The 60,929-nt window shown below is 37.4% G+C and overlaps 3 protein-coding genes across 3 annotated transcripts; 1 reads left to right on the top strand and 2 right to left on the bottom strand.

Moving 5' to 3' along the window:
* Positions 1-3,659: 3,659 nt before the first annotated feature.
* On the bottom strand, positions 3,660-16,132 carry LOC146157498 (uncharacterized). The gene is made up of 11 exons (XM_083387469.1): positions 15,908-16,132; positions 15,287-15,472; positions 14,795-14,959; positions 14,511-14,633; positions 14,010-14,179; positions 12,645-12,805; positions 10,351-10,511; positions 9,522-9,662; positions 8,572-8,802; positions 7,078-7,989; positions 3,660-4,986 (listed from the first exon to the last, which is right to left on the bottom strand). Exons 1-11 carry the CDS (start codon positions 16,130-16,132, stop codon positions 4,945-4,947), a joined length of 2,517 nt encoding a protein of 838 aa, XP_083243595.1. The 3' UTR covers positions 3,660-4,944.
* Positions 16,133-22,185: 6,053 nt separating this feature from the next.
* LOC146157497 (anaphase-promoting complex subunit 4-like) lies at positions 22,186-34,737 on the top strand. The gene is made up of 18 exons (XM_083388229.1): positions 22,186-22,438; positions 22,907-23,053; positions 23,164-23,284; positions 23,425-23,521; positions 23,584-23,694; positions 23,844-23,981; positions 24,486-24,583; positions 24,653-24,812; positions 25,622-25,734; positions 25,888-25,987; positions 26,497-26,611; positions 27,267-27,457; positions 28,023-28,119; positions 28,199-28,274; positions 29,603-29,771; positions 31,161-31,346; positions 31,759-31,864; positions 34,145-34,737. The coding sequence occupies exons 1-17, from the start codon at positions 22,222-22,224 to the stop codon at positions 31,852-31,854; spliced, it is 2,232 nt and encodes a 743-aa protein (XP_083244355.1). The 5' UTR covers positions 22,186-22,221; the 3' UTR covers positions 31,855-31,864; positions 34,145-34,737.
* LOC146157496 (endothelin-converting enzyme-like 1) lies at positions 33,582-53,218 on the bottom strand. Its single transcript, XM_083388228.1, has 18 exons — positions 51,949-53,218; positions 51,233-51,417; positions 49,382-49,618; positions 48,460-48,513; positions 47,665-47,793; positions 47,008-47,088; positions 43,079-43,209; positions 42,620-42,734; positions 41,815-41,925; positions 41,097-41,195; positions 40,577-40,654; positions 39,875-39,978; positions 39,108-39,218; positions 37,985-38,052; positions 37,429-37,508; positions 36,588-36,653; positions 36,108-36,292; positions 33,582-34,355 (listed from the first exon to the last, which is right to left on the bottom strand). Exons 1-18 carry the CDS (start codon positions 53,216-53,218, stop codon positions 34,256-34,258), a joined length of 3,204 nt encoding a protein of 1,067 aa, XP_083244354.1. The 3' UTR covers positions 33,582-34,255.
* Between the last annotated feature and the right edge of the window lie 7,711 nt (positions 53,219-60,929).

Raw genomic sequence — 60,929 nt, 5'->3', positions numbered from 1 at the left:
AGACTCACCATAGAATAGAATTCTATTTCTATGGACTCACAAGCATTCCATAATTTGACAATTTTTTGCCGCCAAATATTTGCGCCAAAAATTTTATTTTTCGTCATTTTTCGCGCAAAACGTGCTTACTTTGGGGGGTTTCTAACATTGAAGGGGCAAAGGATTGCCGCCATATTTGCACACAAGATTGCGGCAAAACCAAATTACGGATTACACCCCTGCTCAGATCCTTATCCTTTTCGTAAAGTAAAGCCAAAATTGTAGAAACTGGTGGCATAAGTCCTGCATTTTTAACAAAATTTTGCTTAAATGTAGGATTCTTCTTCTTAGTGTGCAGCATCTATAGTAAACCTAGAAGGGCAAAAGTGTGTTTGTAAGGAAGAAACGTGATGATCTTCATTTTTGCCCACGTGCAAGGTGTGACCCTTAACCAAGTAAAGGATGCGGCTCTTGATCTATCAATATTGGTTAGGCCCACGCGTTAACCAATCGTAGTTATACCTCACACGACATACAATCGTGGATATATAATAAACATCACATTCATTTCCTTGACAACAGGCCTTTACAAGGGATTGGGCGGCCAAATATCCACTTTATGCCAGATTTTAAAATTATGGGAAAAAATTTTTTTTTTTTAATTATTAAAAATTAAATTAAGGTTAAAAAAATTGAAAGAAGCTTGTTAGATGTAAACATTGAATCCGTTTTTTTACTGAAATTTTAAGGTTATCAAAAAACTGTTTTACTGAAGTATTTTATGCAACCAAGAAATAAGCTTGTTACTAAATTCTACAAACAGCGTCCTCAAGCCCAGGAACTCTTTTGGAATTTCGGGGGGAATTAATTCATTAGGTACCGTAGTTATTTAAACTTAAATTTAAAGTTTTCAAATTTTTTTAAAGCAGGGATGGCTTTAACAAATTTAAAACGTGGGCTACGAACGACACCTTTATTCATTAAATATACCCAAGTCAGCCATAGATTGTGTTAATTTACATTCTAAAAAAATGCCAAATTTGCTGTTGTATCTTCTCGAATAATTATATTTCACCTATAAGTTAGTTCATAGTTCAGACAATTCAATTTTATTGGTCACTTTGTAACCCAGGTCAGTGGTTCGCATCAATCATTTAAAAAATCCCTTGTAACGGTCCGCAACGCATTTTTACAAAACGTGAGTAAGAGCATATTAAATTTAACTCTTTACTTACACTTTGATTTTAGGTTCAAGAAGATATCGCTATTAACTAGTCTACAACATTGGAATCCGTCAATAGGCTACCTGGCGCCCACCCCCTTCTTCAGCAAAACATTAGTATCCGGAGGGGTCACAGCAACAGGATCCTAGAGCAAGATCAAAACTGTCAACTTAAGTACATGTCAATCTAACTATGAATTCGGAAAACATTTGCGCTAATCGCGCTTTACAAAATCGCTTTTTTTTCAACATCTTCCGAAATCGAGGTACGCTATTAAAACAAGATAGCCATAGACTATGGACCTGCGACAACATTCGCCTTTGAAAATTTCAACGGAGATCAAACGTAAAACTTACGACGTCCAGGAAAAAAAAAAAAAAAAAATTTTCCTTGAAATTTTAAAAGCTTTGTTTCCTTTTAGGAAACGTTTTGTAGTTCAATTTTTATTGTTATCCCGAATTTCCCTATTTTATCTTTTCCGGCCACGTCCAATGGCTCGCATATTTCCTGATACAAATCTACCCGGCAACAGCGCATAATCAGAACGACGTATGAGCTTTGGAACACAATATACGTTTTTTATTTTTTTCCAATAAAAATACCAAAGCCATTACATTCAATAAAAAAAAGACATTGTGCCGTTTACAAACGTTTCGGCAATAACTCATGCCTTCGTCAGTTTCAAAATACAGGTGATGGAGATAAAAACGTTAATGAGCGTTTTAAAAACTCAGAAATTATTGTTGACTTTCGGCGATAAAGTTGTGGACTCATTTGTTGGTCATCATTTCTTTCTAAAAATATTGACTATTTAAATGTTGGTCGTACGTAATTACCAGTGGTGTAAACAAGTCATTTTAAATTGACTTAAGTCCCAGTCAAGTTATTTGTAAAACAACTTAAGTCCAAGTCCAAGTCTTTTTGAATAAATAACAAGTCAAGTCCCAGTCCAAGTCATCAGTTGCGCAAATCAAGTCCCAGTCAAGTCATAATTAGAGCAAGTCAACTTCAAGTCATGTCCTTGTTAAAAAATAAAATTTTAAATTATTAAAATTTTTAAATTTGTATGATTATGAGCAATAACTGAACTAAAAAATAAAAAAATCGCAACATATGGCAAGCAATTTGTTTTATGTGCAAAAATTTGAAAAAATAGCTCAATTTTATAAAAAAATACTTGAAAAAAACGCTTCATTTTAACCCAAGTCATTTGACCAAATGACTTAAGTCAAGTCAAGTCGTTTGAAAACAGTGACTTAAGTCATTACAACACTGGTAATTACTGTTTATAATGTCATCTAAATAATGGTGTACGCCTGTAGTAAGCAGGACCGCGGAGTCGGATTGGGTGAATCGTAAAACTACCCGAATCTGACGTGCGTCCTTTTGAGGGGCCGAAGTTCAACTGGTTGTTTTCAACCGACTCCGCAGCCCTGTTATAGTAAAAGTTATGAGTGGCGCCGTTCGCAAGGATTTTTTCTCGATGATTTAGGAGCCCTGTTTCGAAAAAATCATTTGTACGTACGGAACTGTTCCAAGCTTAATAGGCTACAACAGCGTTGTTGCGAAAACGTTTAAAAATGTAAGCTTTAACCATAAAAAGTATATATATACATATATATATATATATATACAGGGCTCCCAATTCACCGAGGCGTAGATTTCGTCTGTTCAGAGTATTTTAGACTATATAAAGGAAGAAAATGTACTTTTGGGTACATTTACATTTCAGCGCGACACGCTTGCCGGTAAGACATTTCTTTACGAGCATTGGTGATTCCAAATTTTCAAAGTGATGCTGGGAGAATAAATTATTCATTAAAATCAATTCGGGCCGCCAATCTCGATAGCATGTGATATAGCGGAACAGCAACACACAATAAGACCTACAAAGCAACAATATCGAAAGCAAAATATTCTACAATATCATAGTATTAAGACCAACAGCATAATAGAGTCAAATACACAGTTAAATCCACGATAGAATAAAATGAAATATAAGATCATCGAAATAAGGCCTAAATAACGCACGAAACTGTAGGGAGAGGGTATATGACAATCGGGGGTCGTCGGTCTGACATCGGTCGTTTTGGTCTCGACGTTTGGGAGCCCTAGTTTGACCGGCGGCGTTAGGGCACCGGATTTGTTGGCCCTGTTTTTAGGGCTAGGGTTGAAGTTATTAGGAGAGTTAGTGATGTACTTATTCAGATTTAGACGTTATTACGCATCAGTCCTATTTTGGTCTTATTCCGAACTGTGTTTTATTCCGCTGTGATGTCTTCTTATTTTGGTCTTTCGGCTGAAGTACAGTGGGACATTAACTGCGATATATAGCATCTTGCGTGTCGTATATACTATACTTGTATCTGCGACCCTATTGCTAGCGCTCGTGTCTCCTTTAAAACCTCTCTGGAATATAAAAGCACCATGAATAAAGCAGGAATTGGAACTCTATTTCTGTCGACGACACGAAACTGCATAAATGTAACGACAAGATATCCGAATCAAAACGTGCAAAACACTGGACACGAAAGCATCGCGCTCTATACTATACTAGTGACTTTAAACCAGGGGTTCTTAACTTTTTTTACCGCAGAGCCCTAAAAAATATTTTTGCTTCGCGTGGACCAGAGTAGGCAAGGAATTTTAAGAGATGACGTCATAAATTGACGTCACAATACAAATAGACTTTAAAAATCTGCAGTTTTCGGTCCAAAAAATGTGAAAGCGTAATGGAGTCTAAATACATTCAGTGCAAAAACGTTTAAATTTTAATTCAACAATGCGATTACTTTTCAAATATAACCAAATATGTCAAGTAGAGGTTGACGGGCCCCCTAAAATTAGTACACGTACCCCCAAGGGGCTCATGGACCCCAGTGTAAGAACCCCTGCTTTAAGCGATTACTTAACGAAACACTTTATAGCACGAAGCAACGCTTTACTCGGGTTAATGCACAGTTGCGGTATAGGCCACCACGGTTTAAAGCAGGCTCGGAAAAATGAAAATTAAGTACGGAGCAGAGTAACAAAAGTACCATAACGTAATGCACGATATCAGGGGCCACGAGTTGTACACGAGTATAGCGTAAGACGTATTCACAAAGTTGCGGTACACGCGGCTGAATAGTTCGGTTTGTGCTGAGCTGTACCGGGTTAAAACAGAAATAGGACAAAAAAATAAGCAACGAGTAAAACAAGGTTTGGCAACGTTTAAAGAAACGAGCTACATAGAACGTTTTTCTATTTTTCGACGATTAAAGCCGTAAAACAAGGTATTAGCTTGAAAGAATAAAAAACAAATAAAGGTGTTCAGATAATAAACTTAACAAAGCGAATTTTGCAACAAATCACTTTTAACAGAAAAATGATTGGTTTCCAAATTTTGCTTAGGAATGCCTGTTAGAATAAACGTATTATTGCTGATTGATATTGCTAAATGATAACATGAGAGGAATGGTTGGAAATAAGACGCGAAACTTATAAAGTCCGATAACATTGTAGTATCACGGGTGTTTAGTAAAACCAAAAAAACACATAAATTGTTGTCAGCCTTACGCGCACTGCATAACAACATAAATCATATTAAACTAAAAAAATACAAGCACTGAATCGAAATATAAGCACTGCAGTTTTGCACAGGTGTAGTACTAATTTTTCTAAGGGAAGTCACTTTTACAACTCTTGTGGTTGCATTCGATTGAAGTATTGCACAAGGCCGTCTCACTACAAATAGGTTTGTTCAGTTCCACGCTATTCCTTCATTATCCCAGTCATCATCGTCCTAAACACAGAAGATAAATATTAAACGCTTAAAATCTACATAAGAAACTGTTTGGTCAAACTCGTTGCTCTACAGCAGTGGTTCTTAACCATGGTGCTGCGGCGCCCTAATGTGCCATTTCCAATGCTCAATGGTGCCGATAGGTATTTGAGAATTTTAACCGGGGTGCCGCGGCGCCCTAATGTGCCATTTCTAATGCTCAATGGTGCCGATATGTATTTTATTTTATAATTTCTAAGAATTTGATTTTTGCTCATTGGTAAGCTTTTTAAAACAACTATTTGTGTTTGATTAGAGACCATTATATCAAATGACATTTTCCTACATGTTTTAAGTTAATTTTATTGTTCCAGTCCAATTTAGTAAAATACTCAACGAACATTCCACTTGGGGTACAGAAAATCTATTTATTCTTTTTGAGGGGTGCCGTAAGCCACAAAAGGTTGAGAATTACTGCTCTACAAACAGAAGAAAGCTAGCCGTTTAATTTGCAAATTACTGCTTGTTTTACATAATATAGTAGAGGCCGCCCATACTGTAGCAGCGTATAGGGCAAACCATTGATGTGTCCAATAATATAGTAGCGTATGGTGGCGTTCCTATTGTATGGTCTTGGCGCATGGAGTCTTTACTGTCCTAATGTTTCATGTCGCAACATACAGTGTCATACCGTTTCACGTCGCGGCGTACGGTGTTACTGCTTATGGGGCCGACCTTTCACCTCATTTTTCTGCCATTTCACTAGTCCGACTTTATAGCTATTGTATTTTTTTGTAGAATTATTACGAGGATTTTTGTTTGAAATAATTCTAAACGACAAAGTGGCTGTCTTCTGTTAGCTGGCATTTAAAGGTGACTTTTCAAGCACCAAAAAAGGAACAATGTTTTACGGGTAAAGCAGCAACTACTATCTAAAAGCGACATGGTGGGAATAATCGTTTGGAGAAACTTGATAATATCTAGGAAAAAATATTTGAGCGGTTGCCAACAGCATTTTTCTCCGATACGACTACGCGAACTTGAAAAAAATATCTTAATTAAGTCATATTTCCCCCCAAACAAGCAAATTAGACAAAATTAAAATATTTAAAGGTCATTTTGTCCGGGTCTTAGGCCCAAGTTTGCTTAAGCATAAAATATGTTGTTACTTTAAGTTGTTGACCTGTTATTTTAAAATACATTACGTGCAAGTTAGAAATCACTTTGTTGGATTTTACTGATTTCCAGAATCAATTGTTATCCGTTGGCCAAACGCAATATCGGGCGTAGACGAATTCTACCCAGAGGTGGCCGATCTGATATTATCGGAATGTATCGGTATAATTCAAAAAATGTATCGGTATAATGCTGATGATATTTTTTTGGGAAATATGGGCCTATATTTTTGGTGGAAGATTAAGAACTGTTACAGAGGCATTTTTTACTAACCCTGGTTTTTCTAAAATTACCTAGATTCTGTTGGATATTTTTTTGAGAGGTTTGTAAAACTTGAAAAGTTTGCGTCCAGGATAACTTTTTTTCTCATTATAATTTTCGACCAAAATGTTTTTGCCGCCACCCCAAAACACAACGCTAGTCCTTACTACTGACCTTTCCTAATAGGGCTCGAAAAAACGACAAAATGTCGATAAAAAAATGTTTAAAAGTTCGTTTTTGGATGAAGTTGGTCAAACATAAATAGACTTAGCTGTATCAAGACAATTCAAACAGCATAATACTGTGTTACAAAAGCCAAACGTGAGTATTACAAAATACAAAAATACTCACGCTGGCCTAGTTGCTTTCCTATATTTCTTGACTTTAGATAAGTTTCAACCTTACCATTCGCTTTGCTTTTTCAACATGTTATCTTAATTTGTATTGCACATAAAGCTGGCACAGAAGGTAAGACTTACATTCCCTATTCTTAATTTTGTAATTTAGGATTTTGTTATAACCATCCAATCCACAATAATCAGTAAACGACTTAGCGTTCAAAAAAAAAATTGTTTTACAAACTAATTAAAAACACTAATACCAGGCCGAGTACCATGCCCAATCCATTCCAAAACCGAACGGTAGCTATTCAGCGCAAAATACATCACCACTCACATAAGGCTCTTCGACGACGTTGAAAGCGCTGACCGTGCTACCTTGACCACTGTCCACTGACCGTCCGTCCACGCTGTCGGTCATAGGGTCCGACTTCTTCGAAACTTGGCTTCTCGTCGCGTCACCCAAAGACGATTTGGCGGCGGCGTTGGACAACAAGGATGAGGTGGCAGAAATCTTGGGAGCCATGTCGGCGAAAAAGTCCGGCTCTTCGACTTGTTCCGGCGGAGGAGTTGCCTTGACAACGATCTCAAACTCCTCGCCGAGGTTGAGTTTTTGTGCGGAGGTTGTTGAAGGTGTATCCGGCTGTTTGGTCTTGATCTTACGAGCGCCGCTCAAACTTAACTTCCCCGGTCGCTTTTTCTCCGGCGTAACTTGACCGTTACTGGCGCTTAGAGGTAGGCTAGAAACTTTTGGCGTTTCTGGCGAAATCTTGGGCGAGTTGGCGTCGTTTTCATCGTAAGAGCCGCTCAAACTCAGCTTCCCCAGTCGCTTTTTCTCCGGCGTAACTTGGCCGCTACTGACGCTGAGAGGAAGGCTAGGAAATTTTGGCGTTTCTGGCGAGTTTTTCTTTGCGTTGTTTTCATCGCAAGAATCGCTTTCAAAATCCGCCGAATCGCTGAGAAGAGCAGAAACGGACGAAGCTACCGAGACGTTTGTCTTCACTTCGACCGGAGCCGACGCTGGGTCTTCGTCAAACGATGGCCACGAATCGTTGTCACTGTGCTGATCGTCCGAGCTCGCCCAAGTTTCAATCTCGACCCTTTTCGGCTCAGGACGCTTCCTGGTCGCGACCTTGGCCTTGACGGGAGCTTGGGGCTTGCTGTGGTGCCCTGTGGGGGCTTTTGGGGCAGCGGGAGCTTTCTGGAAGGCGTTTGGGGCGGCGTGGCCGTTGTGGCCGTTTTGTGTTACCTGAAATGAAAACCGTTAATAATTTTGTTTAAATGACTGTAAAATAGGCATTAAGCATTATCGGGGTATCTAAACTGTAACGAGCTAAATGACCGTGGAAGCCAGCACGACAGAACTCTTTTTCATCAGCAATGAAAGTTGAATGTTTACTTAAGTCTTTATAAGTTAAGAGTTATTAAACACAATGATGGTTACAACAACTCAGTTCCATACCGGACGATCAAAACGACAGCAAAGAAAACAAGCAGACAAAAAATATATATTGCTACAACAATGTGACATATTGCGACGCCGTACAAAGATGTGTGCTGGTGTACAAAATATTAAAAAAAAGTCGTACCATGGTTTACCGTTAGTTAAATACAAACTTTTAATTTTCAGTCCATTTCAGAATTTGTGTAACATTTATAGGTACAAAAAAAAAACAGAAACACTTGCACATGGCGTTTTTGCTGGCTTTTTATGGCAAAGAACGACAGCGTTTACGCAAACCTTGACCGTAACCTGAACTCATACCTAAATAAGAAACATTTATAAGCATTTATATTGTCCCCTTGTGTGTTTTTACAAACTGTCCCTTACGTTCGACTTCAGGCTTGAGGCGAAGTGCTGTTGCTTGGCCAGCGCAACTTCCTGTGAGACGAAGACCTTCTTGGGGGTTTTTCGGGGGCGCTGCAGGGCCAGCTCAAGCAGGGTGGCCGGGAGGGGCGGGGGCTCTGGACCCTTCTTTTTAGGGGGCGGTTTCTTGCGCTGGGGGAACTTGGTCTTTTCGTAGGCCAGCGATTGGGTCTCGTTCAAAGCGCGACCGTCAAACTGCAGAAAAATACAATTGTTTTTTACATTTCATTGGATTCCAGCCGTAAGACGTGAATAAGACAACAACTTAATAGTCGCAATAACGTATAAATCAGAATGAGTCCTAAACCCGTTGGAATACGACCTAAATAGTCACAATTAGGCCTACACAACCTTTTACAAAACCTCAAACCCCATCCCTAAATACATCACTAACTCCTCTAATATTTTCAACCCTAACCTAATTTCTTAACTAACCCCAAACAGGGGCAAAAAAATATAAACGCAAAAACGGCCGGTGTCAGACCCATGGCGCCCGATTGTCGCTTGCATTCGTTTCAGGCTTTTTGTTTGGCCATTGAGGCCTTATTACGATGAATTTTAGGACTTGTTCCGACAGGTTTAGGTCTTATTATGACGATTTTAGATTTTATGATGTCGTGGATACTATAGTACTATATGTATTTGGCTTTATTATGTCGGAACTGGAACAACACAATCAACTTACAACATGTAGGAAAATGTCATTTGATATAGCGGTCTCTAATCGTACACCAATAGTTAGATTAAGAATTTAAGAAGCTTACCAATGAGGAAAATCGGATTCTAAAAAATTCTCAAATACCAGTCGAATAGGCACCTTCGGGCATTAGAAATGGCACAACAGGGAGCCGCGACACCCCGGTTAAGAATCACTGATTTGTGCTAAAAATACCATACTGAAGGAAAAAGCTTACCTTGGGTATGCCAAGCGAGAATAGCTTCTGCCTGTCACCGCCCACAATCAGGTCGCCGCCCACCACCGCAACAGAATCAGCAAGCGCGTGTAAACTGGACTGCACCAGCTGGTTGTTGCTGTCGCCCAAGCCCAACAGCAGCTGCGAAATATAAAATAAAACCACGTTTGTTGGACGGGCGGCTTCAAATCCGTGCATTTTCAGAGAAATTGCGGACAGCCGGCAATATGTTTGTAAAAAAATCTGGAATCCAGTTAAGGCCGCTACAATCGCTGATTATTATTATTTATAATTTTTAATTCTAATTTTTTTCAATATTTGTTGCTAAAAGTGTGCTTGCTGGACAGCCGTTTGGACAAATGACTAGGCTTGACTTAAGTCAAAATGACTTGGCCTAAGCCTTTTTGGACAAATGACATGACTAAAGTCTTTTGGGCAACTTAATTGGGCTATTTATTAAATTTTTGCACATACAACAATTGTCTTGCTAAATGTATTACGGACTTGACTTGGACTTGGCTTGTTATTTATTCTAAAAGACTTGACTAGCAAGTTATTTTGCAAATTACCTAACTTGGATTTAAGCTATTTTACAAATTGCTTGATTAGAACTTGAGTGGATTTGCAAATGATTTGACTTTAACTTAAGTTATTTTATAAACGATTTGACTTAGACTTTAGTGGATTTGTAACTTGACTCGGATTTAAGTTATTTTGCAAACGACTTGGCTGGGACTTCAGTCATTTCAAAATGCCTCATTTATCACACTGCACTGTTCCATCAAGTCATATTTCGGGAAAGACAACCCTTTTTTCCAGCAACTCTCACCTCTGGAAGGACGACGTCGGTGAGGACCGTCTTCTCGAAGAGGTGGACGTACTTGGAGAAGTGCTCCACGATGGCGATCCGCACGTGCAAAGTCCGCATCTGGAAGAGCTCCACGATCTTCGGGATCACGTAGCGGGCAAATACGGCAGGAGGAAGAAGGCCTGGATAAAAAGTGGGCGTGTACTTGAAATTAGGGTTCGCGATGTCGGTTAAAAATAACCACAGTCCGACTCTGGCAAATGTGCAATTTAGCCAAGTCTACAGCATGTATTTCACCAATTTACATAAATTAAGGTGTGTTGTCAGTAACTAAATAGAGTCCCTAAAAAAATTAACTCGAGTCCGACTCTGGCCAAATGGGCGGGCGGTTTCGTAGAGTCCTGGGTCCGGCTCTAACTGTACAGTCTGTATTCCGCCAATTGAGGTGGCTAAACCCGGTGGATATTTAGCACGGCCTTTACAATTTACTGTTGGTGGCAATATCAGTTTTAAAACATTAAGAGCACAACGGACTCGGGACTTTTCCGTGTGTTTAATAACATCTGTGATCTAGCCCCTCGGAAGTTGCTTTATGACCAACGATTACGGCTTCCGTATCAATAGTACACCGAAAAGCCATCGCAGACTCGCCGAATCTGTCGATCTATGATGCAAGCAGAGCAAGCCAGAAAAACAACTGGCCTGCAGTGAGGTTCGAACTCACGACCTCCGGTCAAGCCGGGACCGTCGCTCTACCAACTGAGCGTACTCGACTCCGTCGAGTCCGACTCTGCAGCCGTACACGCCACACCATTTTCGACCCGCTGGTGTTTTAGTCAATGATGGTCTTTGTAGGACTTTTAAGTAGAACACAAATAAAAAAGTATAGAATGCCGTACATTTTTTTTTTCAAAAATACTACAACAAAATGACTTTTCGGTCTAACTCTATTGGGTTCGATGTAAGTTTTACAAAATTATCTCTGTATACTGGCGTATTTTAATTTGATGCTTTGAACAGCCTAATGTTTCCAGTTTTTTGACTATTGTTTTATAATTATTTAATTTAAAAATAAAAACTGTTGTACACGGCGACAAAAACATTTGATTTTTTCGTTTTGGCAAGCTGTAAATTTTAATCTACTCTAGAAATCTGGCCTACACTAAACTAATTTCAGAAAAGGTCCAGATGCGAAATACACAATTTTTATCAGGTCCGGTCATCAAAATGCAATTTTTTAGTCGGTTTATTGTTCTTCTGATGAACTGACAAAGGATCTGTCTTTCTTCGAGTTTATCCAAAGTAAACTAGACATTTGTTGAGTTCTCATTTCAACAGTGTGGGGCCGGTTGTGTAGCGCTGGAGTATACGTTAATCTTCTAGCCATAACATGTTAGTAGGTATATGAATGTAAAGTCTGATGTTTCCATCAACCATGACTAAATAAACAAAAGCGTTTAAGGAAGCATTGTATTGCTGCGGTTGTAATGCAAATAATACATGTTATAAAATTCCACTTAAAACTTCATTCAAACCTTCACATATCGATACAACCTACAACCACCCACCCACAAAAAATATAATGTAAACCTTGCGCATTTTGACTTAAGTGCTTTATTGTGTAAGCATTCTATTACTCCTGATCACAGGGTCAAGGGTCATTGAGCACATGGTGTCTTGACATTGTAGTTGTCCTTAAGTTGGTGTTGCTACCTTGTCGCGGTATGAGCTCACCTTGTTAGTTACTTGTAAGTGTTTGGCGATGTTTAACTTACACTGGTGCTGTTTCTATTTTAATAACATTGTTTTGTATGCTATTTGAATAAGATATGTTTCCACTTGTAAGCCGCTGTGTTTTTAACAAATTCCTGGACACTGATAACGACTCCAGTATTGGATGGATCCATTAGTTTTCATATAACATCTAAAAAGCCTATGGAATAATGCTCAAATTTAATCCTAGCATTTATTCTTAAAAATAATTGGAGTTATAGAAGCGGCACTGAAAACCATTAGTGTAAGTTAAACTTCATCGCCAAACACTTACAAGTAACTAACAATATGAGCTCCTACTGCGACAAGGTAGTAACACCAACTGCCGAAAGGACAACTACAACGCCAAGGCACCATGTGATTATTGGCCTATAACCGTTTGACCTTATGTAATAGAATGCTTACACAAATAAATAGGCCATAAAGCACTTACATCGAAATACGCTTTAGCAAACTCACTGCTAATCTTAGCAGGCAGAACTAAAACTCCCAAAGAAATGCCCGTGAAAAAGAAGATGGCGTCAGAAGACCATTCAACTCACCTTGCGACTCTTTATCCTCGGCCGGGGTTAGTAGGCGAGGGATGACGTGGCTGATTGCGATTGGTTCAGCCAGGACGATTGGAGTGAGTAGGAGCGGTACAAAGCGCCGCCCTACTACGTCGGCGAAAATGTGGTTGACTTCGAGCTGGTGGACCAAGGTGCTGCGATATATGGTGCTTTCATTACTACGCCGTTGCGTACAAGTGGAATTTGGTGCAACAACAAGTAAGAGATAAAACAACAGAGCAGGCGGGTGTCAAAATGTCAGTCGGTTTAAAACAACTCGATTCCGACTTCAGGGAAAAAATAAATTCGAGTCCGACTCCAGGGTAAAGAAAACGGGTACGACTCCACAGCCCTGCTTCTAACCACTAACAGTTGTTTGTTTATAAAAAATATTTGCACTTCGGAAGTTTAGCGTTATGTTTAAATTGGATTTTTTGTTTACAAAATTTGCTTTCCACTTTAAAAAAAGTAAAGACCGGTTCTTGTCACATAGAGCACCAGATTCGTCAGAAGTTAGGGAATTTCTAAGCAAAAAGGTCTACGACAATTATGGCATCCAAGGGCCGAAACGTGTGACTTTTAGACCTCTAGGTCGTGGTAATGCACTACTAATTGGATTTTTAACTCTCGGCATAGATAAAATAAAAATATTGGCTAAAACAATAACAAAAAACTACGAGATACAATTAAAAATACTTGACCCACCAGAACCCGAACGCTAACCCGCACCCTAACCTAAATAATGTGCGTTGGTCTGATAATTGTTTTAACGTGGGGGACATAATTTCTCGTTCAGGGTATATAGGATTTTTACGTCGCACATTGATGTATGAGGGCCTAAAGCGTTTATATAAATATTAAATCAACGCACGTTATTGTGGTTAGGAGCTGGTGAGCGTTTGGGTTGGGCTGGGTCAAGTATTATTAAATTTAATCTTCTTATGCAGATTTGTTAAGTCAAATTAGTGCATTGTCGAAGACCTTAATGTCTAAAAGTCAGACTTTTCGACCCATTAGATGCCATAATTGTCGTAGACCTTTTTGCTTAGAAATGCACTAATTTCTGACGGATCGCGTGCATGAGGTGTATATTAAATTTAATGTTTTGCATATAATATAACTGTTTTCATATTACAAGGAACATAGTAGCAATCGTTTAATGTCGGCGCGGATAACGTAAGGTTAAACGATAAACCCATCGCGCTAAATAAAGTTGTTAAGTATGACTTGTATGATGGAATTCTGACGAGCCCATCGGTAATAAATCGTTCATTTTACAAATCGAAAAAATCTATGAAGCTATTACAATAGTTATTACAAGCAAGCGTATAACAATTTACAAAAATGTTGGGTTCTCACTTAAAAAAATCGTCTTTTTGAGCTTTAGTTTTTAAGGTGACAGATTGAAGGAAGTGGACCATTGAAATGTAAGGAGCCTTGAAGAGCGACAGTGAAAGAATTTCTTTTACCGACGGCCGGTTTTCAAAGTCTGCTCTTGTGAGATCATCGGAAAATTCCTGCAGTTTCTCCTTAAGTTAAAATAAGAGTCAATAATAAGTTTAAAAAAACCTGAACAGTTTTTAAGTTTTTCTTAAATACCCTGACCGTTTTAAGAAACTTTTTTAAAAGCCCTGCCTTTTTTGAAACTTTTTTTTTTTAAACCGTGGTTTTTTTTTAAACTTTTTTTAAAACCCTGACCGTTTTTAAAACTGTTTTTAACAACCACGATCTTTTTTTAAAAACGTAACCTTTGTTTGTAACTTTTTTACAAAAACATGCCTTTTTTGAAGTTTTTTTTTTTTTTTTATAAAGTTTTTATTGAAATCATTTTTTATCAATTTGGAAAAAAATAAATCTCACCGTTGATAGATGGGTGGAGAACCTGATTTGTTCCGCAAATCGTTCCACCAACAAACCAAAGCAATATACGTCCCTGCAATGGCTGAATTCTGCCTTCAAAGGCCACTTAAGTTTCTTTAAATCCTGCAAGTATTTGACGTTACATTTCAATGATTTATAATTTATTAAATAAAACACAGATTTTTTTTACATAAAATAAAGGTTAGTGAAAAACAACTAACAAGTAAAAAATAACAAACAGAAAGTTATGCAAAAAAGAAAAAAGGTTCATTTAAATTAAAAACCTTTTCTTCTGGTGGAATCAGTTTAGATTCTTTGTGAACAAGAAGTAAACTTTCTTTTGTAAGTTCGGCGAAGGAACACGCAAACTCAAAATCTCCCAACTTCCAAGTACCAGTGTCTGTGACATACAGACTCTCAATACAAACGTTGTTGTGGGCCACCGAAGCCTGAAAAATATAAATTTGCATGAGATTAATCTTTAACTAGCTAAGCATTAAAAACTATTCCTGGTCTCAAAACATTAGGACGTGTATGAATAATCTCATCAGCCTATTGTGCCAAGCTAATTTTTTGGAGTTTATTGATTGTAAAGTATAAATGCTAATTCCTTTTCCAGTTGGTTTGTAATTAGAATAATTGCTTAAAGGAAAGCGCACAATCAATAATTTGACTAATGTGGCCTCATGTAAGAAAATTGCTAAAAGGAATTTAGCAGATTATGTAGTGGAGAATCAATAAAACTAAGCAAAAGTTGAAATATACATGGATCATACCCGCTCATGGAGAAATTGCAGGGCAAGGGCAGTGTCATGCAAGCCGCTGCATATTTCGTGGGCGTCAATTTCGGTGAGGGCAATAGCAAGGGGATATGCTCTCTCCGTCACCAGATGAACCTCCGACTCCACTTCTGCACATCCCACAAATCGCAGGATGTTTGGATGCCGTAAAACTTTCAAGTTCTGCATGCATGCACAATTGCAGGTTATTTTTTTGGTGAGTTAGACGCAATTACCTGTGTGTTATACTCATTTCAATTGCACAACCATACATTTTTGGGTGATATCCAGACCGTCTATGAACACAGGTATAAAAGATAAAATAATTTCTTAAAAATTCTATTTTTTTTTAAAAAAGGTTTTGTACTTTGTACCTGTTTTTAAACAGTCTTAACACCAGCTAATATGAAAGCAAGAATCTTTCTTTTACATTTTATTGTCTGTGGGAGATTCCTTACTTCGAAAACATGAAATGAAAGATACACACATTAACAACTGTGATCTAGTCTGATTTGCTCGACCTATTTGGCTTTACATTTATTTTTAAGCCCCAATACAGGTTTGTGCACAGTGTACCTAAGTATTTTTCCAAATTTAACAAAAGTACATAATAATTACCTTAGCTGACATTTCTAGTATAGTGGGCTGCTGTTTGTCTTTTCGAGAAACAGTAAAAACATTGATGAGGACCCCTTCTGCCAGAGTTCCCGGCCGGATCACAGCTTTTGCGGGGTTCCTCTTCTTTTTGCCACCTTTTGCATCGTACGGTTTGCCGAACTGACAGTTGGCCAACAAAAACTCCTCATTGGAGCCGTAATACCAATCCCATGCGGCACTTAACATTGTGGTGGTCTGCTGTCTAAAATATGGCATTTTAAAACAAGCATGTGTTAAGCTACATAGTACTATTCTAATTTTTTAACTTAGGGTAAGGGCAACCTTTTCTAGTCGGAGGTTAAACTTTTTTTAAAAAATCCTGTCTTTTTTACCATTTTTCGCTTAGGAAATTAAATTTTAACTGTGTATACTTTACACAACTTATTATAACAACCACAGCGACTCCTAATCAGGAATAAAACTATGGTATTTTGCAACTAAAAAGGAGTCTACATACATGTTACACTCGTTGCACGAACAAGATTTGCGCAAAGCATAAAAAAAGCTTTTACATAGTTGAAATAATCTAAAAATATAGATCATTTATCTTGGTGGACTGGATCTGGCCTGCGGGCTGTAGGTTCCCCACCCCTGCTGTTACCGTATATGGGTCAATTTTTAAAAACCTGTGCATATTGTTTACAGGTTTTAGCATTATACACATTTCCATTGAAAATGTACACCAAACAATTTCAAGTAGAACCCTAATAGAGAATATAAAAAGGCAAACATAAATTTACCTTTGTAAAACAGAACAGGGTTTTCAGCAGCTTTGAGTAATTTGGAAAAATAACTGCATTCTTTATAATAGTACCAGTACTGATTAAAGTTGGCCTAAAATACAAGGTAAAAGTTACATGATACATAAAATAAGAGCAGACATTTAAAAACAAAAATCAATAAAATAATAGCTTTGAGGGTATATATACAATTGCATTGGTGGATATAATACAGTACATGCAAAATAAAGATATGATAAGTTTAAATAGTACAAATGCTAGGTGGGCAATAAACATGTTTATCAAGATTACAAATAATAAGATTTGAAATATAGAGACACTCTTTCTTGATTAGCAAAAAAACGTAGTACATTACATATGGAAAATTTTTACAAGGATGTGCAAAAAAAATAAAACATATAAAGTTCAATTAAATATACTAGAAATAAATTAAATATGTTTTATGTTCAAATAAAATAAATGGAATGATATGTTTGTCTCCGATCAAATGCAATGTCACTCACAAATATTTGTAAAAGGAAAGACGCTAGGCAAACGTAACCCACAATGGCGGGTACTTTTTATATACATTAAGTGTTATTTGATTCAGTAATTCAACAGCAGCATACATATTGTGCAATATACAGATCTTGTTTAACACAAATTGTGTATTTAGAAATGTGCAAATGGCCAACAGAATGGATAAAAAAAAACAGGAAACAGTACAATGTAAGATAAGGAATGATTTCCTATAGTGTAACACAGTTATAAATCTTAACTTGGTGGAGACAAAATGTAATTTAATTGATACTAACCAACATTATGCAAGTAGATTTACAAGAGATAAGCTATTGTAGGCTCAATGGGCACATCAATTGCTTTAGACAAGGCGTTCCCTAATTACAATACACAAAACGCCAACAAAATGGATAAACAGGAACAGGAAACAGTCCAATGTAAGATTAGGAATGATTTTCTATACAATAGTATAACACAGTGGTAAATCTTAACATGGCGGAGACACAATTTAAATTAATAAAAAAGCTTGGTACGCCACAAAAATCACTTTGAAAACAAAAGTATAAATAACAATATTGCACAAAGAAAAATTTATGGGGTGAAGTTGTAATTTGTAAATTTGTTTATGAGAAACTTGAAAAATAAATTATATACTCGAAAACTGGAAATTAAATCACAGGTTTGTTAAAAAATAAACAAAAGTACCATTTTCTTTTCACAATGTTGATGAAATATGTTGTATGTGTATATATCAGCTGAATGTCATAACAATTTATAGCTATGATGGCTTTGTAAGGTTTTTTTTGTCAAACTGACAAGGTCATTTCCACATACCATTGAGTTTCCAATTTATTTAGATTTGTATTACTTATTACTTAATGTTATTTCATAAAGTCATTTCCTGGCAAGCTATCAGCCTGCATAGCATGAGGTGCGTCAATATGGTCCAACTCAAAATCTACAGCCATTGCAAAACCGTCTGTGTTATTAGTTTCCGATATTGATTGAATTGGTGACAATCCGGGCAACAGGTAAATATTGGGCAAGAGCTTTTCACCATATCTAAGGTAACCGAATGTGAGGGCAAGTACCACGAGGATCACAACGGCCCATTGTAGTAAAGCCGAAAGCAAACTTTCGTCAGATAACACATACCAAATATTTTCCTGGTCCATAACACTACTCGCAACCCACCAGATAAAGATAGCAACAATTTCAACTGGTATAAGAAACCATATAATCCAATTCCAAAGCCGTGGCAGTTTCCAGTCACTGCCATCTCCGTAGTTATTTACAATCTCCGTCCTAAACTTATCGACCCCAAATGAATACACCATAAACAGCAGAAATGAACCACTGATAACTATCGCCGAACCCCAGACAAAATCTTGGTTGACCAAAAAGTGAATATTCAGGGTGCTGCCCAGGCCAAACAAAAACATTAGGAAGCAGATTACAGGCACCGACACCTTCCTGGGAATCTTCAGGTCGACAAGTTGGTGACAGGACGCCTCGATTAAACTAATCTGCGAAGAAAAACCAGCCAGAAAAAGACACAGGAAAAATATTACAGTGATACCGCGACCAATCGATAAACTTGAATAAAGAAGGGGAATCCAAATGAATGTTAAACCTGTATTACCGGGGGCATTGTATGCGAAGGAATCAAGTACTTGGTTTACAGTGATGCTGGGATCAAGGGTGATTTGCACAGAAAATATGGTGGAAAACATAGTTATGGCCATGAGGAAACTGAGAAAGTTATTGATTGAGGGAATTACAGTGCCATATCTCACAACTCCATGCTGCTTTCCAAGATAAGTTGCATAGACGAGCAGAATTCCTTGAGCGGCGCCTGTGTCCCAAGCGTTTTGGGTCAGTGCTTCAATCCAAGTTTTGGGCCTTTTAAAGACTTCCCAATCCATGTTGAAAAGGTGTTTGATGCCAATGGAAGAGTATTCCAGGGTAAGGGAGTAAATGAATGACACAAGCATGAGAATGAGAAGAAGTGGGACCATTGCAATCATTACCGGTTCAATCGACCGAACTCCTGCAAAAACACAGGCACCACCTAACGCAATAACAAAAGCCTGGAAAAGGACAGGCCAAGCAGAGGCCTCTGCAAAGTCGGTGAATATCTGTCTGCTCTCAGCAAGCTGAGAGGGTAACCCATTGGCGATGAAGTAGCCAAAATAATAAGCACACCAGCCACAAATTACTGCATAATAACTTGCAATTGCAAAATTAACAAATCCGATAAAGGCCCCACACCACATTGCACGTGGGCCCACCATCTTTTTGAAAGTCAAAATCGTGGCACACTTGGTGTACCGGCCAGCACCGTATTCTATTAGAAGCAATGGAATGGACCAGGTGGAAAGAAACAGGAACCAAATTAGAAGAAAAGCAAGAGCTCCATTTTCACCGGTGTTGTTGGCAACGATTCTTGGATATCTCCAGATATTTCCAGTTCCTACAGCGGCTCCAAGACATGACAAAGCCACACCAATAGAAGATTTAAAAGTTTTTTCAGGTTTTGTGTCAGGCAGAATTGATTGAATTTCACTGGCCATAACTAATTTACCAACAAAATTTATTTGACAGAGGTAAAATAAAACTAGCTTATATATAAAATATTACATCTGTAATGACAACAAAATAAATAAGCAAAAAACGCAACACAATTTATATGATCTAAAGTTTGTATGGTAAAATTTAAGCAAAATCGATATGATAACACATCAATATGAAGCAAATAATATATATATATTTCTTTTTATAAAATGTAAAAGAGATCTTCCGCATATTATCGCCTATTGTTCTTAAACAGCATTTATACTTCTGAAGATATTTAGCATTGAACTTTTAATATGCTCACATTATTTGGATACCTAATGTTGTAGTACTTGCTAAGTTAATCAATAAACATATTAGGTTAACAGGTGCTGGGCTATAACCTTACACTGTGACAGTTTGCGTGAGTTTTTCACACAATTGAATTGCTATTCAACTTGTTCTTTATTTTTCACCTGCAGTTCATTTAAGCAGCTGTAATAAAACAAGCTTAGTCATGTGAATTCAACTCATGTGGCCAATAAATAAGTATTAACACAATAATCAGATTTATTAGGCTTAGGTATGTGTGAGGTTATACAGCTAACATAAGTACAATTACTAAACAAAACCATGTGAAATTGCGTTTAACCACTATGGAAACTCTGCTAAAAGATATCTACACGAGTTTTTATTTATATTTCGCCTTCTAACCGTTAAAACTCCAAGGAAATGTAAATAATATAACAGACACCTAAATCACAAACGAATACAGTAAACGTCACGCGTGAGTAACTACGTAAAACTTCTCCAACTGTGCACGTGACTTATAAATGTAATCGAAAAATATAACATTAGATAAAATATTTTTTGTCAAATAATCCCAACAATACATCTGTTCAAATGTTAACACACATGGGCACAACTATAGTCTGGAACTAAAGAAGTCGTTTTGGCGAACGAACGTCTACAACGTAAAAAAAAAACACATAAAAGTGTTTAGAAGGGAGATTTTATAGCTATTTTCTACCAACAAACATTGGTCTACTGATTATAAGATTTGACGAGGACAAACCCCTATCATTCAAAAATCCTCAAAAAGTGAAACAAAAAAGAAAACGATGTTTTCGTTATTTAGGTTTTAAGTTTTAATAAACAGAGCCTGCGGTTTTACCATTTTTTGCTACTTGATGTATAAGCATAGAGTGCTCTATGGTATAAGCCCATTTGCTCTTGCACAAACCCGTTAGTACAACGACGCGTTCTATTCGACCGAGTTTGCGACTTGCGTTCTATACGACCGAGTTTGCGATTTCACCGTAGTTAGTTCAATATATAAGCCTTGGTTAGAATTTATCCTGCTTTTCTTTCAAATTTTTGTTTTCGAATTATTTCTTTTCTGCATTGAAATTCAAAAGACGTATAATTTTAGTTAGCCCTCAAAAACGTTTTTGGTAAATCGCGTTTAATATAAAATACGATTGACATTTTTTAAATTCGTCAAATTTGTCATTCCATTTATTTCGACATGGTCAAGTGATTATAGATTTGATTTCCATGACACATGTAGCGGGAAATTGAGAAAACAAGATAATTTTGGTACAGTAAAACAATGCACTGCAATCTTTTTCTATTCGAGCACACCAATAAGACCTAAACTAGTACCATAACAACAATAAACACTCATATTCAACTAAAAATTAGGCGCTGGTCTAAAGATCCTACCACTTTTATTTTAACAGTAACGAGTTTTAAAATTGAAATTGCAAAGAATAAATTAAGGCCCTGGTCGAAAATGAAACAATAAATATAATAATACTTGATCCACCATGACCCGAACACTTACGGACCACTGTGGAAAGTATGGCAAGTGCAACCGCGAGATTTTGTCAACTTTTTAAAAGTGCACCCCAAAAAAAATCTGAACTGCACCCGAAATATGTAAAACACTTGTGCGGAATACGTTTATAGCGCAATGTATGCAATACAGAGTGCATTGGAAAACATAAACTGCACCTGAGGTGCACTTTTTTTACCTTTATTGCACCCGGTTACCCGGATTATTTCGGCTGTGCACCCGCGAGTTCTTGTCGAGATATGCCATACTTTCCAGCAGTGCATACGGACACCCTAACCCAAATATTGTCGGATTGTTAAACCAGGCTTAATCTCATTCCACTGTGAAAAGTAAGTGTTTTTTTCAACCTTTTGAAATTGCACCCCGAAAAAATTTGAGCTACACCCCAAATATGTAAAGCGCTTGTTCGGCATACGTTTACAGTGCAATGTATGCAATTTAGAGTGCATCGGAAAGTCATAAATTGCACCCAAAAATCTCACCCTGGTTTTTCGGGACCTTTTATGCACCCTGGTTTTTCGGCTGTGCATCCGCGAGATCTGGTCAAAATCTGCCATACTTTTTTCACAGTTATATTTATACAGAAAACAGCTCTCAGGCAATACACGGTTTAAGCACAGCAAATCATGCCTGAATCTTCATTTGTGATGGTTGGTGAACGACATTTAAAGTGTCAAATCCAAAATGTGGAGTGGTCACCAAAAAGAGATCTGATAACCATGGCTTCAACTGGTGGAGAACTGTTGCTCTATCGCCTATCTTCATTGGAAAGGGTTTGGATGCTAGCCCCACCTGCCAGTGGGATTCTCATCAATTCGATTTGTTGGAGACCAGATGGAAATGGTAATATGGACCAAAAAAAAAATAATTATATTAAAACAAAATATTCAGAATTTTCTTGTGAATAGCAGAATCTGCCTGAATTAGAATGGTTAAAAACAAACTATTCACCTCAATGATAAAGATTAAACTAAGTACAGAACTTGTTAAACTGAAAATCAGTTTGACTGGATGTTATGTGATAAATATATTTCTTTATTTATATTGTGTTATGTTTTTAGCTATTAGCAAAATAGATTTATCATATTACATCCAAATAAACTGTTTTTTTTAAGTATTGTACTCAGTTTAATCTTTATTAAAACAGAAATAAAGGACAAACTGTATATGGGCAAAAGTTATGAGAAACAATGTTTAATCTTAAAGAATTGCAATATAGTTTACCAAATAGATAATTTTATTAAAAATATGTTTTTATTTTAAAAACACTTAAATTTAAATGATTAGTAATAGAAAAAACTTTTTTTTCAGTGATATCTGTTGCATACAACAAGAAAGAAAGCGGAGTAGCTTTTGTTGAAATGGAAAAGTCGCACGTTGCATGGAGTTTAAACGATACAACATCGCTGAAGAGTCCTATTACCTATGTCAAATGGTTTGAATCTCCAGAAATAAAAGGTTTTAAGTAACAAGATGTTGGGTTATTATATTTTACAGTTAAAGTTTAAATAGCAGTATTGTGATGGCATGTGTGTGTTATGTGTAAACTTTTACATCTGTGTATCTAGATTTTGAATTCGAAAGAAAAATGTCCTCTTTGACAATGAAAGATTACATTCCCCAATTACCAACCCTACAATCAAAAGATGTAAAACCCATTGATGCCAAACTTGTTCTAGGAGACCTAAGGTCAGTTTATTCCTCAACAATATTAATGTTCTTTATGTTAAACTTATTACTATCCTTTCCGGTATACTTTTCTCTAAAAATGTATAAACAGAATCAGTTAAGCTACCTTTCTTGCTATACATAACGTCTATATTCCACAGGTTTAACATGTTGATGTGTTACAATGAGGAACAGTATTTAATTGCTTACAGCTATGGAATGTTTCCCATATTCCAAATTGATCTAAACTCCATTTTGGTATGTGTTGTTAAATCGCAATAATTTTTTACCAAACAATTCAAACATATTTTTATGCGCAGAAAACAAAGGATGTTTCTGTGTCCGATATTTTTGTTTTTCCTGATTGGAAATTTTTATCGGTTGCCGCAAATACAAGCCACAAAAATACAAGTAGCTGTTTCATTCAAATCGTAAGTATTATATTAACTATTGAAATGCCAGTTTTATTGATAATGTAGAGTTATTTACATTTAAAAACGAAAAAAGCAAGAAAAAGTTGCCAAAACAGCAAGGAAAAAATAGGTTTTTTTACTTTGTTTTTTTTTTTTTACTTTTCTAGTTTGACTTATCAAAAGTGCTTGAAAATATTTTGGAGACGAACGAAGCTTCTCAGAATGCATGTCAGCTGTTGACAACCATGTCTTACATGGAAAATGTTTTGGAGTTGATGAATGAGTGTTGTGAATCAGTAGTCCAGGTTAATATATTTGTCTGTAAGCAGACTAGATAATGCTAGTTTTCTAATTTATCGATTTAAAGAAAAATGCGGCTAATTCTAATGCTAATCTAGTTGGTGAATTTATTGTGTGCTCTAATTGCAGTTTTCATTTAATTCAGGTTTTACTAAAAATGCTACTTTGTCCAACAGCATTTTTCTAATTAAGTCGTAACAAAGAATTTGAATTTGTACTATTCTGTTGGAATGAATAATGGGTGATTTTTACAGCCTGAAAAGCATATGCTATGCTAAAGATGTAAAATTAGCACATAAACATTAACCATTGACATTCTAATAAGAATAAGTTGTGATTTAAATAAAATTGATTGTGAATAATTAAATGGTATTCTAGTTTAAATTCTTGTTGTCAAGAATTCGTTAATTCTAATTTTAATCTTAATTTGGAAAAACTGAAATGCTCTTATTTTCTCTCATCTAATTTAAAAAAGCTAAAATAAATCTAGTTGTTATCATTACACTTAGGAAATGGAATCAAAACTGACCAAGTTTCTTGTGAATAAAAGCATGCCGGGAACTATTGGGGACGAGTTTCTTCAAATGCTGTTGTGGGGAAAACCTAGGTTTGTAAAAGAATCATCTCATATCTGCCAAAGGCACATCAATTAACTTCAGCATCTCTGTAACTTCAGTGACCTGGTTGAAGATTTGCTAGTGAACTGTATCACTGGGAAGGGAATTACAAAGATGGGAACACTCATTGAAGCCTCCTACTCATCGATACAGCAACTTTTGGTTGTCAATTTCCTCATGGCAGCTGACATGATCTATTACATTTTAATTGAACTTAAAGTAAGTACAGTGGCATCCCAATTAGGTTCCCAAAAAGTTATCACAAAATCTAAGTTAACTTTTTTAGCAATTTTTTTAATTCCTACAATTAATTAACCGTGTTGTATACAAGTCATTTCGAAGTGACGTAAGTTCCAGTCAAGTCATTTGTGAAATAACTTGAGTCTAAGTTAAGTATTTTAAAAAAATAGCAAGTCAAAGCCCCAGTCAAGTCATTATTACAGCAAGTCAAACCACTAATACATTAATAAAAAGCTAAACCATTAAAATGGGTAAACTCGTTTGATTATATAAGCAAAAATTTAACTAAAAAACAACATATAGCAATCTAATCATTTAATGTGCAAACTTACAATAAATAGCTCAATCTTATAATAAAATGGTAAATGAAAACACTTAATTTTAACCCAAGTCATTTGACTCAATGACTTAAGTCCAAGTCAAGTCATTTGTCTAAAAGTCTTAAGTCAAGTAAAGTCATTTTACCGAAACGACTTGAGTCAAGTCAAGTCATTTAAAAACAGTGACTCAAGTACACTTAAGTCAAGTCATTGACTTAGGTCATTACTACAACACTGTTAATTAAACATGTCTGAGAAACAATTTTGATGTCATCAACATAAGAGGAGAATGCTTGTTCTCCTGCAACTCACTAAGTATTTAGTAGCATGTCAACTGATGCACCTTATAGTATATTTTGCGTCTAGCTTCTAAAATCATCTTGCCTAAAATTCCCTTTAATTGTTCAAAGGAACTTTTCAGTTCATGTTTGTCCAGTGCTAACACCTTTATTATTTGGCATCACTCAGGGAATGTGTACACCATCTTTGCTGAGTTATATGAAGATCTTCAATTTAAAGCAAATTGAGGATATTATCAGGATAGTGGGTTCGACCTATCTGAAAGCAGTTGAACTTCAGCAGTAAGTGCACCTTTAATTCATCATTTAACTAGTTTGGAAAATTTTGAAACTGATTTTCGATTTTGCTTCGTTTAATTTAAAAGTTTGTGATTTTTTAGCTGTAAAAAAATATTTTTTAGCTGTATTCATTTTATAAGTGAATTTTCGAAACAGGGTCATTGGCCAAAACTTGCAAAAGTTCAAGGTGTTTTTCCAGTGGCTTTACTTCTCTGTTCTGATGTTCAAAGAAGAAGGTGCAGCACACACCAGCCAGGTTGGTATGAAAAGTTTTCAAATTCGTAGTACCAAAATCAAAACATTTAACTTTAGGGTATTACAACTTTTTTTTGATAAATTATTTTAAATTCAGATGTCTGCTAACTTGTTTTTTTCAAATCCACTATATTTTAAAAGTTTTAAACTTTGCCTAACTAATTTGACATAAGATGCAAGCAGAACAAGGGTATAAAGAAAACGGGTATAAAAATGGGTATAAAGAAAACGGGTATAAAAATGGGTATAAAGAAAATGGGTATAAAAAGATGTAAAATAATTTTCATTCACAAAGGGCAGAATAATATAGTATTTTTATACCCTTTGTGGTCCTGTTTGGATAATGCGATATAGATAAAAAGACAACCAGTAGCAGTGTTGGAACAGGCTTATTCCCCATAGAAACAATAACAACATTTTTTTAACTAATTTGACATAACTAAGTTACATAAGTACCTGGGTTATACCTGATACTTGTATTATTTTTTTAAATTAAACCATGATATGTAGATGACACAGTCACAATTGGAAGTGGTTGCTGATGTTATAATGGAATCGTTCATCCATGAACATGAGCAACTGAAACAAGCAGGCCGTGATCGTCATTTCAACTTGGACAAAGTCTGTGAGTAAACTAAAATTATATGTTTGATTTCTACAAGATGAATCTTTTTTATTGTCGACCCATGGTAAACTTAACTAAGAGAAAGTAAGTAAAAGTAAAGAAAGTAGGTAAGGGTTGTGACTGGGTTCCTTTCGATTGGCCAAGAAGGAGGCCAGGAATTGTTGAGCAAGCCAATAGTGGAGTGAGCCCAGTCCTCTGACAACCTGTCTCCACTATGGAGCAGGTGCCGCCATGGAGGTAGGGCCAGAGTTAAAACTGCGCAAGGCAGAAGGTAAACGTTTTAACCTTTTGTTTGTGGTGGTGGGTAATTATAAGTATAAGTAAGTATAGGTAAGTATAAGCCAGTAGTGGGTAAATGTTTAGTTATGCCCCAAAAAACCCTAGAGGGAAAAAAGGGCAAGATTCTACTGAATTAGATAAGACTCCACAGGGATCCATTAACTTTATTCAAATAGAATACCCTATAAATCTGTGGATGTAGTACCTTGATGCTTTTTGTATGTTATGTAAATAAAGGGTATTTTCCTAAACTCAGAACAAAGAATATGATTGAAAAAAAATAAAAAAATAAACACAATTTTCCCACAAACTTTAGAATCTAGTCAGGCAGCCATGTCTTTTGCTTACCTAACCTCAACCCAATTTGTTTTTCAAGCACAATATCTACAAGACGCACCCCTTGTAGCACCACAGTCATCTGACAACAACGAATGGCACCATCTTGTCGATGTAACGCCCTGTCTCGCACACAACCCTCTGATCCTGCAGAGGCAGCCCGGTGCTTCTCTCCGACAATTGTTCACCCAAGTGAAAACAAATGTATCCAAGCTGTTGCATGATACCAAGGTTGTGCTTTGTTCTTTTAAAACAGGAGTGGGCAACTTTTTTCTAGTTGCGGGCCAAAGCCAAACTTAGAAAGGTCTCTGTGCGCCGTTGAATTTTAACTGTCTACAGTCTACACAGTGGTTCTCAACCTTTTAAGCTTATGGACCGGTAAAATTTTGAAACACATTTTTCGGACCGTGGGCCTCCAAAAATCAAAATCAACCCAAAAAGTAATTACCTTATTAACTCTGTTAATATTGTTTGTAAATTATATTTTTCATAGAATAAACTAAGTCTCCATCCTGCTTTAATTAAAACTCCCGTATGCCATTATATATCTAAGTTTTGCCAAATGGGCTTTCAAGTGGGAAAACGTGCTGATCTTAGAGAAGGCTAAAAATAGTGTTAGTCAGTATGTTAACAAAATACAAAGATATCATATTTTGATAATATGCATTTATTGTTCATTTATAAAAAAAATAAGGTAGCACTAAACTATAATTTCTAAGCTTATGGAAATTTTGTATTTGCTGTTTAACGTATCTTATAATGTATATTTTTAATGATAATTTGCAAATATTTTTAGATGTCTTTAAATTCCGGGCACATAGAAATGCAAAATACCGTGACAATGGAACTTTCTGGCCAAAAAATCAAGAATTGTCAGTGGTTTGATCCCACAGGTAAATTCATACTTTTATATTATTCATTTATTGGTTAGTACTAAATAAAACCTAGCAAATTGTTTGGCATATATTTCAGACAACCACCTTTATTCTCTTCAAGTAATGTTGGACTTGTCAGAAATTGTAATGTTAAGAACTTCAATTACAGAAAGGTAAGCAACTTTGTATATAGTTTTTGTTGCATTGTACCGATTTGTCGGGGTTCAAGGCAGGACAGTGACGCGAACAAAAAATGGGGTCATCGTTTTATTAGAGTAATACAAAAAAGAAATATTAAAATATTGCAAATTGCATGAAAAAAAAACAAGATTTGCTTGACTTTTTTTAAAACTAACAGAATATAAACTCCACAGCACATCAAATAAATAATGCCATTGGCCTAGAAAAGTGTTTGTAAACCGTAAGTTAGGTGCATTTTCTTTGGGCCTAACTATACGGGAAATTATTTAAGTGTTTTTCCTGCCAATTTAATTGGCTTTTAGTTGCACAGATGACAAGTTGCAGTAACAAATTGTTCTTCAATACAATTTGTCAAAAGTGTCACTTGTTTTCAGCTTTCAATAAGACAAATGCTTTTATCAGCCAAGTTTAATAAAACGTTACAAGTTTAATATTTGGCTGGGTCGCCGACTTAAGTAGGTGACATGTTACATTTTTTTGCATTGTTTCTGAGCAAGATTTCTTAAAAGTTTAAGAAAATTGTGGAAGCCATAAATAGATATCAATCACATTAATTTAATTCCCCTTTGTTATGCTAATGTCCTATGTTTTGCTTGCCTCCAAAATTCAGTGAAAAGAATTAGCTCAAAGTTTAAAGCAGTCTTGCTCAAAACCAATGTCAATAAATCTAATCAGTTAAGATTACTGCAGTCGGCGACCCAACCAAATGAAACGGCCACACAATTTTGGGTCGCGATTCATGGGTTATAACACTGGAAGCGACGCATGTTTGTTTGGGCTTGTAATTATAGCGTGTTCGCCTGGCAAAGTGTTAAATATTACACTCCTATACTCTTTTCATTTCCTTGCCTGGCATTTTGACTTAGCTAATTCCCAAAGCAGTCACTCTTGTGCTATATAGTGAGAAAACTTAATACAACAAAATGCACGCCTTACTTGTGAGACACGTTTTACTGCGCTGTGAGCTGTTTCATTGAAAGCGGATTTATGCTGCATTTTTGGATGTACAATAAAGTTGTCCAGACAGCGTGTCCTTTAAAATGCAATGACAGTTTGTTTTAGTTGAGTTCAGATAGCACGGTGGCCAATTCCTCGCCCGTTGAAATATACATTGGTGACCCCGACGTGATGAACACGCACTGGCATATATTGTGACCGCGTGTTGTGTATTTACTTATGATTTACAGTACCAAAAATAAATCACAAAATCTCTTTCACGGTTATACCTAACGCTTATTACTGGGTCGCCCTGAAAAAAAAGGTTGAATAACATTGTTCTAATGCAAATATTTAATTTAAGGTCGATTTTTGGATGTTGTTTTTACTTCACTGCTGCATTTGTGATGAAAAACGACGAAGAACAATCAGAAAGCAGCAACGAAACGTGCACAGTTTCTGACGTTTCCGCTTACAACGATTCGCTTATTACCTTTGTTTTAAACATTTCAAAACAACATTATCTAGTTCAGGTAAGGTTTACCAGTTAACTTCAGAAGTACAAGTGTTTTTTTGCAAATAATTGTGTTCATATATTGTGCTTGAAGTTGTTGTTGTATCCGAATAGTATTATGGTAATTGTTGTCAACAAAGTTTCTGTTTAGTCGGTAGATTTTACATATTTTAATTGACAATATGTGTGTTTCCACATTTTTTTATAATTATTTTTTTAGTTTTAAATGTTAAAATGTAGTTTGCCTTCAAACTTCAGTATTTTTAGCCTTTTTTATTTGATAAGAACAAAAAATGTTAAAAGTTGAAGATCAAATTTCACAAAATCACATTTTTGTCCGGTATTACCAATTTTTTACTTATCTTAGAATACGCTCCAAATGCAAAAATACAAAATGCTATTTCGTACTAGTCATCTCTTTTTCTTGGGCCAAACGGCTAAAGTAAAACTTTATATGTATTCCACGTGGTTGACGTTGCAGACAGGGCAAAGTTAGAATATCAAGAGTCGTTTTGCTGAAGCCCAATCGATTTTCAAACTTTCAGGTTCATTCCCTCGAGCTTTCCCCGTGACGGGTTCCTGTGATTCATAGGTTTCGATTTGCGAATTTTAAATGGCAGCGGAAAATAGTATAATTGTGCTGCACAGTGTCGCCTGAAATCGACTTTAACTTTTTAAAGAAACTTGAGTTGGCTTTAAGTCATCTGGGTGAAATGACAGAACTTATCCGCCCCAAAACTGTGTTTTTTTTTTTTTTTTTTTTTTTTTTTTATTATTGCTAACTAAAAGAAAGCAAAGAAAGTAAGAGTAAAGTAAAAGGTAAAAGGGTAGTGGCTTTGTCTTCCCATTGGCCAAAAAGGAGGCCGGGAATGTCTGAAGTGTCAGTAAATGGTTCAGGCCCTCCTCCGGACAACCATTCCCAAAGGGATATGGTGCTGCCACAGGGAGGTGGGCCCGAGTTATAACTGCGCATTGGCAGAAGGTCAACTTTTCGCCTTTTTGTTTTGGTGTAGGTAATAGGTAAGTGTCAGTATTAGTAATAATTTTAGTTTTATACTGGCCAAAAAAAACCCGGTTTTACCCAGGAAAAAAAATGCCAGGACACAGACCCCACAGTGATCCGGTTAAAGACCCCCGTCAGGTAAGTATTAACACGTACAAATCACGCATTGTCACACACATACTGTTGTATTATTGTTTTGTTCGCTCGAAGAGTAGAATTGAAAAGGCGTAAGAATAAAAGGCACAAGCTTATATAGCTTGGATAATTGGCAATTTACATAGCACACACGAGTGATAATCACCACAGGCAAAACAGTGAAGAAATGCGGTACAATTAACGAAACACGTGACTGTAAAATGCAGTAAACGAAGCGGCACCACAACACATACTTTACTCGTTACCCAGGTTTCTATTCCCCAACTTGTCGCGCAACTGAGCGACATTGGAACGAACGTCGACGCCGCCACTCCAACGGCGATGACGTCACTCCCGCGGTGTGACGTCACAAACTGTGTTGCGGAATATTGCGCGATTGCGCCGATGACCTCATCGATACTGACGTCATCCGGTGCTCGTAAGGTGTCGTGTCTGGTAAGTTTTGTCCTTTGTGGGCAGATTGCGCAAATAGATTGTTCTCGCAAAGCACAAAAGTCGAGTAGGTCGACAAAATCTTGATTAAGACGTTTTGATACGAGCTTGTATCATCTTCAGTTAATGTGACTGAGAAGCAATTCAAGTATTACTTAAGGTGGGACGCAATTGTTATCATTATTAGTTTCTCTAATCGGATGATTAATTAGCACCTTTAGGTGTTGAACAGGTGCAGCGGTGCTAATTTACTTTTAATTAACTGAATATGATACAAGCTCGTATCGAAACGTCTTAATAAAATGATGTCGATCTACTTGACCTTTTTGCTTTTTATCATCAAGTTGATTTGTGCACCTGCACATTGTGGTGGCGATTAACCCCTTAACCCCCAACGCACCCATTTTTACCCCAGGTTGGGTCAGACCTACGTCACGTTCGCGCTTACGACATGGACCAGGTCAACGACGATGACGACGCCGATGTTTCCATGGCAACCAACGACGAGTGATGACGTCACGGTTAGTATTACCTGTGTTGTCTAGTAGAGCACGACAATTTTTAACTCCTAAAAGAGTTTAGAACCATTTGTTGGGACAGGAATAAATAAATACTGCAAAATTAGGTTCCATCGACCTAGGCAAGAAAAATTTATTAGTTAGAACTATGCCCGAGTGTTTCATTCCGATATTATTGGCAAAAAGTATCGCGATGCGATTCAATACCAAATGACGTCATTGTTGTAACAAAACAAAATTAATAATTACAAATGGCTTTCATGATATTAAACTAACATTTGCTCTTTAGTTTTTAGTGCATCATTTTCTAAAAAAAATTCGCACTCTTGTAGCTAATGTGTTGTATCATAAACATGGCTCTAAAGCACTAGTAAAAAGGATGTACACCGATCCCATTTTATCGGACATCCCTAGTTACAACCTTATGTTTTTACAAGAAAATCAATCAGGCTTCTGTAAAATATATGGAGATCAAAAATTGTCTTGTCATTTACTCAATCACTTGTACACTCTTTGTGAGGTATCAGCAACTGGACATTTCCGCAGTGGTGTTCTACGTTAAGGTCTATGATTTGGGATTTTTACTCTTCACAAGGGCGTTTTGTTAGTCACGAATTGTATGAACCTTATAAAGCACAACCACAAAAGCCTGTTTTTTCACCCAGGTGCGTTTCTCCAAACCCCCTCTGTCGGTCTACATCAGGGGTCGGCAACCTACGGCCCGCGGGCCGGATCCGATGAAATTCATCCGGCCCGCCGCCTCTTTGATAAATTAGAAACGAGTCTATTTCACACACTTTTTGACTATTTTAACTACGTAAGAGCGAAAAATGTTCGCGCTTCGCGCGAATGACCATTCTACGTCCGGTTTGTTTTCGTTTTGACGCTGTCTTTTCAACTAGATTAGCTCTTTATTACCGTTGCGCCGTGGAAGGTTGCCAAGTGCGTCGCGGAAAAACGGAAAACGTACTTATTCTAAAATATTGGACATATATTTTTTTAACATTTTATTTATTTTTCATTTTCGGCAATGTATGAAAACTTGCAAGAAATTTAAAAGAAATGCCCGTATATAAAAAAAAAAATCGCGCTCGCTTCGCTCGCCAGGTCTACTTTGACCTCAAAAGGTTAACAAACACTAAGCTATAAATTCCCTGTGAATGTTATCGCGTTCCATCAAAGTAGTTTTATTACACTTTTCATTCGTTGCACGGATGAAGAATGTGTGAACTCTAATTCTAAAACAAACAAACGCTTTTTGTCACGCTTTGCACCAACACTTTACTGCCTCCTTAAATGTAATTAAACACGTTTTTAAGTGCAAAAACGATTCGAGGCCCACCTGATTCACAGTTCTAACATTTCAATAACACCATTATTGGTTAACATTTTGTGCGGCCCGCAGAGACTTTTCTGAGTTTGGTTTTGGCCCGCAACTAGAAAAAGGTTGCCGACCCCTGGTCTACATATATAGACTGTGTTTTTAGATTTGTGTCTTTAAGCAATAATTTCTGACATATCAATCGGCCGTAAACATAGTCGACTTTTCTGACTAAATTAAAAAAGTTATTCAAAGTCGGAGTGCTGAATTACCTCTCGGTACTGCCTTGTCATACTTTCAATCGCCTCACACTTACTATTGATGGCAACAAACTTTTAAACAGTAGTACAACTTGTAGTAAAAGTTCGGTATATATTTTGAACGTCGATTCGCCATAAAAATCACAATATTTTGCGCGTTGCCTGCTATATGCAAAGAACTTTCGTCTACCGCAAGAAACTTTGCGTGTCCGCGTCGACGAAAAACACCTGCTAGTAGTTATTTACATCAAGGCATTGCGAATTTAAACTGTTTCTGCAACCCGAAACCGTACAGAGGCAGCAGCATATAAAGCAAGTCAATCCTGGTTTTGACACCGATGCGAAATCTTTGAAGCATAATGCTTGGAAGGTTGTAGAGATACGTAATAAGAATACCAAAATTCATACACAAGTAGGGAACATTTTGTGAGCGTTTCGAATAAATCTTTATTCATTTTTAACGTCTTCTTGTATTTTCTCCTCAGTGTCTGGCAATAAACTTTAGAGCATAATGGTTGCAGTTAGACGTAGAATGATTATATCAAAGTCCATACAGAAGTAGGTAGTATTTCGACTGTTTCGGATAAATCGTAGTCTATGTTGAAAATGAATGAAGATTTATTCGAAACGTCCAAATTCTACCTACTTCTGTATGGGCTTCAATACTTCTATTACGATGCGAAATCGTTTTTGTTCACAAAGAGCGTTCGAACGCACAGCTGCGGTAACGGCGACGATTCTCATCCTGAACGTGATGACCTTCAGTAACCCGCGTGGCCTGACGTCATCCCACCTCCAAAGTGACGTCATAGACTACCAAACGTTGCACTGTTCGACCGGCCGCATCGGGGTACCCGGTGCGCAGCGAAAGGCCTCGGCGAATCTTCGGAACTGCGAAACACTCCCGATTACCCTGCAACAAGAGAAATTACGTCACGCCATGCTGCGCTTTGTCGCCACCTGACGACGATTTATTTTCTCTTAGCCTTCCGAGCGGTGGTAGTAAAGCGCTAAACGTATCGTACTTGTTGCGCATAAACAATAGACTGTTGTTGTATATGCAAGCAGTTTTACTGCACGGCATCATGCCACTTTTTTTAATTTATGTTTCCTGCTTGATTTCACATTATGTGTCACATAAAAATCAGTTCCATAAGTTTTGAAAACAATTGGACAACATTTTTACAGTTTTAAGTACGCTTTAAGTACGCTAAGCGGTCGATGAAAAATGTAAATTATGTTAGCCTCGAGTAAACCAAACAATCAATCATGTTTATATAAGTCACCCAACCAATCAAATCCAATCTAAAATTATAATTCAAGGCATTTTGGTCAAAAAACATAAGTTAAGTCTAGTTATTTAGATCAAAAGACTAAAAAGTCAGGTCATTTAAAAATAGTGACTTTAGTGTCAATGCAACACTGGAACTCTGTACACCTTACAGTGTTTGGATCGTTTAATACTGGAAAAAGCAGACAGTATTTTGTGACAAAATTCGGGTGCTACATTTTGCTTTTGAGTGAATTTCGTCCATTAAAGAGATCTTCAGGGTACGGCGCACCACCTCGCAAATAAAAAAATAAAACGACAATGGTAAAGTGGGAAACAATCTTCAAGAAGTTCTAGCGCAACCTTTACAACGTTCTAGCGAAATGACTGTGGGAAAATCTTGTGCCCTTACAGGCTTGTTCATTTTTTACAAGTAAAATGTATGACCTTATTAGCTAATTTCTCTAGACCACCGTTTTATTATCGTGAGCCAAGGTTGACATTTATCAGCGAAGGTCGGGGAAATTTCTATTGACGTGCGGTAAGTCAGTCACTTAGGGTTATTTTCATTCTGTAAATCGCTTCGATGCGTGACCTCAAATGTAACTGGCGGATCAGACCGTCGGGAATTTGGGCTGATTCCCGATGGGCCACTTCGCTGAGTGACTGGATAGTGTATTAACGTTTGCGGGAGGACGCCAAATGAAATGTGGGCTATATACATGCCAAAATATACGCTCGTTTTTGTGTTTTCAATGTATGGGTCTTGGCCATCTATATTTTTAAATTTTAAAGCTTATCAGGTTTGAGATATCGCTTATTTGTACGTGAGAAAAACATGCCTAAATTTCCCTAGCGTTGATTTTATTTGTACGGGCCTGAGCCGCCTAAACTTCCCAACCGATTACAATTGGCAAATTTTCTTAAAGCAGAAAAGGCAAAGGCGTTGGCACTACATTGTCAATGTTAGTACAGAAAGCGCAAATGTGTTGGTATAAATAAAACCAAGGCCACAGAGTTGGTTAAAAATAACCAGAGTCAAACTCCCGAGTCTGATTCGGCCAACAAAATAAACCCGAGTCCGGCTCAGACTCTACAGCATGTATTTTACAATTTACGTAACTAAAATAAGTTGCATATTCAGCAACCCCCTAATAAGGGTGCCATATAATTGTTCACCCACAATATATGGTTGGAATATATCCAACCATTTGCTATTCCACCCTTACAATTTACAGCTGGCGGCAATCAGTTTTGAAATCCGGTAGTGCGCACGTCGGGCTCAGTAGTTTTATGGTCTTAGTAGAATCCCGACTCCAGCAAAACAAACCGACCCCGTCGAGTCCCAAGTCCGATTCAAAATCCTGGATATAAGACATAGTGAACGCTACTAACCTAAAATTCTCCGGTGAGTGGTTGCTTCGCGTGAGTTGAAACCGCTCGGACGCCCCTGTGCGTTTCATGCACCAGCTCTGCGCGAAGCTGACGAAAAACAGCTGGTCGGCGTCCATACCGCTCACCGGCAGGGGGCGCTGTGCGCGCAGCTCTTTCCGGTGTTCTGTCACCCAGATGCGATAAGCCTGCGAAATAATACGGAACCGACAATGATGGTGACTGTATTGCAATTTATATTGATTTCAATATAATTAAGTTTGTATTGTACTTTTCTGGTGCTGGGCAAGTTGATTAGTGGGTGTGAGCCACAAGAAATGAATATTTAGGTAAATCAGAACTTAAAGTTTTTCTTACGATAAGTACAATCGACTCTGTAAACGTGCGCGTTTAAAACTTCACGAGTGAACAGCACGAGACTGCTCATTTTGGCATAAACTGCCTGCACTTGAATATTTTATACCAGACCTAATAGTAAAATACCTTGTAAACGATTTTGAGTCCTCCCATGTCGGCGATATTTTCTCGTAATGTCATTCCACCGTCCAACTGCAGTAATCAACCAAAACAAATCGTTTATACACCATCGAATAAAATTTATATCATTTAGTGTTGACTAAATTTCGTAGTAGTTTTACGTTTACATTCGGCGAGTTTGCGATGGCTTTTCGGTGTGCTATTGATACGGAAGCCGTAATCGTTGGTCATAAAGCAACTTCCGAGGGGTTAGATCACAGATGTTATTAAACACATATGTTTGTGTGTGTCTTTCATTAGTTTACGTTTAGTAAGACACAAGTGGATATATTTGCTGTCGACTTGGGTATAATGACGGAACGACCATCGAGCACCGCTATTTACACGGGTTTACTAGCCTAGTATTTAACGTAGTCTAATGTATATTATGTTGATCCATCTTGGTAATCGTGCTATTAGTTAACGAAAACTGTAACAAGTCTAAACCGCTAGCGACCCATTTTTAAGGTTAACGAAATTCCTATTATAAGCAGGCATTAGCTTATATGTAACCAATAGTAACCATGTTTTTCAAAGTTTAACGAAATTCTTATTATAAGCAGGCATTAGCTTATATGTAACCAATAGTAACCATGTTTTTCAAAGTTTAACGAAATTCCTATTATAAGCAGGCATTAGCTTATAGTTAACCAAAAGTAACCATTTTTTTCAAAGTTTAACGAAATTCTTATTATAAGCAGGCATTAGCTTATAGTTAACCAAAAGTAATCCTGCCATGTTGTGCTTGGTTAACAGAGCCATATTCTGCGTATATAGAAGAGTATTTAAGCATCAAAGCCGAACGCACCTTAAGGTTTTGTGATTTCACCTCGTAACTTGAATACTTCCGTAACACGCAGTCAGTAATATCTCCGGGTGCCTCGAACACTAAAAAAGCGGAAGAAATTTTAACGACAGTTTTTCAAAACAGAATCAGTAAAAAATGTCAAGCCCATACAGAAGTAGGTGGTATTTTGAACGTTTCGAATAACTTTTTATTCATTTTGAATTTGGTGAGAAAACACTGATCCGTGAATAACTCGTTATTCGAAAAAATTAAAATGGTGCCTATTTAGTATTTATGCATGGGCTTTGAACGTCTAACTACAACCTCAAGCCATTAACTTAGGATTTTTTCGAAACGTTCAAAATGGTTCCTACTTCTCTATGGGCTTTGATATTGACTACAACCTCCGACCATTATGCTCCGAAGTAAAACAAATCCGTTCACTTTTTTTTGCAAAAAAGACACTGTTTCTTTATCCTGATCGTTTTCAAAACATAGAAAAAATATTGAGTCGTTCTTGCAAACGACAGACGATAGGTTTAGGTTACAGCAGTATCAAATTACACGATTGGCCTACCCCAAGTTTCAAATCCGTGTAGAATCTCGTGCGCAATCGTCGAGCCGATCGATCCGAAGTTCAGCACCCTTATAAGAAAGCTAATTAGAACACATTCTCCGCTGCTAAACGAACTTCTAGAAAGACCCTGTTGTACAGCGTGTACACTCTACAGCTATACAAGCAGGACTAAAAATTGAATTTGTATGCAATACATGTTAAGAACATTGATTCAATTGGACAGACACCTTTATAGCAAACGAAGTTGAAAACTACATAAGCCACATTTTTGTTTTCAAATTACATAAGTCACAAAATTATGATTTGGCCAGAAATGAGTTCTATAGTTGTTAGTTGAGGCCTACGTCTCTGTGGTAAAAATTATCTGAAAACTCTACTGTATTCGCTTATTACCCAGAACCATAATTTTCGTAGCTGTGTGTTTGTATTTTTAATTCCTTTACGTTCGATGTCCCGAATAAATAACCTATCCATCTATTACCACCGAATTCTATATAAAGCGTCAATTTAAGTGGAAAAGTTTCCTAAGGCAAATACTCAGTTAAACAAAAATATTTTAAGGCCAAGTTCAACAATAATGAGCTTCTTTTAGCACATGAGCATCATCGATTGAGTGATATACAAAACCAATGTAGTTAAAAACGTGATTTTTTGGCAGCTATACAAATCTTTAAAGTCGATTATCTCAAAATTTGTATTTTGTGACTGAAGTAGTTCTTTAACTCAGGTCTTCAAATGTCAAATTAATATTTTTAATGATTTCTAAATAAATAAAATATTGGTTAAAATGTTTAACACCCTAAATAAAAACAAAAGCAAATTGAAAACAATTGGCCATGCCAAGAAATTTGTCTCCTAAATTGTTTTTTCGTTTTATAATAAATCTGCAACTTCGCTTATAACGTGTACGATATCAACGTTTAAGTTCTTAAATTAATATTTTTATTGATTTCTGATTAGATTAAATATTAGTTAAAATGTTTAACACCTTAAATAAAAAAGAAGCAAATTAAAAAAAAATGGGGAATCCCAAAAAAATTATTCTCCAAATTTGTTTTTCTTTTATGGTATATCTTTAAACTCGCGTATAACGTGTACGACAGAAACGTTCAAGTCAGCTCACATCGGTGATCGTAGGTCGAACATAGGAGGTTGTAGCAGACCGGCTGGAATGATCATTTCGTTGGTTTGTCTCATGTAGAAGGCTCCCGTGCTGTAAAACGGCAAAGTCCATCTGTAACAGGGCCCTGGTTTAGAAACGAAAAACGAATACAACCTATTCCTAAAGAGAGTAGCTGTGCTGGTTCAGAGTTAATTTGTCATTCATTGTTACGCCTTAGTTGGATAACTAAAAAAGTGTGAGCGTTTAAATTAACTATAATTCATGAATTTATTTAATAATTGTTGTGAAAATTGACTTCGGGTACCGATAATAAAGCGATTCCGCTGTCAACATGTTAATCAGGTATAAAAAATTTCAAAAATTATTATTTATGGGGTCTTGTAGTTTCCCATGGGCAAGTATAAAAATTGGCAAATTGTAATTCCTGCTCGCTAATTAAGTAAATATTCTTTAGACTTTTTGACTTGGTCAAATTCAGTCATTTGTAAATTCTGGTCATTTAAAAGAGAAATATATTTCGACACTAAATAAGGCGTCATCATTTACCAGAACTTACAAATTACAATTTACACGTAAGGGCGAGAAGATATCTTCATATTTTACATATTCAGTTTGCCACCGTTTAAGTATTCTGAAATCTCTGACCTTATAAATGAAATAAAAATATACACACGCTGCGTATGTTTACGGCGACCACCATTTATAATACAATCGATCCAAAATCTACATTTAAAAATAAAAAAAATCATTAAAATTCCTCTCCTTACTCATTTCGCACGACTGATTGTCCCAGTTTGGCGACAGTCTTCAATATCCTCGACTTAACGCTTTCCAGGTAGTTGTTAAAGAAAGAATCCTCGCTCACCTGAAACTAATCAGAGCAAAGCGGTTAAAGTTAGGTGCGCAGAGCACTTTAAATTATCGATCTTTTTCCGTCCACGGTTCCGTTAGCGTAAGCATGACGTCATGCGGCTTTATACCTGCCAGGGCTGCGGAGTTGTTTAAAAGTAACTCGAGTCCGACTTCGGCAAAAAATAAACCCGAAGACGACTCCAAAGACCCGAGCCCGACCCTGACTCTACAGTATGTAATCCGGAAATTTGCGTTACAAATACAGTGGATATTCAACAATCCACTTATAGGGGTGTCATATAATTTATTCACTCAATATATGGTTGGCAAATATCCGCCATATGCTATTACCTTTTTACAATTTACGGTTTTTCTTCCTTATCAGTTTCGAAATTTGGTACTGCGCATGCGCATGTCGGACTCGGGAATCTGGTAGCTTTACGTGGTCGTACTCCAGTCCCGAGTCTGATGTAAGCCAAATGCGCATCCTACTTAAAAAGTGTTTTCTATAAAGGCCTATATATATATAAATGTAAAATCATAGTGTTTGCCTAAAACTTCGAGCAAAATGGCGGTTTAGAGCTAAAAAGTTAATTTGTAATCGTAATAACACTTACGTCGTATTGGCGCTCAACTAATGCCGGATATTTGTAGAGTCGTTCGTCAAACCCAATCTTGAACGCCATGTTGTTGAGCTGAAACAACAATAGCAGTGTTATGCGGTTTATCGGGAGCACACAATAAGATCTAAAAATCAATAATATCTTAAGCAGAAAAATCCATGCAACCATAGCATTAAGACCAACGACCTATTAAAGCCAAATTTGCAGGGGGTTAGAAATTGAGTTAGGGTTAAAATTCTTAGAGAGTTAGTGATGTAATTAGGGGTGGGATTTAAAGTTAGGTAGAATGTTGCATAGGTCGTGTTCTGAACATTTAAGTCTTATTCCGACTGGTTTAGCGCTTATTTCGATTTATACGCTATTACGACTACAAACCTTTAGTCCTATTTTGGTCTTATTCCGAACTGTGTTTTATTTGGACGCTGATGTTGTTCTTAGTTCGGTCTTATGGCTGGAGTCGGGTTTAACGTTACTTCGTTAACTGATACATTCAGCAGCCCTCTAATAGTGTTACCTGAGTGGTCATTTGGGCGCGGATGGTGCGGTTGGCCCATGGCAGAGTTTCCAAGTTCCGACTGAACGCCTGCTTCACATACCTTGTAATTTCCTCAACCTGAAAAGTGTACAAGCAATTTGCTGTAACGGTTAAACCCAATGTGGTAAACAAGTCATTTTAAAATGAAGTCCAGGTCAAGTCATTTTTTAAAAAACTTTAGTCCAATTCAAGTCATTTTTAAAAGAAGTGAAGTCCAAGTGATTTTGAATAAATAACAAGTTATATCCCAGTCAAGTCATAATTAGAGCAAGTCAATTTCAAATCAAATCCTTGTCATAAAAATTAAAGTTTATACTATTAAAATTCGTAAACTAGTCCCGATTATGAGCAGTAACTTAACTAAAAAATAACACAAAACGCAACATATAGCAAGCTAATTGTTTTACGTCGAAAATTTAAGATAAATACCCAATTTTCTAAAAAAATGCTCAATAAAAACACTTAATTTTAACACAAGTCATTTGTTTGAAAGACTTCAAGTCAAAGTCAAGTCAAGTCGTTTTGTCCAAAAGACTCAAGTCAAACCAAGTCATTTGAAAACAGTGACTTAAGTGCACTTAAGTCAAGTCGTTACAACACCGGTTAAACCGAATGCTAAATAAGCGAATATAAAAATTTAGTGAAGATATACCGTCACATAAAGCGCTTTGTTCTAACCTTTGAAATATCAACTTACCTTTCTTTTCGCCTCCGGAGGAAATGTGGCACGCACGAACATTATACCGACCGCGGTTGCGAATTGCTGCTTCACAAACCACAGACATTCCTCAGACCTCTGCATCGTATCCTTAAACGTTGAAAAAAAAACTTAAAGAAACGTTTACTACCGGAGATATACCACCAAATAAATTTTTGTTACAATTTATGGGTACAATATGTAAAAAAAAAACTTTGTTTACTTTTTAAGAGCGTTGGTAACTGTCGGTGTTACAATCAGGTTGCACTATATAAAGACAAAATGTGTTGATTCTCTATACAAACTTTCGCACAACCGTGCTTCATCAGGTCAAGTAGAAAAACAAACACGCTCATTTACAACGACTCTCAGAATTGTCACTAAACGGCTAGACCAGGGGTGGACAACTTGTTCTGGTCGCGGACCAAAATCAAACTCAGAAAGGTCTCTGCGGGCGGTTAAATTTTAACTGTGTAGACTTTACGCATCTTATTATAACAACCAAAACGACTGTTAATCAGGAATAAAACTAAGATTTTGTAATGGAAACGCGGTCTAACTATAAAATATTTGCACAAAGCGCAATAAAATTTTGCTTTTAACTATAGTTTAAATAGCAAAAAAATGAGGAATAACCTCGTGCCCAGTTTGAAAAATAGCCCCTGGGCTAAACCAAGTCCGATTGCCTGCTTCAACATTCGCATTATAGCTAGTTACTTATGACAATAAGGTGTGCGCGCCTTGGAACACATATTTTTATCTCTTAGGTGGCAATATCCTTGGTTATATAGTATATGTACTTTACCTTTGTCGTTCCGTAAATGTCGTATCGCAACTCAGGAGCAACGTTTCGGAAAGGGACGGACAATCGTGATGACCATGAGAAGACAAACCTCCACACCAAGTAGTTGTGAACCACTCTGTGTTAGAACAAATCTTGTGTTAAACACATTCGAATTACTTCGGCCACAGCAAAAAACAAAAAAACGTCGTGTTCGTTTTCTATTGGCATCATGGTTGAGTTATACCAAAGCTTGATAATAACTTCTGAAACTGGCGTGTGACGATATTGGAATCACCTTAACTACCAACGTTACCTTGAAGAAAATCAAAATAAATTACGACTTCCTGTATTCTGTTTGTTGACAGGACGTTTTGCAAAGTTCGTGGTATTTCAATAAGGATAATGCATGGTTTGCCCATGTATTTAAAATTGCCAAGATGACAAATCGCTTGTTGCATAAAGTCCATTATATTTGCCTACCTCCGATCCGTGGTCTCGAGCAGCCGCGAAAGATCCCGAAAGTAGCTCTCGGTTCCCTGGATCATTAGCTCAGTGTTCGGCGTCAGTGGTACGCTCACACTGATTCGCTGGAAGATCCAAAACCAGTCGATCTGAGAATGTTTATCGGTAATTCATTGGACGTTAAGTGTTGTTTTTAAAAACCGGTGTTGTAATGACTTAAGTGCACTTTACGTTTGCAAATGACTTTACTTGACATGAGTATTTTGGGCAAAATGACTTGACTTGACTTCGGTCTTTTAGACAAATGACTCGGGTTAAAATTAATGTTTTCATCAAGCATTTTTGTTATAAAATTGTGTTATTTATCTTTACTTTTGCACATAAACAATTTGCGTATTTTATGTTGCGTTTATGTTATTTTTTTAGTCGGACTTTGACTTAAGTTATTTTACGAATGACTTAGACATATTTTACTTAAATCACTGTTAAAACCGTTTTTATATGAGACACAACTGTTTTCTACCAGTTAACGTTCTGCATAGGTATGCAAAAAAAAAGTTAAAATCGAGCCTCGTTATATTTGTAGTTGACCTTTAACGTAAAGTTGCTACTAACAGAATGTAGAAAGCATTGGTGACATGGTTGTTTCACGACTTGCTCCTTTAGGTCAAACGACTTAAGTCAAGTCATTTAGGTAAAAAAAACTCAAGTCAAGTCAAGTCAATTAGGTCGAAAAAACTTAAGTCAAGGAATTTAGGTAAAAAAACTTGAGTCAAGTCAAGTCATTTAGTTCAAAAGACTTAAGTCAATTCACGTCACTTGAAAACAGTGACTTAAGTGCAACTCATTACAACACTAAATGATTGCCTCATTACTATTCCATCCCATAAGTCTTTGCGATTCGTTAGCAATCAACAAATAGCGCCATTTGCGTCAAGGGAAGCAAAAAAATTCCCATGCAGACTTAGTCAGGCGGGAATACATTTCCATTTCGCCGCATTCTGCCACTGCCATTTTCCCTCTCCGGCGCAAAGCAATGTCGGCCGACACGAAATTTCGTTTTCGCCGCCCGGCGTCACACTTTAATTCGATCTAACATCGCTCCGTCATCTTTCTGGGTCGCGCCGGTGAGGCAATAACCATGTCGGGAGCGTCACGAGAGCGACGGACGGTGCTTTTTGAGTCGATTGCGCGCGCGCATTATGCCAGATCGATGGACTTCATATTGTCCAGCAATCCAGAGTCAATTTAACGCCTGACGCGCCCGTCAGTTGGCCGACAGAAAATCAGACAGACGGACCAAACGACGGAGGGGGACTTCAGTTTGACGCTAAGTTTTTTCTCGTTTGCGGTACACCGAGGCGATGGTCTATTTTAACTACCAGACTTGTATAAAAAAATAGCCTGTCAAGGAAAGTATATATAGCCTAGGTCGCCGAAAATACTCGTCTCGTAAAAAGTAATGTAAAGCACTTATGTTTTAGCTGACTCGGTTTTTTTCCTGCTTAAAGAAAAGCTAGCCATAATTAAGTTGCAAAGAATTGAGAAAAGCGAATAATAAAATACAACAAGTTTCAACGATATACAAATTGATTTACCACTCTTCTGTCTTCTCACTTACAGATATTATTGTAAGAAAAAAGGATACTTAAAAAATCGAAATAACAACAGTACACAACAAATACTACAATTTTTTTAGAGCGAAGTTAGTATAGTCCAACACGCGGCTCGCGAGTTTCATGTTGCACTTTTTTTTTATTTTTTTTTTATTTTTTTTTTAGAATGTGTCGATTTCGTTTGGGTAAGGTTAAGTTATCGATTATTGCCGGTTCAGACTGTTTGTCTTAATACCATTGTATGGTAAGTAACCCTTTTAAAACAAGATACACGCAAAAAACAGTGCCTTTTTGCACTTCGCGAAAACATTTGTTGGTTTTCTCTGCAGCCTGTAAATCAATAACCTTCAAGTTATTTGTTTAAATCATCTTAAAAATGCCATTATATCGAACACGTGGCGTCTTGTTCCAAATCAAACTTTTGTCTGTTTAACCAAATAAAGGCATTTTTTGTCTTACTTAGTTTGATCGATTTGATGAAGTGAGCAAGAAAAGGATTTATGGGTTATTCTTTTCTTTCCTTGTGTGTATGTGGCTCTTTGCGGTTAACCAAGTAAAAAATGCTCTTGGTATCTGACTGGTTGGCCACCCATTTCGGTATGAAATCACTTAGGTTTGTATTTTTGTTGTATGGTGAAATCAAAAATAAATCTTTGTCTGTTTTTCTTCAGGACTAAAATCCGGGCGCCAATGCAAACGGCTATTTCAAAGTGCGATATCATCCGATCGCAAGAAATTAGTTCCGATGTCACGCCCGCTAAGTAACGCGACCCGCGCCTGCTCGCGAAATTACGCTCTACTCCAGGGGTTCTTGAACTTTTTTTACAGCCCCTAATGACCCTAAACACACAGAAATTCAAAAATGACGTCATAAATTGACGTCACAATACAAATGTACTTAATGAATCTAAATCTGTTGATTTCGGTCGAAAAAAATGTGAAAGTGAAATAGAGTCTAAATGCATTCGATGCAAATCCGTTTTTTTTTTAATTAAACTGTTTTTTTTTCTAATATTTGTTACTTCTTAAATAAAAAATATAATCTTTCCAATATGCCTTCATGGACCCCTAAAACTATTTCACGGATCCCCAAAGGGGTACATGGACCAAAGTTTCCCATGTTCTACCCAAAACAGCAAGACAATATCAGCACCAGCTTCAGCAGCCGGTCCGCGATCGCTTGCTGTGTTGCGGGCAAACCTGGTAGCGGATGAAATTCAATCAGGAGCTCTTGCCCCCGGACGCGGCTTGCTGCTTTGCGGCGCCGTACAAGCTCGTGAATTATTAACGACAATATTGCTAGAATGAAGTATGGCAATCCGACGGAGCGAATGGCAACTTGGCCGGATCTCGGGGACGCTAAGTTGGTATCGCTGTGCATTTTTAGAAAATTGGGCCTAAAGCTGAATACAGGCCTAAAAAAGCATTCGAAATTTCGTCATTAACAGTCATTAGGCGACTATTGCACAAAAGTAAGCTATTTTGTTAGAAATAGAACATTACGCTAGGGCGCGTGTAGAACTACAAGCGTTTACTATTTTACTATTTTGCAGATGTAACATAAAAACGTTTGCTTTTTCAATAACCCTTTTGGCTGAGAAGTGCAAGCAAAATTATGAAATTTGACTTCATTTACACGAGATACATAATCTTTGGCATTCTCCTAAAAACTATTTTGTCAAATTCCATATACAACAGTTTGGTAGCCTTAGTATGTACACTTTGATCCATGTTTTCCGCAAACGCACTTTAGATAAGCATGTGGGCCATGTGATAAGGGCGCTAAAATAGCAAACAAACGAATCCCTCATCAGTATAACGAGAAATTTTCTAAATGAACTTTGTTCTGTACATTTTTTTTGGACACGTAGCAGTAAATATTTAAGACGCACTGTTCAGGGAAAGGAAACTTTTTTGCGATGATTTAACGATAGACAACTATATTTTTCTCATTGATGGGAGCCTGTCAAATGCCGAGCAAACTGCCTTCAATTTAGTCTCGCATTTTAACGCGTAGCTATTGATTTTACGCTATATGCGACAGGCAGGACGAGTATGAACTAAGTGCTTGCACTTGTGATATAAGCCTATTGAAGGACGGAAAGTTTCATTCATTCCATTTAATTGCATCAGTCGAATCGATGGACGGTTATTCGCGTCAGGAAACCGCAATCGGAGAAGATCGCAAAACGTCGCAAAGTGACATTAATCTCATTTTAAGGCATAGCGCTGGCAGACTTGGACGCCTGATCGATGCACATCGCCGAAATCAATACACCGCTCCTATGCCGACGCGAAATAGGCGAGAGTTCGTCAGAATAAAGGACTTACTTGAGGGCAGAGCTTGCCCAGGTCCGCGATCGTGATCTTCCTGTATTGCTGCGCTCGTATTTGCTGAATCGGAACTTGTATCTGCGCAAAAAAGCAAATTCAACTTTACCAACACTATTGCTGTGGCCGAAGAGTCTTTGTCAACATATTAACGAAAAAATTTAAGTTCCTACTTAAATTTTTTTTTTTAAGTTTAAATACACGAGTAACGACAGGTTTCATTCGAATTAAAGAACTAACGATGCCAGTAAAGACGAAATATATATTCCTTAAATAATGTCTGATCGTGTCTTTACGCGGGTTTTTAAACTTCGAGTTTTATTCTTTATTTACCCTTAAAATTCCGTGCGGATAAGCAATGAAGAAAAATCTATTTACACCTGTACATCAACCCTAAGTGTATTGAATGTATAATGCTTAAACCCATATTATAAATATAATAAATACAATTTCCCAGAAAAAATACCTTCTTTCCAAAACTGTACATCAACCCTAACTGCATAGAAATGTTTAATACTTAAACCCAATATTATCATAAATACAAGTTACCACTTACAAAGGTACCTCCTTTTCACAAAAACAGGGAAATTAGGTGCATTTCACCGATTTACGTAACCTGCGGCGACGAACTCTTGTTTTTCGACTTCTCTGACTCACCTGCGCCAGCTCGTACTCGAACGAGTAAACCTCGTTTACGATCCGCGGTATGTTGGAAGCACCGAGTAAGCCCAGCAGCTTGGTGGCCCATTTGACGAACGACTTTTCCCACATGCTTGGCGTACTTCCCTGTAAAGCGAAATTTTAATCGAGTAAGATGTCATCCCGCCACCCGTCGCCTGCTCAGACCCGAAAACAAGCTGTTTAATGCCGTAACACATAAGTCACCTAAACGAAAAAAAAACATTCGATCTCTCTCGGTTTTCGTTGACTAAACTGCATTTTGTGCTTTATCTGAACCAACAAAACCATAGGTGTCAAAAAGGGTCCCGTGAGAAAATTTTGTCCGGCCGCGCACATTAAGGTATGAAATAATTGAATATCCTATTCAGTGCCTCATGTGTTTAGTTTTTTGCGCGGGGTGATCTGCATGGCAACACTTTGCCCTTTCATCAATTAAAGAGCATTGATTTTAACAAGTGTGTTTACCTATAGCGGTAAATTGTCGCTAGTAAGCCGGGCGAATATTCGATAACAATAAAAATAAAAATGTAACAAGTCACCCAAGCTATATATAGATTTGTTGTTGTACAGTCCGACCCATAAAACTTAATTTGATTTTAAATTAGGAAGATTATCATTAATTTAACAAATTATTTCGAAAAAAGATCTTGAAGCTTCAAAGTTAACAAATTATTTCGAAAAAATACCTTGAATTTTTAAATTAAACATATTATTGAGAAAAAAATCTTGAATCTTCAAATTCAACAAACTATTACGAAAAAAATCACCAACCTGTGAAGTATAGAATGACCTGTCTGGAAAGGTCAAAATTCCGTCCTGCCCAACCTAAATTAAAAAATAAATTGTTATCGTCTTGGTTACAGATTATCTTACTATGAATATATTGACATTGGATAAACAACACACTTGTACCTTTGTGCAAACATAGACCCAGCTCGTAGAATGCAATTTGCTGAGTGACAACAAATATTGTATTGTGGAGAACCTACTCATATCATACACAGCTACGCAATAAAGCACCAACCGATTTAGTATATTCATTTACTTTTAAATGTTGTTGCCAATTTTTGTGTAAGCTTAAAACCTATTTTAGTTCAAAAATAGCTTCGTGGACGCCATGTTGTTTTTTATTTGTGCTTTTTTAGGATGGGTAATTACAAAAAAAAACTCTTTAAGTGAACAAGTAAACCAGCAAAATAACGTGCACTACATTTTGGCGCAAGCAAACCGTCGGCCGGTTAGCTCAGTTGGTTAGAGCGTCGTGCTAATAACGCGAATGTCGCGGGTTCGATCCCCGTACTGGCCACACTGCCTTGATAGCTCAGTCGGGAGAGCGTTAGACTGAAGATCTAAAGGTCCCTGGTTCAATCCCGGGTCGAGGCAATTTTTAATGAAGTTTCGTCACTGCTTTAAATGATTTGACTTCAGTCTTTAAGTAAATGAGTCGGATTTAAATAAAATATTTTCATAAATGTTTTTTTAAATAGGCGTAGCCTACTTAACTCATTGTTTTCACAAAAAACATTTGGCTTGCTTTAAGCCCTGATATATTTTTCAGTTACGTTATTGCTTAAAGGACGAATTTACTAATTTAAATAATTTACGTTTATTTTTATAGACTTGGACCGCGACTTAAACTTGTTATTTATAAAAAAAAGACAAAAAAAAAAACAAAAAAAAAACAAGTGCTCACCAGCAATATGTAGTTGGACGTGTTAAAAGGGTCAATGTCGACGTTAATGCCAAACAGGACGCTGACGCTCAGGGCGCCGTGGTACTGGTACAGCTGTTCGTCTAGGTTCCACGACTTACGGTTCCAGGTTCCAACGGCGTCCCAGCCCCCCAGGTCGCCCAGCTTTTCCAGGATTGGCCGCCCGCTCAGAAACTCGATGGTGTCCACGTCGATGCACGACTTATAGAAGATTTTGGCCTGTCGAACAAATGTAAATGAACCTATCGGATGCCATAGTGGCGATAACTTTTGAGCTAATAAAACTTTAAATTGAAGATTTCACTTTGGTAAAAAAAAGTTGAATTTTAATATAAAGAAAAAAGATAAGTGTAAGTATGGTAACCGTCTACTATGGTCAATAAACAAACGGACAGGAAAAATTTTGGCCTGTCGAACAAATGCAAATGAACCGATCGGCTGACTAAGTGGCGAACAGAAATTCTCCTCAAAGAGCGAACTTGATTTTCGGGGCAAAAATGGCGCCATTGCAGTGTTAATAAATATGCTGTTGCTACCATTTTGCTTCAATTTTGTGCAAAGTTGTTTGCATTATAAGGCCGTACAGTATTATAGTTTCGTGACATTCAAAGATGACATTAAACACAAGACATATAGGCTACTGCACGTGGCCAGAATAGTTGAGCTAAAACGTCAACAAACAAATAAATATCAGAAGAACTGATTTCAGTGTATTGTAGTGTTAATTGATGGCAGCACATCTGTTTGTTACATGCAATCACAGAGCTTTTAATGGGCGTTTTCCAGACACAGTCCTAGCTGGCGTTGTAACGATTTATCAACAAACACCCGCACAAGGTTTAGACGCAATTCGTTATCGCAAATCCTTTCTTATCTTGTTGTTGCTCGCGCTTTTTCTTGCATTTTTTCCCTTGGGTTTTTCATATCATATTGTACCACGAGCGTTCGGTGTAATCACACTGAAGAAGGCGATTTGAAAATGTTGCCGAAACGTTGGTTAACAATTACAATTTCCAGATGAGCGGTTTGTGTTTATTATTATCAACAAAAGGTTCAATAATTTAGTGAAATTGTTTTAAAATCTACCTGAACACAAAACTTCGTTCTTTTTTCATCATCTGCGTTGGTCAATAAAATTTCGAATGAGCTAAATGCCCTGCTTTGCCAAGACAGATCTATAATTTTGGTTTCATGGAATTTGAGTTTATTAAACACGGCTTCGTAAAATTACGACACAACGAACCCAACACAGAATCATACAGGCCTTTGTGCAAATTCGGGCAAATTTTATGGGTGGAAAAGTCGAAAACGTTTTTTTAAGTCCCCAACCATAGTTTAATGCCTAAATTAATTTGGAATCGGATCAGCACGGACATTAACCCAGTATCGGACAAGTGGCGATACTTAAACTTGACTTTGGGTATCGTTTCCGACCCGATATTATCGGACATCCCTACTCGTAACATGTGTTGCATTTCTGATCAGTGTTGTAATGACTTGAGTCAACGACTTGACTTAAGTACACTTATGTCACTGTTTTTAAATGTCTTGACTTAAGTCATTTGGGCAAAATACCTTGCCTTAACTTAAGTATTTTGGAAAAATGACTTGACTTGACTTAAGTTTTTCGGGCAAAATGCCTTGACTTAACTTAAGTATTTTGGAAAAATGACTTGACTTGACTTAAGTTTTTCGGGCAAAATGCCTTGACTTAACTTAAGTCTTTAGGACAAATGACTTAATGTCTTGGGTGAAATGAAGTGTTTTCACTAGATATTTTATAAAAATTGTTTATTCGTTGCATTTGTAATACTTTTGTAAATCAAATTTCACCTTCTCCTCAGCGTCGGTTACGTTCTGTTGAAGCTGGGTGGCTTTATCGAGTGCTGGCTTTCTCAGCAATTCGTACAGAATGCGATCGTTTTTCTCCGCTATCTGATGGCTCACTCCGTACTGGTCGTAGTGAACTTTCAAGTAGTTGTTCGCCAGCCACCCGCCGCAGGAATACTTGTAGAAATCTGGGACGGAAGATCAAATTAAAATTAAATCAATTATATTCTCGCTATGTTAAAAATGAATAAAGAGTTATTCGAAACGTTTAAAATGCTACCTACTTCTGTATGGGCTTTAATATTCTTACTACGTCTTAGTAAAACCTCGAACCATTATGCTCCGAAATTGATTATGAACTTATAGTTTTGAAAGTGAGCCTGACAGTATATTAAATGCTGTACGCCGTGTACGGTTTTGACCACATTTCTATGATATAAGGAAGGAAAGCTGGAAACCGGTCTAAAATTCCACCACTTTTTTTCTAAGTACAGTAACGAAACCAGCTGTTAAAATTGAAAATTGCAAACTGGATGAATAAATATAATAACACTTTACCCAACCGAACCCAAATGATAACCTGCACCTTAGCCCTAATTATGTGGGCCGATTTTAGTTGTAGGATTTAAGACCAGCGCCTATAAAGCTGTTTGAAATAAGTCTGGTTACTGTCCGCAATATTTTCCTGTCATAGCTTGCAATAGAATTTAAAATCTAACCTGAGCACGGATTAATGGTTTTATCCATTCTGGAGAGCATAGCTCCGGCCGTTTGTACGCAATCCCGACTTAAGCAAAACCCATCCTCCGAAGTCCCAGGCCCGGGCAAAGGATTGCGAGGGATCTGCGTGAACTTAGGCGAGCTCGGAAAGACTTGGACACTGGTCTGGGACGGCGGGGACCGCGACACTTTGTTTAGTGTCGCGTCCGCGCTGTCGCCGACCGTTAGCGACATGGTGTTGCGTGTCGCGAAGTGCGCAAGAAGGATGATCGCGGCTAGCAACAAAAGAATGAGAAGGCAGATTATGAGGCAGAGTGTTTTACGGCGCTGGAAAATACCGCGTTTCTTCTTGGGGTGTGGGTTAACATCCGGAGCTGCAACCTTGGGGTGTTCGCTCGGACTCAGCTGTTTACCATTCACCGGGCTGGTGTCCTTGCCGTTCGCCTTCTGGTAGCTCTTCTTGTCTTGCGCGAATGTGACCCGCTGTCCTGTGTTCTTGTTGTACTTTGGCTCCCAAACGTCGCCGCCAGTGTTCTGGGTTTGTCCCGGCCTTGCGGATCGCGATTCGTGCAGCGCTGAAGAGCTGTGATTGCGTAACGGCTTCTGCTGGTAGGGCAGCGTCGCGTCCTGCGCCACAATGGCGTCGCTGCGCCTCGTGTGCTGCGAGTTCTGATAGGGCGGCGGCGAGGGCGTGGCCGACACCTGGAGATGCGATTGGTTGAAGCTGAACGAAGTAGGAGGAGGTGAGGCTACAATTGGATGCCGGCTTCCGGATCGTGACACGCCGGCGGAAGATACGCGAGCCGCTCCTCCTGGGTCATGGCTGGTCGCTAGCCCAGGGGGCTGGGGGGATATCGGCCCCCTTGGTGAAGGTACTTTCCTCTTCAGTGACCCTCCATCAGATCTATCGGCCGAGCTCCTTGCATCAATCCTTATCACACTAGACTTGCGTCCAGGCTGCTGCTGATACCTGCTCGCTATCGTCTCTTGCATCTCAGGAGGAAGCTCGATCAAATCCTCCTCCACGCTTTTCGACCTTGAGCGACCTTGCTGTGACGTCACGCCGCGCTGCGAGCGGTTCGCGTACGGCGATGACGTCAGACTGCCGTCCAGTGACATCACCTGCTCGCCCGATGACGTGATTGGTTCTGCCGTAGGTCGACTCCGGCTAGAGAATGACGTCATGGTTTGTGGAGATGACGTCACGGTGACATCACCGCCCTGGAATGTCCGCAAACACTTGACTTGACTGTTTCTGTGAACGCTCATGTTATTAGAACCTGTATATTAAAAAAGTAAATATCAATATTTCTTTGGATAAATCAGGTGGCTCTGTGTAAAGACAAATTGTATTGAATTCTCGTCAAGCTTTCACACAACCTTGCTTCATCAAGTCAAAGAATAAAATAAAACAATTAAAATACAAAGTGGAATCACAAGCGCGAGTAAAAGGTGATACTAACATATCCACAGTCACATGCTCGCATAAACGACAAACGTGTTACTGACGCAAAAACAATTATAACAGGAGGTCTGCGCTTCAAGGTACGCTGGGTGTAGCAAAGCATGCTAGGAGGCGTAATGTGACATAAATTCAAATTCTCGATTAAGCCCGACATTGATGGCATCGAACTTTTTAATTGTGTTTTGTTCGCTTGGGTGCCGTTCCTTAATATTTGTTTATTCACTTATCCCATTTTAATAACTTTGTAAAGCAATTTAATATCGTTGTAGTGCATATTGTAGAAAATAACGATTACGTTAGAACGTTGGTTGTGTCCTAGCATTAGAACGGAATGACGTATGTATATATCAGATAACAGCTGAAACACATTTTTAGTATCTACAAAATCGAAATTGTTTTAACTTGTTTGTGCTTCAAACAAAACGCTCTTTATAAGATTCAATAATATCATTTTAAACTTTATATAGCTTATATATGAATGTGTAATCCAGAAGGGAGAAAACGGATCTTTCCAATTTGTCAAACGAGCTCAGCATATGCGAAGTTTTAATTTGTGGCTACCTTATTATTATTATACAAACAATTTTCATGTTTTTTTTACACTCTGAGATTCTTTGAGAAACATATAAACTACGTAATAAGAATATCAAAGCCCATATGGATGTAGCATTTCGAATGACTCTTTGTTGAAAATCAATAAAGAGATATTCGAAACGTTCCAAATGATACCTATACTTCTGTATGGGCTTTGATATTCTTATTACGTCTTACTACAACCTGCAACAGTTATGCACCAAAGTTTCGAACTACAATTCTTACGTTACACTCAATGAAGACGAAGAAGAATCAGAAGCAAAAAAATACACACAAGCTTACGGAAAGGATTTTAGATTGGTATCGTCTATCGGCGGAAAATCAAAACTTTCCTCGCTGAAGACCTGATCCATATTCAACATCAAATCTCCGCTATTTATCTTAATTCTTATCTCAAATCTGATAGGTCGCTTATGATAAAATCTTTCAGTATATTTTAGCGTTTGCTTTTTCCAGGCTTTCCGGCACTTGCTATTTTGAGTCTAAACCGATCTAAACTGAACCTTTTTTTTAAATCGCAATAACAATAGATTGGATCTTCTTAAAAACTATCCCTTTGGTTTCACTCCTTGCAATGCAGAAGTGACTCATTACCGCAATGAGTGGTGACCTTTAAACCGGTGTGACTCCCTTCTCTGTGGTCCTGACACGTTTGGGCTACTTGTACGACATTGTCACGGCACAGCGACTGTTAATTACGGAAAAGGCCGCGGTGATAAAGTTGTTTATGAGACAGTGGCCGGCGAATCGATGACGCAAGGTCCCACGGGGCGTGGAATTAATTAAAATTCATAGGGTTTCGGGAACTCGAGACTGGCTGTGTTACTTTTTGCGACAAATTCCCGTGGCACTTCAAGATATGGTACGCGCCGCCGCTCTTTCACCCGTATTTCTGCCGAGGTCCATTGCCATCGGCGCTTCATTAACCTGATTAGCTTGCCTGAGCGCTGTCGTATTTTTAAAATATTTACAAAGGTTCCTGACAAACGTCTTTCATTTGAAAACTGCAAAGTGCTCAAACACGTTACCTGTAGACTACCTCATGTTAGTTTCTCAACTTCGCAAATAAAACCAGAACATTTTATCCTAAAATTTTCTCCCTCGCATTTTGCACAAGCAGCATTCAAAACGATTCAACAAAGAAAACGCCCGGACAAAAGCGTTTAAACATTAGAAAATAAACAAAAACTAGAATTAAACATGTAAATTTAATATAAAGACTGAAGATGACACAAGTTCGTATCGAAACGTCCTAATCAAGATGATGTTGATCTACGCGACCTTTTTGGCTTTGCAATCCATTATCAAGCTGAATTTAATATTGTTTGATAAAACAACAAGTTTTCTACAAGTTCTAATTCAATCAGTTTATAACTCAGCTTTGTAATATCCATGCACACTAAAAATATTATATACAGTGCAGGTGACTATCTGTGTATGCAGGATCGATTTCGAAATTCATTCACAAACCGCAGCTTCGAGTAGTTTCCGCGTGTTAAGCTGTGTGCGTTTTTATAGGCGCTGCTTTGCAGATGAAACTGTAGATCTCCTGAGACGCACGATAATATCGGATCCGTATCGAGACCGACTTGCAATTGAATAGTGACGCACACGTTCGATACAATAGTTTGGCATCAGTGACAGTCGATCAATATTTAATTGGGACAGTTATTTTATTAAGACAAATACTTCAAGGCAGCTCGACCTAGAAATTTACTACCTTGTAAAGCCATACCAGCCTTATTTTGTTTAGTTTGGATAATAAAATTGGTGTGGAACACCTACTATAATGTTTTTTTATGACCGCTATGGGCTGATAAAATTAGGTTTTCTTAAAAAATATCATGATTATTTGTGTTAAATTTTCATACACAGTATTCAAGTTATTGTACTAAAATACTAACTATTCTACTAAAGTACTGCACTATCATCCCGTTTTTCTCAACATCCATCAAGGGTATGAGTACTTTAATTTAACCTTGCAATTATATTATACCGGTTACTAGCATTTAATTGCGCATTAATATACTCATTGCACGAAACACGAAAGTTTATATATTGAGCATATTTTATTGTTCGTAATTTAGATTGTTTTTTTTTTTTTTTTTTTTTTTTTGTTTATACCTGTGTAATGAAGGTAGGGCACCTGGGTAACATAAATTAAATTTTGTGTGTAAGATTCATACCAAGTCAGTTATACTATAACTTGCAAATGCCCTATTTATATTTCAGAACTTTGCAGACACGTATATATTGGTACATAGCGTGTAGGCCTACATATTTCTGAGTTCATGAATTTCTACTATAACCACCATTATAGCACTATATCAGTATGTTAACCCAGACTGTGTGTGATAAACTTAAGCCAAACGAAAAAGCTTGTTTGGACTTTTGCAAGGAACTTAAGCTCGTGCTTTCAGTGTATACGTAGACGATCTTCAATAAACACGTCACAACATGAACGGACCAAAACACAAAATGGATCAATTGATTTCCTGGTTATACACTCCACTATATACTAAAAATAAGTTTTTCTGGTGTTTATTTGTTTGTATAACGTTTCGGCTAACTATCCAGGAAACCTTCACTAAACAAATAAATACCAGAAGAACTTATTTTCAGTATATACTATACCTTGTATAGCAGTGGTTCCCAAACTTTTTGGCTCACGACACACCAAAAAATCTTACATATTTCGCGGAACACTTTTAACAGAACATTAACAATATAGTAATTTTGCAATCGCCCTTAACACATGACAAACTATATGTAAATGTCTTAAAACTATTAATTTGTAATGAATAGTTCGTATTTAAGTCTAAAATGCTTGCATGTGCCTATTGGTGATACAAAAATACTCTCTTTGCCGCAATTACAAAAAAACTTCGCGGCACACTTGACAATCTCTCAAGGCACACTCGTGTGTCGCAGCACACAGTTTGGGAATCACTGTTGTATAGCAACAGCATATTTACTACTCAAGTTGACGCATGTATTTTTAACATTTGTCTGATTACAAACTGTACCCCTAAATTTCTCGATTGCCTCTTTCCACCAAGGTAAGACACTGGATGCCCCGTAGTCGAGTTCACGCCTACGACCTGCTGCTCTGTACTTTCTCGGGTCAGATAACCGTTTTTTTTTCTGTTTTTTATGTTTATTTTTGTTTGTCGTTGCGCGCGTTTCCGCAATTTATTCGCTCCACTTGCTACTCGGTTAGCATCGATCCGGACCTTTTCTCGCTGACGCATTTTTCGCCAAAGACGAAACGGTGTCTTTTCGCGATATTATTCGTCTCAGATTTTCGCTCGCTCGCACCAGCCACTGAAACTTCTAGGCCTAATCTTATTTTCCGACTGGGGCAGGGCCCGGGTGCATCGAGAGCGTTTGGAGGGGGGAGGGGATTAGGAACTCCCGGCCAGGGTCTATATCGTTTTCTCGGCGCTGCTAAATGGCCTGCAATCAATAGTAATAAGTTCACCCGCGCTCCCAAGGGAACTGCCCGTTCTGACAAGGCGCTATAGAGGAATTGATTTTAAACCACCAGAATGCTCCGGATAAAACTGAAACCCTTTCCTGTGGCCTTTCCCCGGTCAAAAGACCACGATTTAAAGTATATAGCCGTTGCGAGGAAAAGCCTCGAAAGCGTTGCAACCGTAAACCCGAAATATTTGCCTGAGCTCCCGCGTGGAGCGCACAAAAAGAGTTTTCTGTTCCACTTGCCACTTTTAACTTGATTATGCGCTGTTAAACTTAACTTTTTTCAAGACAAAAAAGATTAAACAATTCGTAAAACCGATCAAACTTTAACTTTAAACAAGTAACTGCTAATTGCGCTTCACGAAACTTACTTTTAACCAGTTTATATAAAATTTAACCAGTTTGATAATAAATTGCAAAGCCAAAAAGGTCGAGTAGATCGACAGCACCTTGATTAAGACGTTTCGATACGAACTTGTATCATCTTCACTTAGTGTGACTGAACCAGTTTATATAAAAAAAACACCACATCTCACTTTGGTATGCCTGTGGATCTTATTTGTAATAAATGACAGCAAAGGGAGGTGTTCAAGTTTGGGTAACTCTTACGACAAACTATTTACGACGTTTATTTACGTATGTGGAAGATAAATGGGGCCCAGCGCAGAAATACTTTTTGCTTTATAACAAAAATTTAGCTTGTGTAAAAGCAATCGCATTTTTGTCCATTAGCTAAGTCCGATTTACTATTTAATAAAAGTCGATTGGGACCAAGAAACTCTTGGTAATATTTAATTAAATTTTAATTTCAGAATTTTGATTTGACAGATTTATTTTACAAATTTAGAACTTGAATTAAAATTATTGAATTTTTTTAAATGCTTAAAATACGATAACCTTAATTAAAATAGAAATACGTAATAAGAATATCAAAGTCCATACAGAAGTAGGTATCATTTTGAACGTTTCGTTTAACTCTTATTTATTTTTAACATGATCTTGAAAATGAATAAAGAGTTGTTCGAAACGTTCAAAATGATACCTACTTCTGTATGGGCTTTGAAATTCTTATGAAGTCTTACTACGACCTCCAACCATTATGCTCCAAAATAGAAATAACACAACGGAACCACTGTACTTATATAAATAATATCGTACGATAGTATCTTACTTTAATCTATAAAACTGTAATTAACTCTTTGTAGTTTCGGTTGAACTTTCACTTATATAGGACTTTAACAAATTGCCAGACTGTTTAACGCGGTTTTAAAATAAACATTATTGCATCCAACTTGTAAATAAACCTCAAACCGATAAGAGCTATAGATATAAAGCAATTTCAGAAAATAATACTCAACGAACATTAGGCACTAAGCCTTTCGTATTCTGTACATAGCTTTCAGTTTCGTTATCAAAACCGCTTCTTTTAATCTCGCAGTTTGTTAACCAGTTAAACGCGGCAAAACAACCACCATACTACATTTTATTTTATTTGGACAGACCACACCACGCCTTTTTGCTTGTCACGTCTAACGCCCAAAACGTATCAGCGTAAAAGTTTGACTAACAGCAAGAAGCGCCGCTGCAAAGGCGAGTCAACGCCCGGATGATGTTATCGTTGCTCTGCTAAAAAAACGCGGCCCACAAACACAATGTAGCTACGCGTATGACGTAACGCCACGCTCGCCTTGCCCTTTCGCCATTTTTCGGCTGCCGGGTAAATTGTGTCGGTTGGCCTTGCGACAACCGTTCGTGCTCATTGGAAGTGACTCGCGATTTTGGCCCGCATTCCCAGGAGCCTATTTCCGTCGGCCAATCCAATTAGCGTCGTCACTGCGACTTCCTTGTCCGCGGCCTTCCCCTTTGATTAGGCCTGTACATAAAGCTGTCGAAATTCGCCAGGAATACGCCGTATTTAACCGCGCTCCCATAAGAAGGGGCCTTTTAAGCGGGATGGCTGGACGATTTAGGGCAGGAATCCTAACTTTTTTCTGCTCGTACCCCCTTTGTCAGGTCAGAACGTTCTTCGTATACCCACATATTTCTGATGGAATTTTTCATATATATATTACTAAATTACATTGATTTTATAGCACAATCAAAAGGCAAACCGGTATTTCACTTCAAATGCAAAAAAAAGAAATTAATTGTCAGTTATTTTGTTTGTCACTTCTCAGCGAGATATTGGTCGCTGCTTCATTGATAAAATTCGCTCAAACGATGGTTCGATTCATCTGCAGTTAAAAAACGCATTATAATAAGACAATGAGGTTTCTTACTAAATAATGAGGTTTGTTACTAAAATGTTTGTTTTTCTAACCAAAGACTGTAATGGCATAATATCATATACTACATATACCATTCCAAAATAAAACTGTACCGTAAAATCTGTTTGAAAATCTGATCTGTGCCCTAAATATATCCGTACCCCTTGATGTTCAATCTCGTACTCCCAAGGGGTACGACTACCCCGGTTGGGAACCCCTGATTTAGGACATGGGTTCTTAAACCAGGGTCCATGTACCCCTTGGGGGCTACTTGAACTAGTTTTAGGGGTCCATGAAAGCTTGGTTGAAAATATTAGCGTATATTTGGAAAGTTATCAATTTTTTAATTTTTTTTTTTAAGTGTTTAATTCAAATTAAACCTTTTTTGCACTGAATGTATTTATACTTTGTTTCACTTCCACATTTTTGGACCGGAAACAGTGGATTTCTGACGTCTTTTTGAAATGTGACGTCAATTTATGATGTCATCTCTGAGAATTTCTTGTTTACTCTGGTCCACGCAAAGCACACAAAAATTGGGGTCCGCAGTAAGAAGCACTGATTTGACACAAGACTGGTACATTAACTCATCGCTCAACGGGCTACCCATGGTTATTTCAAGAGGTTTAATCTCTTTATACAATAAACGGTTGAGAGTGGATTAATTGGAGGCCATAAATCGGGGTCTGATAGGAATGAAGGTGTTGTTTGCCTTAAGAGCCATCAAACATAAAATTTGTTGAAATAGGTTTCTAGTACGTCTTATCCCATTTAAAAAAATTTTTTAGCCCACAGTGCGTATCATCGTATCCTCGGAAATGAAAAATTTCGCTATGCGCGGAAATCATTGTAATGTAGCTTTTGTATTGAAAGCCACACCTCTCTAACCTAAAACTTTTCTTTCTTAAGGTTGTACGTAACGTTTTAACTTATCTCTATGACGTTAGGTTATGGCGTAACTTTATGACGCCATCTATAAAGGATGTCATGCCCCCCCCCCTCTCCCCCCCAAAAAAAAATTCCTGAAACCGCTTCTATATACGAATGCCCTTAACCACCTTAGTTCGCCGAAGTGAAATTGTTGATCGGGGATCCAAGTATACTATAGGAATGACGTTTATAATACATGTGGTAGTACTAAAGTATTTAACCATTGCAAGGGTAAAATAATATC

This window comes from Ascidiella aspersa, chromosome 4 (genome assembly GCF_963924565.1).
Source record: "Ascidiella aspersa chromosome 4, kaAscAspe10.2, whole genome shotgun sequence".
Classification (NCBI taxonomy): Eukaryota; Metazoa; Chordata; class Ascidiacea; order Phlebobranchia; family Ascidiidae; genus Ascidiella; species Ascidiella aspersa.
Note: the sequence above shows the minus strand (reverse complement) of the source record. Positions and strands in the feature narration are given on the sequence as shown.

Bases quoted from the DNA above. Each gene is read 5' to 3' on its own strand.
- LOC146157498 (XM_083387469.1), bottom strand. From the start codon at position 16,132: ATGTTAAGTGCCGCATGGGATTGGTATTACGGCTCCAATGAGGAGTTT. The intron at 9,663-10,350 runs GTGAGAGTTGCT...TATATTTCGCAG, and splicing joins CCGACGTCGTCCTTCCAGAG to CTGCTGTTGGGCTTGGGCGA. The intron at 7,990-8,571 runs GTAAGGGACAGT...TTTTCATTTCAG, and splicing joins CCTCAAGCCTGAAGTCGAAC to GTAACACAAAACGGCCACAA.
- LOC146157497 (XM_083388229.1), top strand. From the start codon at position 22,222: ATGCCTGAATCTTCATTTGTGATGGTTGGTGAACGACATTTAAAGTGT. The intron at 22,439-22,906 runs GTAATATGGACC...CTTTTTTTTCAG, and splicing joins TTGGAGACCAGATGGAAATG to TGATATCTGTTGCATACAAC. The intron at 27,458-28,022 runs GTTGTGCTTTGT...AAATATTTTTAG, and splicing joins AGCTGTTGCATGATACCAAG to ATGTCTTTAAATTCCGGGCA.
- LOC146157496 (XM_083388228.1), bottom strand. From the start codon at position 53,218: ATGAGCGTTCACAGAAACAGTCAAGTCAAGTGTTTGCGGACATTCCAG. The intron at 49,619-51,232 runs GTGAAATTTGAT...TTTGTTCGACAG, and splicing joins TAACCGACGCTGAGGAGAAG to GCCAAAATCTTCTATAAGTC. The intron at 36,293-36,587 runs GTATTTTACTAT...ATTATTTCGCAG, and splicing joins GACTCAAAATCGTTTACAAG to GCTTATCGCATCTGGGTGAC.